The sequence below is a fragment of the Leptidea sinapis genome, chromosome 2 (genome assembly GCF_905404315.1).
Source record: "Leptidea sinapis chromosome 2, ilLepSina1.1, whole genome shotgun sequence".
Classification (NCBI taxonomy): domain Eukaryota; kingdom Metazoa; phylum Arthropoda; class Insecta; order Lepidoptera; family Pieridae; genus Leptidea; species Leptidea sinapis.
Genome location: NC_066266.1, coordinates 26,107,916 through 26,180,004, shown reverse-complemented (window position 1 = coordinate 26,180,004; position 72,089 = coordinate 26,107,916). Strand labels below are relative to the sequence as shown.

Sequence of the window (72,089 nt, the reverse complement as noted above, 5' to 3'; positions counted from 1 at the left end):
CACCATGTTTAATAACCAAGAATGGTCCTTCCAGCAAGACTCGGCGCCGGGTCATAAAGATCGGTCTACGCAGTCTTGGTTGGAAACTAACGTTTCGTACTTCATCAGAGCTGAAGACTGGCCGTCGTCTAGTCCCGATCTTAATCCGCTGGATTATGATTTATGATCAGTTTTAGAGAGTACGGCTTGCTCTTAACGCCATGATAATTTGGTGTCCCTAAAACAATCCGTGCGATTGGCAGTGAAGAATTTTCCCATGGAAAAAGAGTGCGTGCTTCTATTGATAACTGGCCTCAACGTTTAAAGGACTGTATTGCAGCCAATGGAGACCACTTTGAATAAGCTTTTTATATTTTTAATTGTTTTATATTTATGTATTAAACTAACACACTGTAAAAGTAGTAATAAATGTTATTTGCAATAGAATTTGTTTTATTTGTTTCAGTATTATTAACTAGGTAGATAATAATAATATTGACACACTTTTACACAAATTATCTTGCCCCAAACTAGGCAAAGGCTATGATTATGTGTTGCAAGACTACGATATATTTAATACGATATACTTACTTAAATATACATAAATGCAAATAAACATCCATGGATGTCGGGTCATGTTTCGAAAAGAATCATCTATTTTTATCTTATAAAATGTTTGCACGATTATTTATTTATTTAGGAAACTAACAAAATACACTCTTTACATGCTTAAACTTAAAATATAATAATAATATGGATAAGAGTTAATTTACTTATAAGCTACCACAGCATTCATAATTTTTACTACGTTAATTATAAGACAGTAATTTTAACAATTTAAAAACTAAGATATATAAATATTGTAATATATAATAGAAATATGAAAACAAGGTTTCTTTAGTCACGTGTGTAAATTAAGTATTTTATTTTTATATTGAGCAAGCGGAATGAATAAATCAATGTTCTGCGATTTGGCCAGTGAGTTATGACCTACAGAACCTAGAAATAGTTGCGTTTTGACCCAGATTAGTCCTAGATTGTGGCACTACAAACAAATATGCATTTTTCTTATAAATTATGGTGGAACGTTTATTTTGAATTTTGATAGCAAGTATGAAGAATCTATTTTACCGCTAAAAATATTGTGTAAAAACAAAAGATCTAACACTATCCTTCTATCCGCCAGTATATATTATATTATTATTCTATACTTATGAACGAACATTAACATTATCAGTGGTAGAACGTACGTACTCGAGTTATCAAGCATCTGATCACGAATGAAATTACGATGTTCAGTTACTAGGATCGCATAAAATAAAAGAGCCAGAACAGCTGAACTGAAGCTGAATACCTTATGAAAGAGATGGAAATATAATCGCCTGTGTGTGTGAGACACTCACAAAATAACATAAACATTAATTGACACTCCCACTTGAACGCCGCGTCTCGATTTCCATTCTATTAATAGTTTTTTGAAAGCTCACACCCATGAAGTTGCGTATTGTTAAAGTAAAAATTTCATACAAATAATATCGTTCTTCATGCACTGGTACCGGGGCCTTAGTGATCATCTGACCAATGAATATCGAGTTGTGTTAAGTGTGAGTACTGATTGTGTCAGTGTGTGTAGCTTTGTAGCCGATATTGTTATCGGCCTGTTAAAATTGATATTAGCAAGTAAAATGCATCTCCTACTGATTCATGTTCTCCTGGTACACCTGCGGATATTACGTCGATACGAAATGTTTGCGGATAATTTCAACGAAAATTATTTTTTACTGCGGATTAAATTTGATATATATAAAAAATATTTACAACCTGAATTGGACGCACTTCCTGAAAAACTTTCCAAGCTAGAAACATCACATTTTAAGGAATTCGTGTTTAAAGTTTAATTAATATTAGTGTATTCCATACATGTGGGTTGGGCTACTAAGTCATGATGTGATTTAAAGAGTGACAGTAGGACTGCTAGTTTTGTCAGTCCGTTAATATGAACCAAGTGACCAGTTTCGTGTTTTTAACTCAATTTAGACAATATTGAGGTTTGGAACGTTTTTCTGGAATTACATCGAATTAATTAATTAACAATAATTAATTGAGGAGAAAGGTTTCACCAAAAGTTAGAGTTTTCCTCCCTAATTCATTACTTCTACTACCAAATATTCCACTCCCATGAGCTTCCTGCAACATCCACCACATCTCCTACTAATTCATGTTCTCCTGGTACACCTGCGGATATTTTGTCGATACGAAATGTTTGCGGATATTTTTAACCGACTTCAAAAAGGAGGTGGTTATCAATTCGATCGGTTTTTTTATGTATGTACACAGATTACTCTGAGATTTAATATCTGATTTACATAATTTTTCCAGTAAGTTTGGCCCAGTAGTTTTCATTTTATCAACATTTTTTATGAAAATTTTGTTTACCTTGATGATATAATTGTTTTTTGTGTACGGCTTTTTTAGGAGTGTTCATTCATGTTGATTATTGTTTATTCAGGCACCGACTTAAAACCTATCAATAGGTAGCACACATAAATAATAACATTTTATTAGTATTAAAGGTAAAGGTGTATTACACGAAACGAAAATTATTTTTTTAATCCGGATTAATTTTGATATATAAATATTTACAACCTGAATTAATTAATCAACAATAATTAATTGTTTCACCAAGAGATAGAGTTTTTCTCCCTAATTCATTACTTCTTCTACCAAATATTCCACTCCCATCAGCTTCTTGCAACATCCACCACAATACATATTATTTGTTTCATAAAGTTAACAAGACTTCTGAATCTGAATTACTCCCACCTTTAGGATAGTCAACAAGTAGGTCCTAAAAATATGAGGTATGGCTCATTCAGTGCGGGATTATGAATAGAAAAAAGAACGGTTTGCACTCCGGCAGTGACGTCAGAAGAAAAACTTGAACATTCACGTTGTGCATTTTTGAATATTTTGGAATGGTTAGGGAATAATTTTGGATGAATTGATTTATTTCTCAGTATAAAATTACTAGCATTTATGTGGTTATATACAATATTCATTTACTGCGGTACACAGAAATGACAAATTATATTACATTAAAAAGATAACACTTCAGAACTATTACAATTATTTTACACTAGCTGACCCGACAGACGTTGTTCTGTTAATAATAAAAAAAAAAACTCCTGCGAGTGGAATTTCGTAAAGTCTTAGCTGACCTCTACTCGGCGAAAGGAATATTCCTACCAAATTTCAAGTCTCTACGGCTTATGGTTCCAGAGATATCGTGACTATACACGTGGAAATCTCTTACATACCTATATTATATAGATTAAAAAGTTTATTATATCATTTGTAAAAACTAATAAATAGTTTGAAGTGAATTATTATGACTGTTCATTGTCAGTACATTCATGAAAATTTAATATATGTTCACAAAAATCGTCACCTTTTTGCTCTTAATAGTGATTTTTCATTATTATAACACTAGAAATAAGGGATTGCTTGTAACTAATTCTAGTAGGCTTCATAAGATACATAATAGCTTTAAGGGTTAATGTATACACTTTTATAATAAAGTCCCAGCCACTGTTCAGTTATTATCTATAAATAAATTTAAATGTTTTATTAAAAAATGGCTCTGTCGTAAATCCTTTTACTCCACAGCTGAATATCTAAGTGATCGGACAGCTTGGGACAACATTGTGATTATAGCAATAGCAATGACAGTACAATGTTGTATATTTGTATTAAAAAGAGCGCAAAAAAAGAATCCTGGGAGAGTTTCTTGCGCCGCTTCTGATCTCTCAGAGCGCCATTTGTTTCCGAAGCGGTAGTAGTATCTAGTGTATTAGAAATGACATCAAAATAAAAATCTAAAGAAATCTAGAAAGTGACCCACTTTCAATGTCAATAACACAGTCTCGGTTTATTGATCCTTTGATTATGTCACTTACGGCCGTTCTCAATATTCTATCTGCAGATAGAGATAAATTACGTTCTTCTACTGTCAGTAATGCGCTGTCAATAATCTGAAGCTGTCCCAATAGACCCGATAAGTCATTCTTATCGCCTTATATATGGAAGCGTGAATTGTTATTTCCATACAAATTTCTATCGCTATACACTAAAGCACACATGAATAATTTAATATTGCAATAGCACACTACGTTACGATTACACGTCAAAGAAGAATAGAAAATGCAATTATCGCAAGCGAAAAAGAGATAAATCTAATATGCTAATTACTTCGTATTTGAATAGATAAATACAGAATCATCCATCAGATATGATTTTTTACCGTACACCGTGATTTATGCCTAAAATACGATTCATTCATGAGTTCATGTAGTAAAAGTTTTAAAGTAGTAAAACTGCTTTGAAATTAGGTAAATAAAGTGTCATTGATTTTATAAAAAATACAGACATATAGACAACAAAACAAATCCGAAATTTATTTACAGTAAGGGTCCTATTTTTATAATTTTACTAACGACGGCTCCGAAAAAGTTTTAAGTTTACAATTAAGTATTATTTTTTGTATCTTATATTATTGATGAATGTCTTTTTGTTGAGGGTTTATTACAATAAGGTAATAGGAGAAGAATACAGTGATCCATTTATTCTTCTGCAGTGATCAAGGGATATACCAAAAGGGACAGTTTAATTGATAAAAACTCCTACGTTAGCAAATAGCACTCACTCTACGTCCGCTACCTACCCTAAAACTTGTTTTTGTAGTTTGTTAGTTCAGCTGCCTATATTATACGTACTTGTTTATTATTACATTTCGTATTACATTCACTGGAACAACGCTTTTTTTACATCATGTCCTAAAATATACTACCTCGATCATCCCGAAACAGACAGCATCAATATTTCGCCATTTCTGTACGTTTATCTATGTCCGTACTCGAGACTCGTCACTCGAGACACGTTGCGGCATTCGGCTTGACTCGGCTTGGCGGCGATCGGCGATGTCATGGCGTCATATTTATTTTGTTAGAGAATTAATGAAATCGTAGTATGTAATTCTATGATATCTTTTTACTTTCGTAATTACTACATCTTCCCATAACACAAGACGGCATTTTAATGGTGTACCTTTATCAAATTGTAAGCAATTCTGTCAACAGCGTGCGTACCGTTTTCTTATCGAGAGAGCGACTACGACCAAAGGTACCAATTGACTCCATTTAGGCGATTGATTTTCGGCGCGCTAGTGACATATCTAGCTCTTTTACTACTATAATATCATTGGTAGGGTAGTAATTTATCTCTATCTGTAGATAGTTTATTGGGAACGGCCGTAAGTCTATAGTGAATCCTGTATTTTTTAAGGGAAGTTATACCCCTAAAAGCCTACAGGAAACATGAACGGGGTGTATTGTATCAGGGACACATGAATTGCAAAGGCTATCTGTGACGTATCCAAAAGGATCGAAGCTCACTTCTGACCTTTAAAACAGACCGGTTGCAACGAGTAGGTACAATGCCGTCACCTGCACCACAATTCATATCTTGCATCCTTGTTCATCGCCCTATACCATAACACGTTTGCAGTAACAAACATGTAATGTATCGAAACTTGTGAAAACAAATCGCACATATTATATTGTCACGTATTATTATTATCTAGAATTTTATTATAAGTAAAGAATATTATTAAAACCTATTGTTTTAATTAAAGATTTGAGGTTATCCATTTATTACACACAAATAAAATTAACAATATAATAATAGCTTTATTTATTATAATGTTAATTTAATTTATAGGTACATATATGGTTAATTTACTGTGTATTATCTTATCGTTTTATTTATCACTAGTAAAGTACAGACGGATAATCTGACTCTCACTTAGCCAAGTTTTATCAGACTTTTTTGCGTCTACTATGTTCTTACATTGTATGAATTGAATGCGGGGTGGTGTGAAGCGGCAGTCGTCACGAAGACGGCTATGGCTCCGTGAACAGAGCTCCGAAGTGTTGTATCTGAGCAGAAGGGAGATCGATACAGTGTGACGTGTATCGCTACTATTACTACTTGTGACCAGGGCCGGATTCACACATGAGTTGCGATTTCTTCGGGCCCCAATTTTGAATTAAACAATATGCACATTAGCAAGGATTTGTTCGATTTACCAAACAGTGAAAAATCATATTTTTAAACTACTTTAATTTATATTTTGTACATATTCTTTAAATATTATGGTCAGTGCTTAGAACACACCATCGACAACATAGGTACATGCTGCGTATCTGTAAATATATATATTATATATATAAATATACTTATAAACCTTTTAGGATCCAGATCAAAGGCCCTACAATTGAATTTGCTGCGGGCCCCGTTCTCGCAATCGATCCGGCACCGCTTGTGACCTACTGGCTGCAACATTGTAATTTGTAGTATTTCTAGATTACCAAGTACAATTTATCTGCTATCGAATCATGTTCTCCTAGTACATTTGTTTACGTGCTTTGACCGGAACGATGGCCAAATCAACCACTACATACATGTTACAATAAATACACACTTACTACTGGAACCCTGCTACATTTGTCATCTTTTATTACTAACAAGCTGATTTTTCGTTAGTAGCTTTCTGTTGACTAGACGCCCAACTTTTTTCCTTACAGTGATGTTGGTAGATGGTAGCTTAATAGGGGTAGCAAGGATAAGATATGTTGATTTGAATAATTTTAAAAATTCGGTTAGTAATACTAACCGAATTATTCTACTCGGCATATAATAATTGTAATTTAAATAATATAAATTTAAAGTAATTGTTGTGTCTAAAGTCATAAACTCAGTTCGAGTGCTTTCAATTTGCAAATTGCATGATAAACATACAATTAAATATTATTTAAATGCGGTGTGGGTAGACGACATTCGCATTCGCGATCAAAATCTTGTCAACAAGTGTACCAGGAGAACACGAATCAGTACGAGTACATTGTACTTGGTAATATCAAGTTATACAGCCTACAATATTGCAGTCACACACACAGTCACAATTAACATTACTACACTACTCACACGTCGCACATCTCGATAGTAGATTAGCTGGCCCGACAGACGTTGTTCTGTCAATAAACAGTTCGAGAGATATGGTAAATGCGTGGGTTGTATCGTGACACGACAAACTATATATGTAAACCTTCCTTGAGCTTCAACGAATCTATTACAAAAGATTCATTGAGATCGGTCGAATAGTTTAGGAGTTATTAGGGAACATATAACCATACTCTTATGTATGTATATATAGATTGTTAACCCAGGGCCGAAAGAATCGATTCCCGAGGTATTTAGATGAATTTTCAATTTTTTTGTGGGATTTTCTATAAAAACGTAACCTTTTTCTTATATTGAATTGTCATCGGTCCTTAATAAGTATGCCAAATTTCGAGTTAATCCGACGTTTTGAAGAGGGTCAATACTAACATACGTATGAAGCTAATAAAAGCATATTAAAAAAAGAGTTAGTGACAGCATACGGCTGTTTCGATGTTTGTTCATTGGGCATGTTGTAATTAGATTGCAATTTCTCAAAAATGCGCGATCACGAAATTTGTACGGACAAAGTCGTGGGCACAAATTGTAGTTCCCACGACGCCAGGTGCGTATGGCTACACGTTTGGTTTCCCCAAAACAACTGCATTTCGTGGCAGCTTTCGGTATGCTTCCACGAAGTTTTGGAATAATATTCCACCTCCCATACGGAACTGCGTTAGTTTAGGGCTATTTGAATTAAAATACAAGCAATATCTCATTATTGTCCGAAAATCAATTTAAAATATTTAAAAAAATTAGGTTTTTTTGTATGGCAATGGCAAGTTTAAATCAAGTTTAATTGTTTTTATTTGTTGTTAGTTTTAATTTTAGATCCGAATTTCACTATTTTTTGTGCTTTGTGCTCATAGAGAATTAATAGTTTGTACACCTTCGTGTGACAGGACTGTGCGTTAGTAGCGCTCTCTGGGTTTCCACGGAAGACCAGCGTTGTGGATTCTTTCGAAACCACAACTATGCTGAGTTGGGGGCCCATTGGCGTCATTAGATCATAATTAGATTAGTATGACTTTAAGAACTATTATCAGAATGTATAATGACGTCAATAAACATTTTTTCTTTCTTCTTCTTTCTTTCACAAAATACTTAATCATGTTTAGCCTATCCACTAACCCGTATTATCATTTAACTACAAACATATTTTCATCAAGAACTTGCAAGCCGATCTTGAGTTATGAAAGTACTTACATACAGACAGACAGGCAAAAATTAAAAAAATTGTAGAATTGTTGTCGATTAGTGTTTAAACGTTTACTAACCGACTTCAAAAAAGAAAGAAGTTCTCAATACGACGGTATTTTTTTTTATCACACAGAAAATGAAATTACAGACAGACACTACACATTTATAATATAGGAGTACTTATATAAATTATGAGCGCGGATCAAGATTTCAACAGTGGGAGGCTCCTTTGCACAGGAAGCCGGCTAGATTATGTGTACCACAACGGCGCCTATTTCTGCCGTGAAGCGGTAATGCGTAAACTGTATTACTATGTTTCGGTCTGAAGGGCGTCGTAGCTAGTGAAATTACTGGGCAGATGAGACTTAACATCTTATGTCTCAAGGTGACGAGCGCAATTGTAGTGCCGCTCAAATTTTTTGGGTATTTCAAGAATCCTGAGCGGAACTGCATTGTAATGGGTAGGGCGTATCAATTACCATCAGCTGAACGTCCTGCTCGTCTCGTCCCTTATTTTCATAATAAAAGGATATAGACTCCACGTAGTAGAACGCGGGCAGGAGCTTGTATAATTTAAAAGTATATAAGTCAGTCAAATGTTGCTAACATTTTGATCAAAAATTAAAACAAATTTCAATAAATTTAACATGACAACATTATGTAGTAACGTGTTGAACTCTTAAGTTGAATTATTCATTCTTATCTTTCTCGCACAAGACTCAATATATTATATTCATTAAAATGTGGCGTTGTCAATTATATCCAGTCACTCCTCACCCCTCAGACCGCATTATCTCATTCATAACTCTTAATACCTTATGCGATCCTGGTATTTCATATACGTATATTTGCAAGTACCTACTGGATGTTATACCGCTGCGATATGTGGCAATATTCAGTCTATCTTCGGTTGCGGCCTACTTGAGATAAAAATCGTAACTATCGCTGACTTTTCTGTCCCAATAAACTTATCGACGGTAACTCACCTTATCCGCACACGCTGTCCATCAATGGGACGACGTATAGCTTACCAGCGATAGAAGTTTGTATGGAAATTGCAATTCACGCGTCCCAATATAAGGATATAAGAATAGCTTATCGGGTATATTGGGACAGCTTCGGATTATTGACAGCTAATTAGTGACAGTAGAAGCTAGTAATTTATCTCCGGATCTTACTGTCTCCCGCATCATGTTAACTACGCACGACATGAACATGCCCAGATATGGTGTCACACAGCACTGTACTATCTCTGATGTCTACCTTCATTCTGGACTTAATGCGAGAACAGTATATTATATGACTGCCCGTGTGTCTGGAGCTCTCATAGAGCCTCGCTGACTAGTGTATCGTAGCTACCAACTTATGTTAAAATGATAAATACAAAAAGCAATTGTGTGGTTTTATGAAACCGCGATGCACAAATTGTTTCACAAAATAACATAGGTATTAATATCAGCATAGAAAAGAAACAAATTTATATATTATGCTTTACATTTTCATAAAATAAAATAACTTTATCAAGTGTGTGGGGTTCGAACCTACTCTTCCACCTGCACGCAATTGCATCCAATATGCAAACTATAGGTGCCGCCCGAGCGTCACGCGACATGCAACACACAGACGAAAAAGTTTGAGACGATGTAATAAAAGTTTCACTTTCAAAATGCTGATTGCAGTTCGTAGCTTACAGTGACTTATCAATTTTGATAAGTCCAACAATGCCATCGTACATCTCCCTGCACAGCATCATAGTCTTATTAATACATTCTTATAGCGTAGCTGATATTGACATATTTTCTGATTCCTTAGCCAAATTCCGCAAGACCATTTGCAGCATCATTGGTAATCTTTAATAATGTTATAATTGGAAAATTGATGTAACTGTGTATAATTGATTTATTAATTTAAAAAAAAATGTTTAATTCGTAACTTATTCTATATAATACCTACCTAAAATTAATTATTTCTGTGCATGCTGTGTTTATTTGTAAGTAATAACTACATTTAGTTCTTAGTTTTTAGTTCTACATTTTATATTTGTGTGTATTATTGTAAGTGATTGTAAATAAACCTAATAAATAAATCATACTCAGTCAAACCCATACGCCTCTTGTTGGAAATGTCATACACACCATCTTCTGCTTCAGTGTGCTCACCTCGAGTTCCACGGACTTTCAAGTGGTACTTGGAAGCTACTTCCTCCAGCTTCTTTTATAAGAAACTGTGTGGCCCTCTTGTAGCACTAGCCATCGCCCATCAACCTCAGTTAGCTGGTCGCACAGGTTTGTACGTCTATTATTGTGAATATCGTCTCTAAAGCTTCTTTAATCTCACCAAACGTTAAAATGTTTAATAATTAACTAATAATTTAACTGTTTTAAACTTTATGAAATTTAAATGAAGTTTTTTTTCTTCTATCGACAGTCTCAACATATGCCAATTTTTTTATTTCGATCATTAAATAGAAGACATAAACAAAACATGATTTATTTAATATGTTATGTATTTAGAGTGATATCTATCACTTCTAGGATTAATACACAAATAAAACTTGAAAAACAAAATTTTATGAACGACGCGGGACTAGCCACAACCTGAGAGTTGAACAAAGCAAAGAAGTTTTTACAACTCTACGATACTCGAACGGTTGGCTCAGTTGGTTAGAGCACCGGCACGGAACGCCGGAGGTCATGGGTTTGAATCGTTTTTCAAATTTTATTTGTTGATTTCTTTAAATTTTAAACGGCCAGTCGAACCTTAAAGTTGCAAGGTCCGGTGAATGTGATATTTAGAAATATAGTATTGTATATATGCACATCATATAATATCACTATTGTACTTCATAATAATTATTGTTCAATGTAAACATTAATAAAACATCTTTATTCTTAATAAATAAATAAATCTTAAAAATTTGCAGTAGCAACGTACAGACAAGTAGTTAGTGCATCTTCGTTGCATCGGGTGACCAGGAACTCATAAAGTAGCGAAGGTAAACAGGTGAGAGAGTGAGATAGCTGGAGAACTGGATCAATAACATGAAACCTAGAACTGCGCTGACTGAAATCTAAAGTGAGCAATACAGATAATACATACAAATACTAGAAGCTCAGTATTTCAGATGCAACAGTCCGCCCGTAGCCACTGTCCGTAAAGGTATATTACGTGGACTGTTTTGTAATAATCGGGTTTATGTTCTTGTCGTCGTATTCCTGGACATCAAGACGTGTTGATATAGTATATTTCATTACGAGTGCGGAAAGCCTGTCATTGCAAAGAGTTCCGACAAATGTGTACCCGAGCCGAGGCGTAGCCGAAGGTGAGGTTATAATGGTGGACTCAGGTGAGTGAAGGGAGGGTGAAGATTTGTAGATATAGATTATATTTTTGTTTTCTTCATCCATTCCGGGTAGGCAAAGGGAACTGTGCCCATACAGCCATGTCTTCAGTAGATTTTTTTTATTGATAGGTATGAAATGAAAATGAAATTTAATGAGACGAAATGAAATGAAACCTAACCTAACTCATTGAATGAAATCATTAAATCTGATATTGAAACATATTAGAAGCTTCTTTTTAGAAATATTTGCATGAATCATAAAAACTTCTATGATTTTTTTTTGTAAAAACTTCGTGGTTGGTTTTTTTAATAGACATTATTTTGACAATTGGGAAAGAGAACGCACGAGTTGGAATAAAGTAAAGAAAAAGCTCGAGTATGTAATAGCCTACATCCCGAACACTATACGTCCCTGTAATACGACACTTTTTGAGCAACTGTATTTAAAATATTATTCAATGTATTTAAGGCTGGGGGCCGAACCAAAGGCCTTGAGAAATCGGATGGAGCTAGGTTACCTTTCACGAACAAGATCGTCATAGTTTTAATTCAGAATTAGAAGCGTTTTTAATTTATTACAAACATAATACAATTTTTTTTACAAAACTATGACATTATAAATACACTGGCCTTCAAAAGTAAGTATCACAATTTTAAAATTGGGATAACGTTTTAAGTTCACAAGATATACTTTCGAAATATAAAGGACTCCAAAGAGAATTTAATTTTGTACATAAAAACTTTATAGTCGGTAACCTCCTTTTAAGAATTGGCTGAAAAAAAACTTCAAAAACAAAACCATTCCTTTTTCAAAGTGGACGTTTCCGAATTACAATTTTACCATTCACATTTTTCTTTCTGTTTTAATTTTTTTTTCAAGATCGATGGGTCTTGTTTTAAAAATTTATGCTAAAAATCACATAACATTTATTTATCATGCCTCTTTCAGTTGAAAAATATGCCTAGTTCCAGAAAAGCCATGATCCTATCATGGCTTTTCTGGAACTAGGCATCATCGTATGCGTCACACTGCAAGAATGGTGGGTGTGACGGTACGAACGGTCCAGAAGGTAAAACGAAGGTACGAAGAGACTGGACTCCATCTGAGGAGACCTTATAATGGCAGACCCAGGTGTAGCAGTGCCCGAGAAGATCCTTATATTATTTCCACTGTGTTAAGAAATCGCCACCAAAATGCAGTTGAAGTCCAGCAACAGCTACTTCACACCCGCAGGGACTACATTTGTGTCAGTACAGTGAGAAGAAGACTTGCTGAAGCAAATTTGAAACCCCGAAGACCAGCGAGTGGCCCAAAACTCGAGAGACAGCATCGAGTAGCGAGACTACGATGCGCCCGTGAACACATGCAGTGGGATGAAGAAGAATGGTCAAGAATTTTGTTTGCAGATGAGTTTCGATTCTCCCTTTACACTTCTGATGGAAGGCGAAGTGTTTACAGGCGACCTGGTGAGCGATACCTTCAAGCCTGCATCTCAGAAAGAGTCCAATACGGTGGAGGCAGTGTACATGTATGGGCTGGTATATCTTCAGAATGTCGCACAGACCTAGTAGCCATAGAAAATGGGCAAACTCACTGGGCAAAGATATGCTTAAGAGATTCTCAATGAGTATGCAGGGCCGTATTTAGCAAATATGGGTGATGGATCGACGCTGATGCATGATAATACCCGGCAACACACGGCTCATATCGTACAAGAGTATATTCAGGAGGTCGGTATCAGTGTGATGGCTTGGCCATCAAGAAGTCCTGATCTCAACCCGATTGAACACGCCTGGGATGAGCTTGGGAGGCTAGTCAGACCACCACCTACTACCCTCAGGGCACTAAAGCAGGCCCTGGTAGAAGAATGGGTTAATATTAGTAACTAGTGTAGTACTAAACTAGTGTTCAGTATGCCAAACCGGCTCGAAGCTGTAATAAGAGCTCGAGGAGGCGATACCAGTTATTAAAAATTAAATAACATGTAATACATTTTAGTTGAATTTTTTTACACTAAACTAAAAATGCCTATTTTCATTGTTTTATCTTTTTTACGTTAAAAATGTTACTAATATATAATTTTAGTTGCCTAAATAAAGAATTAAAGCCTATAAAATTTGCAACAAAATGTTCTATAGTTAAGAAAAAAAAAATAATTTGAAAAGTGTGATACTTACTTTTTCAGGCAAGTGTAGTATTGGTGTACAATTAATAAATTCTCGTACAATTTTTTTTTTATATTTTAACTAGGTTGAATGATTAGCATTGCTCTAGCTGTAAAGATAGGGCTTAGTGACTTTTTTCGCACAGTCTATAAAAAACAAAGGATTGTGTGGTTTTATGAAACCACGGTCAAAGTGAAACTTTTTTTCACATTTTAGACATTTAACTAAAAATTTTTGGAATAATATTCCATTAATGGTATAAAATCGCTTTATCAATCTTAATTTTATACTTGGAAAATTGGAATGATATTGTGAAATAATAAAAGTAGACTAAGTGTCCAACTTATATTTTATTGAACTCTTTGTCTTAGCCCTTGTTAAAAATATTGATCGAAAAGGATTAAAAATGATGAAATTTGAATACTTTCAATTCTTTTTCATGTATATATACAGCTTACATGGGGTGACTGATTCCGAATACTTTTCAATCAATATTTTTAATCAGGGAGAGTACGACATACATAATACATAACAATTATTTAGATTACATACACATATAAAAAAACTGAAAACAATATTTTATAAGGGTTTCATTCAACAGTCTATACACTACACGGTCAACTGCTGCGAACTATAGGCGCCGCCCGACCGTCACGTGACATGCAACACACAGTTTGAGACGATGTCATAAAAATTTCACTTTAAAAACATTTGTTCTCAAGAAGTAATACAAAATGAATTGACAGAATTTGTTGATAGAGATGTACCAAAAGGTCATAAATGACTTTCCCATGAGATGGCAGAAATGTATACATTACGATCTCTACTTTGATGAAATAATAGTTATATGTTCAACAAGTGAGCAAAGTTATTATTTGCTGCGAGTGCTGACTTTCAAGTCACGAATTAGCGAAGTAGTCTAGAATTGAATCACGTGCGTAGCGAGTGATTCTCATATAGACTACTGAGGTAGTGAGTTATTTAAAGGCACGAGACAATAAAAACATTTGCTCTCGTGTGAAACATACTACTTATCACCTCGACTAGCGAGAAAAGTGTTATAGGTTATAGTAACAGAAACAATTAAGATAATATTTAACAATGTTTATTACAGATATCGTTACTAGTATTTATTTTAAATATTAAGTCTTTAAAAAGGCAATAGTAAAATTTATAAATCTGAATTTCGATAAGTAGGTAACATATAAATTTTTGTGACAATGAGATAATACGCAAGGCTAAAATGAGTTTCGGAACGCACCGGATCGCATTGTTCATTTTTTTAACGCGGAGTAATTCCCGGATGTGATATGGGGTACGAAATTTAAGTCTCTTTGCCTCACGCTCGTAGCAGTGTTTTTGCTGCGAGTTTTCACGTAGCAATAGCGCCCTTTTCATGCTGGAGAGGTGAAAATATTTTTTATATAATATATTACTAGCCGCTTCGCTGGGTGAATATTCAAAGGAAATAAATGAAATTTTATTCATCTTATTACAAATACAACAACCAAATAAGTAGCCCTAATCCATCTTTGATAAATTTCGCATCGAATGGTTGGTTTAGGCGTGATTGAGCCTCAAACAAGGACAATTTTCATTAACACTACATAGTATGAAACAATGTCGCTTTCTCTGTCCCTCAATCCCTATGTATGCTTAAATCTTTGAAACTACGCAACGGATTTTGATGGGGTTTTTTAATAGGTAGAGTGATTGAAGGGGAAGGTTTATATGTATAATAACATCTATTAAATAGTGGAGAAATACTGTTATTATTGAGGTTTCTAATGTGATGTCGTAAATAATTACATTTTTTCAGCTTACATTGCAAACGAAGGCTGTACCCTACGAGATTTATCAAAATAATGTACTTAGTATTGTACACATTGAAAAGCTCTACAGAAAACTCCGCTATGGTATATGTCTACCTCTTATGGATATCCCACAATAACATTTTTTTGTCATTTACTTTTTAAACAACAAATAATGGCTAATTTTCGAAGCCATTTTAACCAATACAGCCTTAATCCTTATCTTATTAAATACCTTAAATACATTGTTGATTTAATATAGATCTATATGGCCCCTTACAGCATATGATTTAAATGAATATTTTCGAAGATATTACAGATTCACTTTGAATTTAGCAGCGATCGGACGCGTTCTGGACCGATTTTTCAAATTTAACACGTGTGTACTGGACAACGTCTGTTGGGTCCGCTAGTAAATATATATATATTATACAAATATGAAGCCTGGTCGTCCTCTATAGCTTGCACCTGCTAGAGGTGAGGCCGTCGACATATTGGTTGTTGTCGCTCGTGATGAGCGAAAGGCTCATATGCGAACTAAAGAGAGACAAGAGATAAATAGTTGTATTGTTGCTCATTTTAACTTGTCCGACAAAACATAATTTTACATAATATACAACATGTACGTGACGTTGTTGCACGCGATCAGCGTCGGGCTTCAGTGAATCAAAGAGAGACAAAAGACATGTAATAGTTGTACGGTTGCCAATCTGTGACGTTGCTGCAGTGACGCTCTATCAGGCCTCAATCCATACGTTATACTTTATTTATTACGCTTGATACCTTATGCGATCCTGGTACATATACTTCATTGAACTTACTGCGGTTTCTAGTGCGTACTTACTTGAATTAGGTTCTTACCAGATAGTACTATACTTCCAGTATGGTTGTTTGCATATACTTACATCTATAGTAATATTATAAAAAGGAAAGATATGTTTGTTTGTTTGTTTGCATTGAATAGGCTCCCAAACTACTGAACCGAATTGAAAAATTATATCACTGTTGGGGAGCTACACTATCTCTGGATGAGATAGGCTATATTATATTTTCAAAAACTTAGTGATTCTTACTCAAACTCCAATATGTAACACAAAGATACTTAAATTACCTAAAATTATTGGTAAAGTATTGGTGAGTGAATTAGATTAAAATAATGTACTACGACTTGCAGAACACATCATTATTTCCAAAAAGTGTCGCGACAGCATAATATGTTATAAGTGTTCATAAGGAGAGCTGGTGTGGGACGCGACTTGTGTCGACACTCTGGCTCCTTCTCGTGTCCAAATTACGTCAGTTGGTGCTGGGGCAACTGCTTCGACTGCCGAAGACGGCAGGCGTCGCAAATATGTTGGTCTCAGTGAGTCATACATCTTTGTGCCGTTTGGTGTCGAGACACTTGATCCGTGGGGACCTGAGGCGCGGAAAATGTTCAAAATACTATCTTCGCGCCTCAATAACTGGCTACTGGAAACCCAAGCGATGGCAGCTATCTCGGTCAACGGATCAGCCTTGCTATCCAACGCGGAAATGCTGCCAGTATTCTTGGTACGTTTCAAAGTAATGATAGTTTTAATTTTATGAAGTCATAGTATTGTAAATATAGTTATAAGTGTTCTTTCATGTTAAAAATTTAATTGAAAAGTGTCTACTACGGGCTCAGAACTGTATGTACGCGGACGAAGTCGTGGTGTATCAGGTAGTATAATATACTATGATATTAAAGATAGTCGTTTCCAGAGTAGGGTCTAGATAGATATAAATGTACATGTATGTAGGTCAAAGGTTTTCATAATTTCACTCCTTTCATTGAGAGTCATGGTTGACACTGTTTTTGTAAGGTAGTATTGAAGGGATATGCGACGTACGGGCCCTGTTTGTTAGTATTATATATATATATATATATATATATATATATATCTAATGTGTTGACGCCAGATTTACTATCGTAGACCACTTTACCTTTTCGGCCGTTCCCAATATTCTTTCTATCTCTTACTTGAGATAATAATCGTAACTATCGTTGACTTTTCTGTCCCAATAAACTTATCGACGGTAACTCATCTTATTCGCACACGCTGTCTGTCAATGGGACGACGATACACGCTTACCTACCAGCGATAGAAGTTTGTATGGAAATTTCAATTAACGCGTCCCAATATAAGGCGATAAGAATGACTTATCGGGTACATTGGGACAGCTTCAGATTATTGACAGCTAATTACTGACAGTAGAAGGTAGTAATTTATCTCTATCTGTAGTAAGACGTATTATTATATATTATGTTATATAAAGCCATAAATATCTACTTTTATACTATAAAATAGAAAACACTTTAATAGCAACAAAAAAACACCCCTTCAATTAACAATATTAATGACAATCTTAAAATACTAAATTAAATAAGATAAGTAACAAAAATTAACTAATATCTCATGTCGCGGTGTTTGTAGTTAAATTCCTCCGAAACAGCTTGACCGATTCTTATGAAATTTTGTGTGCATATTGGGTAGGTCTGAGAACCGAACAATTTTTTATCCCCCTAAATGTTAATGGTAGTCCACCACAAAATTTTTGTTTTTAATTTTTAGCAATCGAATATAATGATTATTGTAGTACGATAAATTTTATGTACGATATATTTGGTAGTTCTGAGAATTAGTCGTCATCTATATTTTATACCCCAAAAATTTTTTTTTATTACTTTTTATGGCAATGCAGCGTTTGCTGGGTCAGCTATTTGAAATATAAAAATGAATTGTGCGGCACATGTTTCACTGCTAAAAGTTGCTGACCGGTACATTGTTATGTAAGTGCAGAAGACAACAACACAACACCGGTTTTCAGCAGCTCAACGTGACACTTGGAGTTGACAGTTGCTGTAGTCTTCTAAGAGAAGATATCCAAATCTTTCTTTTCTGTTCTTCACGAACACTCAGTGTCAATCAACGAAATATGAAATACAATATACACACAAACATCCATAACATATAATGCTTGTGGATTCGAACCCGGGATCCATACCTTATAGCAGGCCCATTAACGACTAGGCTATGAGGTATTAAAATATTATATTACCTATATTGGACTCTCTCTCACTTTTTAAATAATGTGTATTACAATAAAATATCAAGTTTATTGAGCCCAATTCTACAACGCAATAATAGTATGAATATCCATTACCCGGCTGTATTTCCGCTTAATTATATATACCATCATCATTATCAGCCGGACGACGTCCACTGCTGGAAAAAGGGCTCCCCCAAAGATTTCCACGACGATCAGTCCTGCGCTGTCATCATCCAACGTTTTCCAGCGATCTTGACCAGATCGTCAGTCTGTCAATCTTGTGGGGCCTACCAACACTGCGTCTTCCGGTACGTGGTCGCCATTCGAGGACTTTACTGCCCCAATCTGTACATCGAACTATGTGCCCTGCCCACTGCCACTTCAGTTTCGCAATCATTTGGACTATGTCGGTTACTTTGGTTCTGACCTCATTTCTGATTCGGTCTCGCAGGGATACTCCGAGCATAGCCCTCTCCATTGCATGAAATATATTAAAGTTAGTAAGAGAGCCGGGTATAGTGAACTCTTACAACAGTTTCCTTATCTTCTTGACCGCGTGCCTTGCGTCGTTCGTTTATCAATGTACCTAGCATACAATGTTGCAACTTGTAGGTATATTTTGTACTAGGATGGAATGCGTTATATGGAGATGGCTGTGAGAGTGAGGAGTAAACTAGAGCAGGATGGATAGACTAATATGATATATTATTATTATAATGATGCATAGGGATGTTTGTTTCCTAATAATGGATGATAAATGTATTTATGTAAGTTTAAGTAAGCACTTATATTGTGTAAAGTATATCATTTAGGTAATGCCTACCTTAATGAGAACCTTATTAATATAATATAACTTAAAATTGGGTAATTTAGATCCATTATTCTATAAGTACTAAACAAAATTTCTATTTTACATCCAACCAGTAAGTTTTAGTGCAAAATTGACATGTCGAGAGTAAATCATAACTTCAATCTCTTCGTGTTGTGTGTGCGATACCATAATATTATATTATTAAAGTAGGTACTTGTATCTACATTGCCTACCTCGTTAAGAACCTTTATAAATATAGTGTTAAACTTAGTTCATTTGGTTCCGTTATTCTATAACCAAACTTCTAACTACGACTAGTTAGATCTACAGTGCCTACCTTGCTAGAAAACGAATGCACGCCCCTGCTTGTAGTAGATAGTTCATAGTAGAAACTGTGCATAGTTTGGGGCAAGATAATTTACTAAATATATCAATAATAACATTAAACTGTACATCTGTTATGATTGATATCACAAGGCAAAAATAATAGGAAGTATTATGTTAAAATAAGAGCCCCTAAAGGGCAATATCAAAAGAATAATCTGAATGAATATAGCGTATGACCAAACGCTAGTTTATTGTGTTTATTGTTGAAGTAAAACTTCTTTAGGCGTGACTTGGAGGTAACTCAGAATAGTTTTCTGACGGAAGTAACGTTAGTAGATACTCATAAAGGTGCGAACATAATATGAGAGAGAGGGAGAACTGGATCAATAACATGAAACCTAGAACTGCGCTGACTGAATTCGAAAGTGCGCAGTGTTTAATATGGACACAGTTCATCGTAGCCAGAGTTGTGAATTGAAGTGAAATAAACAGGTTTATGTTCTGGGTCTGCCTGCACTTCTAAACTTGTTGACAAGGATAATACATTATAAATAATTTAAATACATTTTAGCTCTCCACGTCGTGCCCGTTATTGAGCATACAAATATTTGACACATAGAAATTATAATCAAATCACAATAATTATCAATCAAAACAAAATTGATTACATCATTAAATAAAGTTAAATTAAATTAATCGCATCATGAATTTAAAAATAAGAGTAACCATATCATTATCAAGAAAAATTATTATAAATGTCATAGTTAAATTAAAAATTATGTTCAAAATATGTAGGTACTAAATAGGTACATATTTATCAATGTTACTTCAAAGATTCAAAGTCATTTTCTATTTAAAATTCACTGATCTTATAATAACATTTATGTGCTAAATATATTTTAACTTTATGTTTAAATTCCCTTTTAGGCCAGCTTCTCACATTATTATTATTATTTATTTATTTCTTATTAACAAATTACATATTATAGGTAACACAATTATTATACATACATAAACTCATTTGAGTTTTACCATGTACAATAAGGTCGTCGGAAGACATATTATATTATTTAAATTTAAAGTTTAATACTTAATTAAGTAACTACTTAAATTAAATTACTTATTTTTAAAGAAAAATTAAACAACTTAAAACTACATACAATATTCATTATACAGAAGTAAAACAACAAAGGCATAAACATTTAGGAGCTAAGAAATTTTATGAACAACATTACAAACTAAATAACTTACAAATACCCTCAATATTAACACTACAAGTATTGTTGCTTTATCTACAGAGTGATTATTTTATTTACAAACAATATAACACTGCAAGAAGGACGAGGAGAGTGAAAAATTTTTTTTTATTTCTTTATTAATTAATTACATGTACTGGTAATTTATTATAAATATGTTGTTTCTGATTATAATATTTTGTAAGGCGATTTCAGAGTGAAAAGTGTGTTCAATTTCATATTTTTTCATTCATTGATTTTACAGAATAGTAATCACATTGAACCATAGATATGAAGAATGATCCCCGAGGAAGACCCGCCAACCTGATTCAAGTAAAGCGTAAAAAGTAACTGAATTTAGTCGTCTAAATTTAGTCGTTACTGAATTTAGACAAGTATAATCGCATTCAGCAATCTAGCTTCCTAAATTAAAGAATAAGCATGGTTTCTGAATGACTGAATTATTTAGAAGCCTAATCAAACGCATTTAAGAAAGTGTAAACGCATTTAGTTACTGATTTCAGTCGCTAGTGGCTCTTTGTGCGGGGAGGACGTATATTAGTTTTAATTTCCCGAATAATAGTAATAGCCTAAACAAGATTCATAGATAATTATTGTCTGCTGATTCTAAAACACCTATTCTCTTTGTAATGTTTGCTAACTTTCACCCATGATTTTCATTTTCTGTTTTCAATTGAGCCAACGGCCAGGTCTAGGAAAAAGCCCAATTTTTTGGTGCCTGGACAACACTGGAGCCATCCTCGTACATATACGACACGTTTGAATTCGTCGCGCTTTAAGTGGTGACTGATTCAGTAACTAAATTTAGTATAGTGTGATCAGAAGCTTCTAATGTGTTTCTAAATTTGCTAATAACCGCATTAGGTACCATAACTATCTTGGGAAATTTACAACATAGAAATAAAAATGTCCGTCAATAAATAAACAAATTATAGAACATATTTAGTCGCTTTAGCTCATGACCTAGCTACAATTAGTTATGCTTTGCTCTTGTTAAAACAATCTCTAAATGAACACTACATGCTATATTTTCTTATGTTTTCACGTTGCATTAGCGCCCTTTTCGTGCTGGAGAGGTGGAAATAAAATTGCCTCTAGAAACTTCAGTATTGACTGGAAAATGTTTTGGTCTGCTCAAGTCTCTGGAGTACGTTTTAATCATGAAGTTGAAAAACTCAATTATTTTTACTGACTCTAAAAGTGCCCTCCAATCCTTTCCTTTTAGCAGTAACAGTAATAATCATCCAGTCATTATTGCATGTAATTAGTGATTTATTGTATCAAAAATCACACAGTTTCCTTTGCTTGGATTCCGGGGCACTCAGGAATCTTTGGCAATACTAAGGCCGATAGCCTTGCCAAAGCTGCGGTCAATGACGGAGATCTGTTTCCGTACCAAAACTTTTGTTGTGATTTGGCTCTCCTACCTAAGTCCCAGTTATTGATCACTTGGACACACATGTGGCGTTCTTCAAGTTAGACTAAAGGTCGATATTACAGCACGATCCAGGTGGATATAGCTCCTAAACCGTGGTTTTCAAATCTGACTTTTGGTAAAACTACCACTTCGACCCTTATTCATATGAGGCTGTGCCATGCATGCATTCCCTTGCATTTGGCAAGGCTTAACCTTTTGCCTAGTGATATATGTAAGTGTAAGTATGTGGCAATGACGTTGGGGATTTTAATCATATATTCTTTGCCTGTCCTCGACATGACCGTTCCGCTTTTATTTCCTCGCTTTTGACCATTAAAATTCCTTTTCCTACTTCAATTTCTGTCCTTTTATCTAATATAAATATTGATGTATATAGAATTTTAGCTAGTTTCATTTTTCATAACAATATAAAATTATAACTATTTATATACTAAATTTACCTGATCCTTTTACAAATTCCGTTCCAATTCCCAATCCATAAACACACTTCCTAACCTTTTTGCAAGGCTGACGCACAAACCCTGCAGGCCAATAAATGGGAAAAAAAAATAAAAAAAACATTGATTTGAATTTTGATTCCTGAAGCTGAAGCTTCGATTTGAATTTTGAACTTAGAATATTAACGCTAATTTATTTACTTTATCAAGAATTCGAGAAATACATAAACGTGAGTAGAATCATAAAAATAAGTTGAATTACGGTCTATTAATATATTCAGTATTGAGTATTCATACATACGCACACCAACAATGATATTTAAAAGTATACTATAGTATCACGGAGCAGTTAACAATTAACATTATTACAAGTCGAAGTTGCCCTAAAACTAGTTTAGTACGGGAACCAAATCTAATTAATATTTCCACATAATTATTCGCAAAAAATTATAAATGCTACTTTTGAGAAGAGCTTTGTGTTCAAAATTGTCTTATTACAACTGGTGTTTGTAGATATTATAAACTCATATCTGATAAAGACATTTGTCCAAATAATTATCTAATTCATGCACTAAGCAACAAGTTCGACCACTCAATGCTGGAGAGATTGCTGTTACCAAATATGGGTTAGGAATATCAGCAGCCGGTAAAGCAGCACAAGGTGGCTGTGAGTGGCAAGAAATTTCTTGCAAAAAGTGTGGTTGTTGAATACCAGATGTCAACATTAATTTTATTTAATGCTAGAAGCTAACAAAATTATGGTTATTGCTTTTAAATAATTTCCAATAGAAGTAAAATTCACATGAAATTTATATCATGAATGACTAATGAAGAGCAATTTAGACTTTTCAATCCCAGAGGATACTGTTGCAAATGTAGCATTCCAATTCTTTAGAAACAGATGTCATATTTGCATGCAACTATTACTTACTCTTTTTTTAATAAAAGTAATAATGTTTGTAATATTTTTTGTTACAATCAAGACACAAATAGTAGCAAATTGTAATTGCCCCAATGCTGAGGACCTCAATAGCTGTGTCACACTTGCCCTTGTATTTCTATTGAGTGATAGTAGTGATGACAGTAACCTGTAGCAGTTTTAATAAAGGCAGAAATGTTGATTTTAAACCACACTTGTGTAGATCGCTGATAGCTTTAAGTAGCTGCTCAGTCTTGCAGAGAGGGCCATTTTTGGATAAAGAATGTGGTGTGGTTAAGAGGCCCACCTTCTTAAGAATTGTGATATACCTGTGCCGGAGTTTCAACACCGGAGTTCATTGAAATATGGCTGGTCACTCCTTGATAAGTTAACATGTCATGTCCATGTTGTACTCTGCTGACTAATTGAGAAGCTTATAAAGAGCTAAAAATATCAAACACTAGGATAAGTGTTACATGAATGGAAAATATTCTTAAATCAGTCAATATTTTTTTGTGTAATTTCATAATTAGCATCCAATAAAAACAAGTGTGTGTTACATAATCTTTCCTCATCTGCTTTTTCAGAATAATCTAATCTGAGTTTCTTCGAGGCCTATCAACTTAGTCATTCACTTAAACACATTATTTCAATATAGAAATATGGAGATTGAACAGTTTATTGAAGACACAGAACAGGATTTGCCAGGTAATTTATATGTCAAATTTAGAGATAGAGTACTGTTAATATACATTTTAAAGTAAGTGTATATTGCATAATAATTTAATGAACACAAAAATATTTTAGAAACCATTTTGAATTGCGCGTTTACAGATCGTGCATGGTCTCAAGCCTCTTTACCGATACGGTTTGGTGGTTTGGGTACTCGCAAAGTTTCGGGCGTTGCCTTACCAGGATTTCTATCTTCAGTTCATAGTGCGCAGCCTTTGGTTACTAGAATTGTAAATCATGTACCAGGTAACTCAGAGATTGTGTATTTGAACGAAGCTAACAATGCTTGGCTAAATATTGCAAACATTCAAAATTTTCCAGACGATTTAAAGTGTCAAAAAGCATGGGACGCACTTCTTTGTAAGTCAGCCTTTGATGATCTTTTGATCTCATCTACTGACATAACAGAGCGTGCTCGTCTTTTGGCCGTGACAGAAAATGAGTCGGGATTTTGGTTACAAGCCTTGCCTTCTGCGCCGATTGGAACGCTACTTGACAATATGACATTGTCAATATGCGTATCACTCCGGCTAGGTATAAAACTGAATGAACCACATCAATGTAGATGTGGCGTTCAGGTAGATGCTCTTGGACGCCACGGGTTATCCTGCCTAAAATCGGCAGGCCGTATCAGTCGTCACGCCAGCATTAATGAAGTCATCCGCAGGGCATTTGCCGCTCTTAATATACCAGCTGTTTTAGAGCCAAATGGTATTACCCGCCGCGATGGCAAGCGTCCTGATGGAATGACGCTGGTGGCTTGGGCACGGGGAAGGGCGCTGGTGTGGGACGCTACTTGCGTCGACACTCTGGCTCCTTCTCATGTCCAAGTTACGTCAGTTGGTGCTGGGGCTGCTGCTTCGACTGCCGAAGACGGCAAGCGTCGCAAATATGTTGGTCTCAGTGAGTCATACATCTTTGTGCCGTTTGGTGTCGAGACACTTGGCCCGTGGGGCCCAGAGGCGCGGAGAATGTTCAAAATACTATCTTCGCGCCTCAATAAGGCTACTGGAAACCCAAGTGCTGGCAGCTATTTCGGTCAACGGATCAGCCTTGCTATCCAACGGGGTAATGCTGCCAGTATTCTTGGTACGCTTCCACGTAATGATAGTTTTAATTTTATGTAGTCGTAGTATTGTAAATATAGTTATAAGATTTGTTTTGATTAAATAATATAATTACATGAACACAAATAAAACTTAATCATTTTATATTCGATTTGCCTATAAATCTGGAAAGAAAAAAGGAAATAAGTTGTAAAAATTAATTATACATACAGTGACCTGTCTGTGTCTGAGGGCATAGCTCAGGGCTCGGTAATCGGACCATTACATTTTCTTACTTACGTGACTTGCATACCAAACTTAATAGAAAAATGTGAAGTATTCCAATTCTCTGACGACACATGTGTACTAGCTTACGGTGATAATCCTAAAGATGCTATCACTAATCTTCAAATAGACTTTGATAAAATAATTAAATGGTCACTCGATGTGGGATTAGTATTAAAATCCATGGAAACGCCTAATGGAAGTACCCATTTCGTATTGTCCCGTAAACTAGCTATCTCGGATACTGCTTATATTGTATTAATATTATTTAATATATATAGTATAAAATTCTATATCTCTCGCTAAAATTCGACATTCAATGTCATTAAATTTTCGGAACAATAATTTATAGATGTCTTAATTTCAGAATCCATCAATCTGCCCCTGTGTCATCACGGGATTTTTCATCTGAACGAAGACAACATGCAACATGAACCGTTCATTCAACAGGCGGGAAAAGATGAGATAGATGTGGAAGAGCATGAGTTACCAGGTAATGATGATATAATATATATATATATATATAAAACAAAGTCGTGTTAGTTACACCATTTATAACTCAAGAACGGCTGGACCATTTTTTCTGTTGTTTGATTTTTTGGGTTTCTCTTAGTCCGGAATAGGATAATAAGTAATAAAATATCGAAAAAATCACAATAAATATTAAAACATTTATTTTCTCATACATTTTGTATGGATTGACATTTTCATTGAAGTTTTTTGTTAGTTTCACGCTATATGAGTAATAAAATACAACTGACAGTGCACGTCAAGTTATTCAAGTCGACTGGTGGGTGCAACGACGTTCTTATGTATAGAATGTCATTGGGTGGGTGTGTTTGTTTCGAGTTTCTATTAGCTTATTCAAATTCAAATATTTTTATTCAAAATAGGATTTAAAATCACTTATTGAACGTCAAAAACTACCACCCATTCAAAAGAGACTGCCTCAGACCTGAGAAGAATGGGCGCAAGAAACTCTGCGGGCTTTTTTTTTAATATAAAATATGGATTACAATGTAATATCGTACAATAAACATATTTTATAATTAAAGAGCCTGAGGGTGTTCGCTTTATTCCCAGTCCGTGATGTCATTAAGAAAATCGTTTATACTATAATAACCTTTCCCACACAAACGTTTTTTAACAATTCTTTTAAATTTCGTAACACCTTTGTTTTGTACATTTTCTGGGATCATATTGTAGAAGCACATACATCGCCCAACAAAAGACTTACTAACTCGACCCAACCAAGTAGTAGGCATAACAAGTTATGGTTGTTCCTCGTGTTAACATTATGAATGTCACAGTTTCTAGAAAATTCCTCAATGTGCTTATGAACATACAGAACATTATCAAAAATTTATTTCTTTAAATTTTTATCTTAATGATTCTTTAGGACCTAGGTTATAAATCGCGCGAATAGCCCTCTTCTGCAGCACAAAGATAGTATTAATATCGGCCGCACTGCCCCATAACAATATACCACAGGACATAATACTATGAAAATATCACAAATGTCAGTTAACCGTCTAATTTTCTTAACCGCATATGCTGCATAACTAAGCCTATTCGCCAATCCTTCAATATGGGTGCCCCACTGCAATTTGGAATCAACAGTAATGCCAAGAAATACAGTAGATTCCACTGGTTTTACCACCTCTCCATTTAATAAAATATTCGAATCTACATTTTTGACATTTGGAGCGGTGAATTTAATATATTTGGTTTTATGACTATTTAACAATAAGTTATTGGTAAACCAGTACACGATGTCAGATAGAGCATTGTTTACTTCGTCATATAAACTTAGCTTCGTTTCACTTTGAATATAAGTGAAGTGTCATCCGCAAACAATACCACCTTGTGTTTTTTTCTATAAGTGTACTACATTGTGCCATCTTTCCCGACATAGACGTAATGCAACAAGAAATTGCAGATAAAAAGCACCGCATTAGTGTGGGCTCGACGTTGTGTTTCTGAATCACAAGAGCAAAGCGAGGCAGACAGTAAACCTCAGAGATCAACAACTAGATAATTTTCGACGCACAAGAAGAAATTTATGAAGTACTGATTTGAATCGAGCAGTGTTTCGATACGATTGCAGTACTGATTACCGCTTGCATACTAGCGTTCACATTGGGTCAATGGACGTTGTTTGCAAGTATTTTCCGGAGAAACGCTAGTATTGTGCTGCCTTAGTGGGAAACTACCGAATCACGACATTTTCGAGCAAACACTCAAAAATACAATGTTTGTTTCCAAATGTCCCCATTTGGGGCAGACATTATCTAATCACGACGATTTAATCCGACATTCAGGGTAATAATGTATTTATATTCTTACACACAATACAGTAGAAGAATAACATACCTACAATACTTATTCCTATGTATTATGTATGCTAATTCTAAAAATAAGTGTATACAAATCAGTAATACGGACTTTGCCTTTGATTTTGTAGTTAGACGACCAAGGACTACTACTTAGATCTACTTCATACCCTTTGGCAATGGAATAATTCCTTCTGCTCATAAAAATCAAATAGTTATCCCATTACACATACCTGGCAAAATCCATCTGAAGCTTCCAGTTTTTTTATGGAAGAGTACGAACGAGAGAGAGAGTTTAATATATATAGTATCAAATTCTATAACTCTCGCTAAAATTCGACATTCAATGTCATTCTATCTTCGTAACAATAATTTATAGATGTCTTCATTTCAGAATCCATCAATCTGCCCGAGTGTCATCATGATCTTTTACATCTGAACGAAGACAGCATGCAACATGATCCGTTCATTCAACGAGAGGGTAATGATGAGATAGATGTGGAAGAGCATGAGTTACCAGGTAATGATGTTGTAATATATTATACAGCTGTTGTTGCCTCACACACCCACTCGGTAATAGTGCACGCACCCAGAAATATATAATTCTATAAATATACCGAAAATTTTTATTCTTGTATTCAAACTCAAACTCCCCCAAAAAGGTCCCCCTTGTGGGGGAAATAATTGAAAAAAAATCAACACTGCGTCTTCCGGTACGTGGTCGCCATTCGAGGACTTTACTGCCCCAACGGCCATCAGTCCGTCGAACTATATGCCCTGCCCACTGCCGCTTCAGTTACGCAATCATTTGGACTATGTCGGTTACTTTAGTTCTCCTACGGATCTCCTCATTTCTGATTTGATCTCTCAGGGATCTCGGAGTGAGTTTAATTAATTCTCAAATTTCTATGCTGTATCTGACTTTTTAATTTTGTGGTTGTCTTTTTCATAATCTTGTGTTTAACTTTGACTACATATTATGTATATTTTGTGTAGATGTTAATATGATGTAACAATGAAATATTATGTGCTGTAACGTTAGAATATTATTATTATATAATGATGTGTAGGTGATGTTATTTGCATGCCCTTTTTGGCTAATGTGTTGATTCGTACAGGATTGTTTTGTTAACTTTTATACACACATTATGCAAATAAAGAATTATTATTATTATAAAACAAAGTTTTTCGCCGCGTCTGTCTGACTGTCTGTTCGCGATAAACTCAAAAACTACTTCACCGATTTTCATACTGTTTTTACTAATATGGATAGCGTGGTTCTCGAGGAAGGTTTTAGAATTCAGTTTATTAAGTTTTCGGATAAAGTAAGGCACCTGGGAGCTTTCAACGAAATGACGTTGTTTGCAAGTATTTTCCGGAGAAACGCTAGTATTGTGCTGCCTTAGTGGGAAACTACCGAATCACGACATTTTCGAGCAAACACTCAAAAATACAATGTTTGTTTCCAAATGTCCCCATTTGGGGCAGACATTATCTAATCACGACGATTTAATCCGACATTCAGGGTAATAATGTATTTATATTCTTACACACAATACAGTAGAAGAATAACATACCTACAATACTTATTCCTATGTATTATGTATGCTAATTCTAAAAATAAGTGTATACAAATCAGTAATACGGACTTTGCCTTTGATTTTGTAGTTAGACGACCAAGGACTACTACTTAGATCTACTTCATACCCTTTGGCAATGGAATAATTCCTTCTGCTCATAAAAATCAAATAGTTATCCCATTACACATACCTGGCAAAATCCATCTGAAGCTTCCAGTTTTTTTATGGAAGAGTACGAACGAGAGAGAGAGTTTAATATATATAGTATCAAATTCTATAACTCTCGCTAAAATTCGACATTCAATGTCATTCTATCTTCGTAACAATAATTTATAGATGTCTTCATTTCAGAATCCATCAATCTGCCCGAGTGTCATCATGATCTTTTACATCTGAACGAAGACAGCATGCAACATGATCCGTTCATTCAACGAGAGGGTAATGATGAGATAGATGTGGAAGAGCATGAGTTACCAGGTAATGATGTTGTAATATATTATACAGCTGTTGTTGCCTCACACACCCACTCGGTAATAGTGCACGCACCCAGAAATATATAATTCTATAAATATACCGAAAATTTTTATTCTTGTATTCAAACTCAAACTCCCCCAAAAAGGTCCCCCTTGTGGGGGAAATAATTGAAAAAAAATCAACACTGCGTCTTCCGGTACGTGGTCGCCATTCGAGGACTTTACTGCCCCAACGGCCATCAGTCCGTCGAACTATATGCCCTGCCCACTGCCGCTTCAGTTACGCAATCATTTGGACTATGTCGGTTACTTTAGTTCTCCTACGGATCTCCTCATTTCTGATTCGATCTCTCAGGGATCTCGGAGTGAGTTTAATTAATTCTCAAATTTCTATGCTGTATCTGACTTTTTAATTTTGTGGTTGTCTTTTTCATAATCTTGTGTTTAACTTTGACTACATATTATAATTTGTGTAGATGTTAATATGATGTAACAATGAAATATTATGTGCTGTAACGTTAGAATATTATTATTATATAATGATGTGTAGGTGATGTTATTTGCATGCCCTTTTTGGCTAATGTGTTGATTCGTACAGGATTGTTTTGTTAACTTTTATACACACATTATGCAAATAAAGAATTATTATTATTATAAAACAAAGTTTTTCGCCGCGTCTGTCTGACTGTCTGTTCGCGATAAACTCAAAAACTACTTCACCGATTTTCATACTGTTTTTACTAATATGGATAGCGTGGTTCTCGAGGAAGGTTTTAGAATTCAGTTTATTAAGTTTTCGGATAAAGTAAGGCACCTGGGAGCTTTCAACGAAATGTCGAATGGGTGGTAGATTCTGACGTTCAATAAATAAAAATCCTACTTTGAATACAAATAATTCAATTTGATTATGTAAATAACCCATAATATAATGCTTAACTCATTTTTAGGTTGGTCCGCAGACTGGCAACTGGATAAACAATCAAACAATATATTGAGAGAGATTGAAGAATGTTAATTATCAACGTGATGGTAAGATTATATTTTAATATTATGTATAGAGTTTTATAGACTACCAAGTTTTGCTGACTCTTGTTGAGGTATTAAGACCTCTAGTCACCAATTCCTCTTCTACTCGGAGTAGGCGAATGGTTATACCATTTGCTCGCTCGCCAGAGACTTGTGTAGATCTTCTTTTATATTCATAGATATTTAATAAGTGTAGGATCACAGGTTATGGACCCACGCGAATGCCCATTTATTGTAAAGTTAGCAATAGCAAAAAATAGATATTGATTTTACGAATCAACTTTGCTAGCACTATTCGAAAATAAAATATAACGCTATTCTAGTAAATAAGTTAGAATGTTTGGAAATTCCAAGTAAGGATAGTATTAAACAGCTTGAGTTTGAAGTTCGGGTCACCTGGTGCTAAGTGTTCACCGCAGCCCACATTCTCTTGCAACACCAGAGGAATCACAGAAGCGTTGCCGGCCTGTAACGAAGGTGTACGCGCTTTTTTTGAAGGTACCCATGTCGTATCGTCCTGGAAACAACGTACAAGGAAGTTCTTCCACGTGGTTAACGCGCAAACTTGAGTCTTCTGGGGGTGCAATTGGGCAAGGTTCAATTTACCCCATTCCGCGACCTTCTCAAGAGAGGACTCGACTGCATAGCAATGTATGTTGGAGGTGTCCAACATATCAGTGATATACAGAAGAAACAGTGTGAGGGATAGCACCCAGCCTTGGGGCACTCGAGCATTAACCGTCGATAACGACCTAGTTGCTAAAATCATAAGCAAGAAGTGTAGATAACACCACAAGGGTCTAGCCTTGGACCGTTCCTCTTCCTTATCTACATAAATGATCTTCCTAACCATATAGAAATAAAACAAGGTAGTATTGTCTGCAGATGGCACTTCACTGATATTTTAAGTGTTTGGTGAAGCTAACTATATACTATCTGACATCGTGTACTGTCTTAGCGCTAATAACCTGATGTTAAATAGCAACAAAACGAAACGTATAAAATTTATCTTATCAAATAACAACAATGTAGATGCTAGTGTGTTGTTAAACGGAGAGGTGATAAAACTGGTTCAATTTGCTTTATTTCTTGGCATTACTCTTGATTCCAATTTACAATGGGGCCAACATATTGAAAGACTGGTTATCTTAACTCTACGGCTTACGCGGTTAAAATTATTAGACAATTAACTGACATAGATACGGCGCGACACGTTCGCTTTATTTATTTTCATAGTATTATGTCCTATGGTATATCCTATTAGTGAATACTGCCGTTATCAATAATATTTTTGTATTGCACAAGAGGACTATCCGCGCTATTTATAAGAAAGGTCCTCAACAATGACGTTCTATACTAACTGACACACAATGCACCTCGTACAAATCAAAGCCGAAATATGGCACACGCCACAATTGAGACCATAATAACTTTTCTATACATTTCTGCGTTTGCTCCAGGTGTTTAAAATATTATTATTTCAATTTCAGCTGCGTATTTTGGATTTAGAACCCGATTTGGACAAGGACATCAGTGGAGTAGCAGTAACGATTTTATTAAACCCACACGAAAAAGAGGGTTACCATAAGTTTAACGTTCGTCAGTCTGTCACTATTTTGCCGATCAAGATCTGTTCAGTCGGAGGTTTTTTACGTTTTTAATCAAAAATCACACTCATATTATAAAGGGGAAAGTTTGTATGTTTATTTATTGGCTTGTGATTTATTTGTTACTTCGTTACGTTCAAAGGCTTTTGGATTTAATAACTTAAGATAACATTTAATGAGAGAAACTAATACTCAAATATAATACTCAATAATAATATAATTATTTAAATGTTAAGTTCCTTGAATTAAATAAAATTTGTCTTTTAGACTTAGATATCTTTTCCAGAGTATTTTTTTGGTATATGAAGTATAAGCGGAAATCAAAATATAATGGTATGACAGCTTTTGTCACATTTTAAATATGGTATAATCCAAAAAACTTAAATCCTTTCGTGGTAATATATAAATATGCCTATTTGCTTTGTAAATTACTTCACATCAATCTCTTGCTACCAACTAGCGCCAATTCTCTCTCATTATCTCGTGTACGGGAAAGCTGAAAAATATTACCTTTTATGTATTTGCGATGAAAATATGTATCAATTATCACCAGGTTACGACACTTCCGTGATAACGTGTAAAAAGCTGTAGTACATAATTGTTCACGTTCTTGTAAGCCGCTCACATTACACGAAATACAATGCAATGGGTGATAAACCTTACTTATGCAGTGTGTGTGGTAAGAGTAACTGTAAATCTGGTACTTTGAAGAGACATAAAAGCATACATACTGGTGATAAACTTTACTTATGCAGTGTTTCTGTTAAGAGTTTCTGTAAATCTGGTACTTTGAAGAGACATAAAATAATACATACTGGTGATAAACCATACTTATGCAATGTTTGTGGTAAGAGTTTGCAAACATTCTGGTACCTTCAAGATACATAATAGACTACATACTGGTGATAAACCTTACGTATGCAATGTTTGTGGTAAGAGGTTCAAACAAACTTTTACTTTGAAAACACATATAGGAATAGATCCGGTGATAAACCTTACCTATGCAGTGTTTGTGTTAATAGTTTCTGTAAATATAGTACTTTGAAGAGACATAAAATAATACATGTTGGTGATAAACCATACTCATGCAATGTTTGTGGTAAGAGTTTCAGACGTTCTGGTACCTTCAAGATACATAAAATAATACATACTGGTGATAAACCATACCCATGCAATGTTTGCGGTAAGAGTTTCAAACAAGTTTCTACTTTAAAAACACATAAAGGAATACATACCAGTGACAAACCATACTCATGCAATGTTTGTGATAAGAGTTTTAAACAAGCTTCTACTTTGAAAACACATAAAGGAACACATACAGGTGATAAACCTTACTTATGCAGTGTTTGTGTTAATAGATTCTGTAAACCTAGTACTTTGAAGAGACATAAAATAATACATACTGGTGATAAACCTTACTTATGCAATGTTTGCGGTAAGAGTTTCAAAGAAGCTTCAACTTTGAAAACTCATAAAAGAATACATACAGGTGATAAACCATACTCATGCAATGTTTGTGATAAGAGTTTCAAGCATTGTGGTACCTTCAAGATACATAATAGACTACATACTGGTGATAATCCTTACATATGCAATGTTTGTGGTAAGAGTTTAAAACAAGCTTTTATTTTGAAAACACAAAGATTTACATCTGGCGATAAACCTTACTTATGCAGTGTTTCTGTTAAGAGTTTCTGTAAATCTAGTACTTTGAAGAGAATTAAAATAAAACATACTGGTGATAAACCATACTCATGCAATGTTTGTGGTAAGAGTTTCATGTATTCTGATACCTTCAAGATACATAAAAGACTACATATTGGTGTTAAACCTTACGTATGCAATGTTTGTGGTAAGAGTTTCAAACATTCTGGTACCTTCAAGATACATAAGAGACTACATACTGGTGATAAACCTTACGTATGCAATGTTTGTGGTAAGAGTTTAAAACAAGCTTTTACTTTAAAAACACATAAAGGAATACATCTGGTGATAAACCTTACTTATGCAGTGATTGTGGTAAGAGTTTCTGTAAATCTAGAACTTTGAAGAGACATAAAATAATACATACTGGTGATAAACCATACTCATGCAATGTTTGCGGAAAGAGTTTCAAACAAGCTTCTACTTTGAAAACACATAGAGGAATTCATAAAGGGGATAAACCATACTCATGCAATGTTTGTGGTAAGAGTTTCAAACTTCTGGTACCTTCAAGATACATAAAAGACTACATACTGGTGATAAACCTTACGCATGCAATGTTTGTGGTAAGAGCTTAAAACAAGCTTTTTCTTTGAAAACACATAAAGGAATACATCTGGTGATAAACCTTACTTATGCAGTGTTTGTCTTAAGAGTTTCTGTAAGTCTAGTACTTTGAAGAGACATAAAATAATAGATACTAGTGATAAACCATACTCATGCAATGTTTGCGGTAAGAGTTTCAAACAAGCTTCTACTTTGAAAAAACATACAGGAATACATAAAGGGGATAAACCATACTCATGCAATGTTTGTGATAAGAGTTTCAAACTTCTGGTACCTTCAAGATACATAAAAGACTGCATACTGGTGATAAACCTTACGTATGCAATGTTTGTGGTAAGAGCTTAAAACAAGCTTTTACTTTGAAAACACATAAAGGAATACATCTGGTGATAAGCCTTACTTATGCAGTGTTTGTGTTAAGAGTCTGTAAGTCTAGTACTTTGAAGAGACATAAAATAATAGATACTGGTGATTAACCATACTCATGCAATGTTTGCGGTAAGAGTTTCAAAGAAGCTTCTTCTTGAAAACTCATAAAATAATACATACAGGTGATAAACCATACTCATGCAATGTTTGTGATAAGAGTTTCAAACATTGTGGTACCTTCAAGATACATAATAGACTACATACTGGCGATAAACCTTACGTATGCAATGTTTGTGGTAATAGCTTAAAACAAGCTTTTACTTTGAAAACACATAAAGGAATACTAGCAGGTGATAAACCTTACTTATGCAGTGTTTGTGTTAAGAGTTTGTAAATATAGTACTTTGAAGAGACATAAAATAATACATACTGGTGATAAACCATACTCATGCAATAGTTGTGGTAAGAGTTTCAAACGTTCTGGTACCTTCAAGATACATAAAATAATACATACTAGTGATAAACCATACCCATGCAATGTTTGCGGTAAGAGTTTCAAACAAGCTTCTACTTTAAAAACATAAAGGAATACATACCAGTGACAAACCATACTCATGCAATGTTTGTGGTAAGAGTTTTAAACAAGCTTCTACTTTGAAAACACATACAGGTGATAAACCTTACTTATGCAGTGATTGTGTTAAGAGTTTCTGTAAATTTAGAACTTTGAAGAGACATAAAATAATACATACTGTTGATAAACCATACTCCTGCAATGTTTGCGGAAAGAGTTTCAAACAAGCTTGTACTTTGAAAACACATACAGGAATTCATAAAGGGGATAAACCATACTCATGCAATGTTTGTGGTAAGAGTTTCAAACTTCTGGTACCTTCAAGATACATAAAAGACTACATACTGGTGATAAACCTTACGTATGCAATGTTTGTGGTAAGAGCTTAAAACAAGCTTTTACTTTGAAAACACATAAAGGAATACATCTGGTGATAAACCTTACTTATGGAGTGTTTGTGTTAAGAGTTTCTGTAAGTCTAGTACTTTGAAGAGACATAAAATAATAGATACTGGTGATAAACCATACTCATGCATTGTTTGCGGTAAGAGTTTCAAACAAGCTTCTACTTTGAAAACACATACAGGAATACATAAAGGGGATAAACCATACTCATGCAATGTTTGTGGTAAGAGTTTCAAACTTCTGGTACCTTCAAGATACATAAAAGACTACATAGTGGTGATAAACCTTACGAATGCAATGTTTGTGGTAAGAGCTTAAAACAAGCTTTTACTTTGAAAACACATAAAGGAATACATCTGGTGATAAACCTTACTTATGCAGTGTTTGTGTTAAGAGTTTCTGTAAGTCTAGTACTTTGAAGAGACATAAAAAAATAGATACTGGTGATAAACCATACTCATGCAATGTTTGCGGTAAGAGTTTCAAACAAGCTTCTACTTTGAAAAAACATACAGGAATACATAAAGGGGATAAACCATACTCATGCAATGTTTGTGATAAGAGTTTCAAACTTCTGGTACCTTCAAGATACATAAAAGACTACATACTGGTGATAAACCTTACGTATGCAATGTTTATGGTAAGAGCTTAAAACAAGCTTTTACTTTGAAAACACATAAAGGAATACATCTGGTGATAAGCCTTACTTATGCAGTGTTTGTGTTAAGAGTTTCTGTAAGTCTAGTACTTTGAAGAGACATAAAATAATAGATACTGGTGAGAAACCATACTCATGCAATGTTTGCGGTAAGAGTTTCAAAGAAGCTTCTTCTTGAAAACTCATAAAAGAATACATACAGGTGATAAACCATACTCATGCAATGTTTGTGATAAGAGTTTCAAACATTTTGGTACCTTCAAGATACATAATAGACTACATACTGGCGATAAACCTTACATATGCAATGTTTGTGGTAAGAGTTTAAAACAAGCTTTTACTTTAAAAACACATAAAGGAATACTAGCAGGTGATAAACCTTACTTATGCAGTGTTTGTGTTAAGAGTTTGTAAATATAGTACTTTGAAGAGACATAAAATAATACATGCTGGTGATAAACCATACTCATGCAATAGTTGTGGTAAGAGTTTCAAACGTTCTGGTACCTTCAAGATACATAAAATAATACATACTAGTGATAAACCATACCCATGCAATGTTTGCGGTAAGAGTTTCAAACAAGCTTCTACTTTAAAAACATAAAGGAATACATACCAGTGACAAACCATACTCATGCAATGTTTGTGGTAAGAGTTTTAAACAAGCTTCTACTTTGAAAACACATACAGGTGATAAACCTTACTTATGCAGTGATTGTGGTAAGAGTTTCTGTAAATTTAGAACTTTGAAGAGACATAAAATAATACATACTGGTGATAAACCATACTCCTGCAATGTTTGCGGAAAGAGTTTCAAACAAGCTTGTACTTTGAAAACACATACAGGAATTCATAAAGGGGATAAACCATACTCATGCAATGTTTGTGGTAAGAGTTTCTAACTTCTGGTACCTTCAAGATACATAAAAGACTACATACTGGTGATAAACCTTACGTATGCAATGTTTGTGGTAAGAGCTTAAAACAAGCTTTTACTTTGAAAACACATAAAGGAATACATCTGGTGATAAACCTTACTTATGCAGTGTTTGTGTTAAGAGTTTCTGTAAGTCTAGTACTTTGAAGAGACATAAAATAATAGATACTGGTGATAAACCATACTCATGCATTGTTTGCGGTAAGAGTTTCAAACAAGCTTCTACTTTGAAAAAACATACAGGAATACATAAAGGGGATAAACCATACTCATGCAATGTTTGTGATAAGAGTTTCAAACTTCTGGTACCTTCAAGATACATAAAAGACTACATACTGGTGATAAACCTTACGTATGCAATGTTTGTGGTAAGAGCTTAAAACAAGCTTTTACTTTGAAAACACATAAAGGAATACATCTAGTGATAAGCCTTACTTATGCAGTGTTTGTGTTAAGAGTTTCTGTAAGTCTAGTACTTTGAAGAGACATAAAATAATACGTACTGGTGATAAACCATACTCATGCAATGTTTGTGGTAAGAGTTTCATGTATTCTGATACCTGCAAGATACATAAAAGACTACATATTGGTGTTTAACCTTTCGTATGCAATGTTTGTGGTAAGAGTTTCAAACATTCTGGTACCTTCAAGATACATAAGAGACTACATACTGGTGATAAATCTTACGTATGCAATGTTTGTGGTAAGAGTTTAAAACAAGCTTTTACTTTGAAAACACGTAAAGGAAGACATGCAGGTGATAAACCTTACTTATGCAGTGTTTGTGGTTAGAATTTCTGTAAATCTAGTTTTTTAAGAGACATAAAATAATACATACTGGTGATAAACCATACTCATGCAATGTTTGCGGTAAGAGTTTCAAACAAGCTTCTACTTTGAAAACACATACAGGAATTCATAAAGGGGATAAACCATACTCATGCAATGTTTGTGGTAAGAGTTTCAAACTTCTGGTACCTTCAAGATACATAAAAGACTACATACTGGTGATAAACCTTACTTATGCAGTGTTTGTGTTAATAGATTCTGTAAACCTAGTACTTTGAAGAGACATAAAATAATACATACTGGTGATAAACCTTACTTATGCAATGTTTGCGGTAAGAGTTTCAAAGAAGCTTCTACTTTGAAAACTCATAAAAGAATACATACAGGTGATAAACCATACTCATGCAATGTTTGTGATAAGAGTTTCAAGCATTGTGGTACCTTCAAGATACATAATAGACTACATACTGGTGATAATCCTTACATATGCAATGTTTGTGGTAAGAGTTTAAAACAAGCTTTTATTTTGAAAACACAAAGATTTACATCTGGCGATAAACCTTACTTATGCAGTGTTTCTGTTAAGAGTTTCTGTAAATCTAGTACTTTGAAGAGAATTAAAATAAAACATACTGGTGATAAACCATACTCATGCAATGTTTGTGGTAAGAGTTTCATGTATTCTGATACCTTCAAGATACATAAAAGACTACATACTGGTGATAAACCTTACGTATGCAATGTTTGTGGTAAGAGCTTAAAACAAGCTTTTACTTTGAAAACACATAAAGGAATACATCTGGTGATAAGCCTTACTTATGCAGTGTTTGTGTTAAGAGTCTGTAAGTCTAGTACTTTGAAGAGACATAAAATAATAGATACTGGTGATAAACCATACTCATGCAATGTTTGCGGTAAGAGTTTCAAAGAAGCTTCTTCTTGAAAACTCATAAAATAATACATACAGGTGATAAACCATACTCATGCAATGTTTGTGATAAGAGTTTCAAACATTGTGGTACCTTCAAGATACATAATAGACTACATACTGGCGATAAACCTTACATATGCAATGTTTGTGGTAAGAGTTTAAAACAAGCTTTTACTTTAAAAACACATAAAGGAATACTAGCAGGTGATAAACCTTACTTATGCAGTGTTTGTGTTAAGAGTTTGTAAATATAGTACTTTGAAGAGACATAAAATAATACATGCTGGTGATAAACCATACTCATGCAATAGTTGTGGTAAGAGTTTCAAACGTTCTGGTACCTTCAAGATACATAAAATAATACATACTAGTGATAAACCATACCCATGCAATGTTTGCGGTAAGAGTTTCAAACAAGCTTCTACTTTAAAAACATAAAGGAATACATACCAGTGACAAACCATACTCATGCAATGTTTGTGGTAAGAGTTTTAAACAAGCTTCTACTTTGAAAACACATACAGGTGATAAACCTTACTTATGCAGTGATTGTGGTAAGAGTTTCTGTAAATTTAGAACTTTGAAGAGACATAAAATAATACATACTGGTGATAAACCATACTCCTGCAATGTTTGCGGAAAGAGTTTCAAACAAGCTTGTACTTTGAAAACACATACAGGAATTCATAAAGGGGATAAACCATACTCATGCAATGTTTGTGGTAAGAGTTTCAAACTTCTGGTACCTTCAAGATACATAAAAGACTACATACTGGTGATAAACCTTACGTATGCAATGTTTGTGGTAATAGCTTAAAACAAGCTTTTACTTTGAAAACACATAAAGGAATACATCTGGTGATAAACCTTACTTATGCAGTGTTTGTGTTAAGAGTTTCTGTAAGTCTAGTACTTTGAAGAGACATAAAATAATAGATACTGGTGATAAACCATACTCATGCATTGTTTGCGGTAAGAGTTTCAAACAAGCTTCTACTTTGAAAAAACATACAGGAATACATAAAGGGGATAAACCATACTCATGCAATGTTTGTGGTAAGAGTTTCAAACTTCTGGTACCTTCAAGATACATAAAAGACTACATAGTGGTGATAAACCTTACGAATGCAATGTTTGTGGTAAGAGCTTAAAACAAGCTTTTACTTTGAAAACACATAAAGGAATACATCTGGTGATAAACCTTACTTATGCAGTGTTTGTGTTAAGAGTTTCTGTAAGTCTAGTACTTTGAAGAGACATAAAATAATAGATACTGGTGATAAACCATACTCATGCATTGTTTGCGGTAAGAGTTTCAAACAAGCTTCTACTTTGAAAAAACATACAGGAATACATAAAGGGGATAAACCATACTCATGCAATGTTTGTGATAAGAGTTTCAAACTTCTGGTACCTTCAAGATACATAAAAGACTACATACTGGTGATAAACCTTACGTATGCAATGTTTGTGGTAAGAGCTTAAAACAAGCTTTTACTTTGAAAACACATAAAGGAATACATCTAGTGATAAGCCTTACTTATGCAGTGTTTGTGTTAAGAGTTTCTGTAAGTCTAGTACTTTGAAGAGACATAAAATAATACGTACTGGTGATAAACCATACTCATGCAATGTTTGTGGTAAGAGTTTCATGTATTCTGATACCTGCAAGATACATAAAAGACTACATATTGGTGTTTAACCTTTCGTATGCAATGTTTGTGGTAAGAGTTTCAAACATTCTGGTACCTTCAAGATACATAAGAGACTACATACTGGTGATAAATCTTACGTATGCAATGTTTGTGGTAAGAGTTTAAAACAAGCTTTTACTTTGAAAACACGTAAAGGAAGACATGCAGGTGATAAACCTTACTTATGCAGTGTTTGTGGTTAGAATTTCTGTAAATCTAGTTTTTTAAGAGACATAAAATAATACATACTGGTGATAAACCATACTCATGCAATGTTTGCGGTAAGAGTTTCAAACAAGCTTCTACTTTGAAAACACATACAGGAATTCATAAAGGGGATAAACCATACTCATGCAATGTTTGTGGTAAGAGTTTCAAACTTCTGGTACCTTCAAGATACATAAAAGACTACATACTGGTGATAAACCTTACTTATGCAGTGTTTGTGTTAATAGATTCTGTAAACCTAGTACTTTGAAGAGACATAAAATAATACATACTGGTGATAAACCTTACTTATGCAATGTTTGCGGTAAGAGTTTCAAAGAAGCTTCTACTTTGAAAACTCATAAAAGAATACATACAGGTGATAAACCATACTCATGCAATGTTTGTGATAAGAGTTTCAAGCATTGTGGTACCTTCAAGATACATAATAGACTACATACTGGTGATAATCCTTACATATGCAATGTTTGTGGTAAGAGTTTAAAACAAGCTTTTATTTTGAAAACACAAAGATTTACATCTGGCGATAAACCTTACTTATGCAGTGTTTCTGTTAAGAGTTTCTGTAAATCTAGTACTTTGAAGAGAATTAAAATAAAACATACTGGTGATAAACCATACTCATGCAATGTTTGTGGTAAGAGTTTCATGTATTCTGATACCTTCAAGATACATAAAAGACTACATACTGGTGATAAACCTTACGTATGCAATGTTTGTGGTAAGAGCTTAAAACAAGCTTTTACTTTGAAAACACATAAAGGAATACATCTGGTGATAAGCCTTACTTATGCAGTGTTTGTGTTAAGAGTCTGTAAGTCTAGTACTTTGAAGAGACATAAAATAATAGATACTGGTGATAAACCATACTCATGCAATGTTTGCGGTAAGAGTTTCAAAGAAGCTTCTTCTTGAAAACTCATAAAATAATACATACAGGTGATAAACCATACTCATGCAATGTTTGTGATAAGAGTTTCAAACATTGTGGTACCTTCAAGATACATAATAGACTACATACTGGCGATAAACCTTACATATGCAATGTTTGTGGTAAGAGTTTAAAACAAGCTTTTACTTTAAAAACACATAAAGGAATACTAGCAGGTGATAAACCTTACTTATGCAGTGTTTGTGTTAAGAGTTTGTAAATATAGTACTTTGAAGAGACATAAAATAATACATGCTGGTGATAAACCATACTCATGCAATAGTTGTGGTAAGAGTTTCAAACGTTCTGGTACCTTCAAGATACATAAAATAATACATACTAGTGATAAACCATACCCATGCAATGTTTGCGGTAAGAGTTTCAAACAAGCTTCTACTTTAAAAACATAAAGGAATACATACCAGTGACAAACCATACTCATGCAATGTTTGTGGTAAGAGTTTTAAACAAGCTTCTACTTTGAAAACACATACAGGTGATAAACCTTACTTATGCAGTGATTGTGGTAAGAGTTTCTGTAAATTTAGAACTTTGAAGAGACATAAAATAATACATACTGGTGATAAACCATACTCCTGCAATGTTTGCGGAAACAGTTTCAAACAAGCTTGTACTTTGAAAACACATACAGGAATTCATAAAGGGGATAAACCATACTCATGCAATGTTTGTGGTAAGAGTTTCAAACTTCTGGTACCTTCAAGATACATAAAAGACTACATACTGGTGATAAACCTTACGTATGCAATGTTTGTGGTAATAGCTTAAAACAAGCTTTTACTTTGAAAACACATAAAGGAATACATCTGGTGATAAACCTTACTTATGCAGTGTTTGTGTTAAGAGTTTCTGTAAGTCTAGTACTTTGAAGAGACATAAAATAATAGATACTGGTGATAAACCATACTCATGCATTGTTTGCGGTAAGAGTTTCAAACAAGCTTCTACTTTGAAAAAACATACAGGAATACATAAAGGGGATAAACCATACTCATGCAATGTTTGTGGTAAGAGTTTCAAACTTCTGGTACCTTCAAGATACATAAAAGACTACATAGTGGTGATAAACCTTACGAATGCAATGTTTGTGGTAAGAGCTTAAAACAAGCTTTTACTTTGAAAACACATAAAGGAATACATCTGGTGATAAACCTTACTTATGCAGTGTTTGTGTTAAGAGTTTCTGTAAGTCTAGTACTTTGAAGAGACATAAAAAAATAGATACTGGTGATAAACCATACTCATGCAATGTTTGCGGTAAGAGTTTCAAACAAGCTTCTACATTGAAAAAACATACAGGAATACATAAAGGGGATAAACCATACTCATGCAAAGTTTGTGATAAGAGTTTCAAACTTCTGGTACCTTCAAGATACATAAAAGATTACATACTGGTGATAAACCTTACGTATGCAATGTTTATGGTAAGAGCTTAAAACAAGCTTTTACTTTGAAAACACATAAAGGAATACATCTGGTGATAAGCCTTACTTATGCAGTGTTTGTGTTAAGAGTTTCTGTAAGTCTAGTACTTTGAAGAGACATAAAATAATAGATACTGGTGAGAAACCATACTCATGCAATGTTTGCGGTAAGAGTTTCAAAGAAGCTTCTTCTTGAAAACTCATAAAAGAATACATACAGGTGATAAACCATACTCATACAATGTTTGTGATAAGAGTTTCAAACATTGTGGTACCTTCAAGATACATAATAGACTACATACTGGCGATAAACCTTACATATGCAATGTTTGTGGTAAGAGTTTAAAACAAGCTTTTACTTTAAAAACACATAAAGGAATACTAGCAGGTGATAAACCTTACTTATGCAGTGTTTGTGTTAAGAGTTTGTAAATATAGTACTTTGAAGAGACATAAAATAATACATGCTGGTGATAAACCATACTCATGCAATAGTTGTGGTAAGAGTTTCAAACGTTCTGGTACCTTCAAGATACATAAAATAATACATACTAGTGATAAACCATACCCATGCAATGTTTGCGGTAAGAGTTTCAAACAAGCTTCTACTTTAAAAACATAAAGGAATACATACCAGTGACAAACCATACTCATGCAATGTTTGTGGTAAGAGTTTTAAACAAGCTTCTACTTTGAAAACACATACAGGTGATAAACCTTACTTATGCAGTGATTGTGGTAAGAGTTTCTGTAAATTTAGAACTTTGAAGAGACATAAAATAATACATACTGGTGATTAACCATACTCCTACAATGTTTGCGGAAAGAGTTTCAAACAAGCTTGTACTTTGAAAACACATACAGAATACATTGAAGAGAATTAAAATAAAACATACTGGTGATAAACCATACTCATGCAATGTTTGTGGTAAGAGTTTCATGTATTCTGATACCTTCAAGATACATAAAAGACTACATACTGGTGATAAACCTTACGTATGCAATGTTTGTGGTAAGAGCTTAAAACAAGCTTTTACTTTGAAAACACATAAAGGAATACATCTGGTGATAAGCCTTACTTATGCAGTGTTTGTGTTAAGAGTCTGTAAGTCTAGTACTTTGAAGAGACATAAAATAATAGATACTGGTGATAAACCATACTCATGCAATGTTTGCGGTAAGAGTTTCAAAGAAACTTCTTCTTGAAAACTCATAAAATAATACATACAGGTGATAAACCATACTCATGCAATGTTTGTGATAAGAGTTTCAAACATTGTGGTACCTTCAAGATACATAATAGACTACATACTGGCGATAAACCTTACATATGCAATGTTTGTGGTAAGAGTTTAAAACAAGCTTTTACTTTAAAAACACATAAAGGAATACTAGCAGGTGATAAACCTTACTTATGCAGTGTTTGTGTTAAGAGTTTGTAAATATAGTACTTTGAAGAGACATAAAATAATACATACTGGTGATAAACCATACTCATGCAATAGTTGTGGTAAGAGTTTCAAACGTTCTGGTACCTTCAAGATACATAAAATAATACATACTAGTGATAAACCATACCCATGCAATGTTTGCGGTAAGAGTTTCAAACAAGCTTCTACTTTAAAAACATAAAGGAATACATACCAGTGACAAACCATACTCATGCAATGTTTGTGGTAAGAGTTTTAAACAAGCTTCTACTTTGAAAACACATACAGGTGATAAACCTTACTTATGCAGTGATTGTGGTAAGAGTTTCTGTAAATTTAGAACTTTGAAGAGACATAAAATAATACATACTGGTGATAAACCATACTCCTGCAATGTTTGCGGAAACAGTTTCAAACAAGCTTGTACTTTGAAAACACATACAGGAATTCATAAAGGGGATAAACCATACTCATGCAATGTTTGTGGTAAGAGTTTCAAACTTCTGGTACCTTCAAGATACATAAAAGACTACATACTGGTGATAAACCTTACGTATGCAATGTTTGTGGTAAGAGCTTAAAACAAGCTTTTACTTTGAAAACACATAAAGGAATACATCTGGTGATAAACCTTACTTATGCAGTGTTTGTGTTAAGAGTTTCTGTAAGTCTAGTACTTTGAAGAGACATAAAATAATAGATACTGGTGATAAACCATACTCATGCATTGTTTGCGGTAAGAGTTTCAAACAAGCTTCTACTTTGAAAAAACATACAGGAATACATAAAGGGGATAAACCATACTCATGCAATGTTTGTGATAAGAGTTTCAAACTTTTGGTACCTTCAAGATACATAAAAGACTACATACTGGTGATAAACCTTACGTATGCAATGTTTGTGGTAAGAGCTTAAAACAAGCTTTTACTTTGAAAACACATAAAGGAATACATCTAGTGATAAGCCTTACTTATGCAGTGTTTGTGTTAAGAGTTTCTGTAAGTCTAGTACTTTGAAGAGACATAAAAAAATAGATACTGGTGATAAACCATACTCATGCATTTTTGCGGTAAGAGTTCCAAACAAGCTTCAACTTTGAAAACACATGCAGGAATACATAAAGGGGATAAACCATACTCATGCAATGTTTGTGGTAAGAGTTTCAAACTTCTGGTACCTTCAAGATACATAAAAGACTACATACTGGTGATAAACCTTACGTATGCAATGTTTGTGGTAATAGCTTAAAACAAGCTTTTACTTTGAAAACACATAAAGGAATACATCTGGTGATAAACCTTACTTATGCAGTGTTTGTGTTAAGAGTTTCTGTAAGTCTAGTACTTTGAAGAGACATAAAATAAAAGATACTAGTGATAAACCATACTCATGCAATGTTTGCGGTAAGAGTTTCAAACAAGCTTCTACTTTGAAAACACATACAGGAATACATAAAGGGGATAAACCATACTCATGCAATGTTTGCGGTAAGAGTTTCAAACAAGCTTCTACTTTGAAAACACATAAAGGAACACATACAGGTGATAAACCTTACTTATGCAGTGTTTGTATTAAGAGATTCTGTAAATCTAGTATTTTGAAGAGACATAAAATAATACATACTGGTGATAAACCATACTCATGCAATGTTTGCGGTAAGAGTTTCAAACAAGCTTCTACTTTGAAAACTCATAAAAGAATACATACAGGTGATAAACCATACTCATGCAATGTTTGCGGTAAGAGTTTCAAACAAGCTTCTACTTTGAAAACACATAAAGGAACACATACAGGTGATAAACCTTACTTATGCAGTGTTTGTATTAAGAGATTCTGTAAATCTAGTATTTTGAAGAGACATAAAATAATACGTACTGGTGATAAACCATACTCATGCAATGTTTTCGGTAAGAGTTTCAAAGAAGCTTCTACTTTGAAAACTCATAAAAGAATACATACAGGTGATAAACCATACTCATGCAATGTTTGCGGTAAGAGTTTCAAACAAGCTTCTACTTTGAAGAACCATAAAATGTTACATACCTGTGACAAACTTTACTTATGCAATGTTTGTGATAAGAGTTTCAGTCATTCAGGAATTTGCGTTATCTACATGGATCTATGTTTGTGGTTAAATCATTACAAGGTAAAAATTTATAGATACAAAAAAAATATCGAAAAATGTGCAAAAAATCAATAAATTTCTCCTTTCGTTAAAATTAGCATCGCAAGCGCAGAAGATTTTTGATGGTACCCATGTGGTATCGTCCCGGATACACCGCACAAGCAGCTCATTCCACAGCTTTGTAGTAGGTACGTGGAAGAACATTTGTAGCAGGGAAACGATGTTCAAAACCTTTTTGATTTTTTGGGGTGAAGAAATTTATTTTTTTTACAAATGCACAACACCTTAGCTTAGAAAATATATTTGTTGATATATTATTTGTTTTAAATCAATTGTGCTTCTATGAGAACTAAACTCAATGTAGTAGTTCAAATATTAATTGAATATCATATAAGCTACATTAATATCAGATTTGAGTATTGTATTATCTATTGGTAGAGATAAGTCATTGTTTCTGGTTTGATATTTTTATGATATTTTATTATAATATGTTTATGGACTTTGCAGTTAAGCATACTTATTTTTACACATATTCATTAAAATCTACTCTATTTCATTCACATTTCTTCAAACAATACAATATGTTCAGGTATTCCTACTTTTATATATTCCTACTGTGACACATTTATAAAACATGAACATGTTATTTTCTTTGTAGGTTTTAGTTTTAAATGCATATTCATGGAACTGCAGTGTGGAATTATTAATCGACTTCAAATAGAGAAGGATCTCAATTCCGTTATTTTTTTATGTTTGTAACCTCATAACTTTCGACTGGATGAACCGCATGTGTGGTCCCATTGCAATTTGGTCCAGATCTGACAATGGCATCCAGGAGAAAACCATAAAAAACTTAACTTTGCATTATGTTCGCGACAAATCGTATAACTCAATATTACGCCAATTTCAAGGGTAGTTTGATGAGAGTTTTGTTGTGATCCATGACAAAGTAACGGAAATCTTCAATTCTGAGAAGCAAATTAACTTATCAATAAATTAATTATCTTTTATATTCTATTTGTGAGCATTTTACACGGTTGATTGATGTGGCCTATATAAGCTAGAGTGCTAAGTTCGAGTATTCATTAGGTACTTATTGTGAATAATTGTAAGGAGAACTCTGCCCAAATTTTGATTAAGTATTATATAGTGACTATTGTATTGTAATAGTGATAATAGTAATTCTAAGTGGAAAATGTCAAGTAATAAAAGTCCAATTACAGATATTACCATTTTATTGTGAGTTTAAATTACCAACCCTTTCTACAAAAATTATTAGTAAAATAGAATAGAATAAAAATTTATTGATAACACCACACAATTATTATATAACAAGCCAGAATGAGTAATAAATTCTTAGAACTAAGTAATAAAACCAATTAAGTAACACTATTTATTTCTAAAAAGTAGGTAACTACTGTGTAGGTACTCAACCACAGTAGAGATATGTATCAGTCCGGAAACTACCTACAAACGTTCGAAATGACACACAAAGCAGTTTTCGCGGTCAATACGAGTCGAGTGTCGCGATATTTGTTTCCGCGATCTTTTTAAAAATGCCAGCGTATTGCGTGGTATACGGCTATTTGAACTCGGCTCCATCAAAACTCCAGTTTTCGTTTTTTAAAGTATAAAGTAGTATAGTATATAATAATTATTATCTTATAGTAGAATTATATTATTATTAAAATTAGTAGGTATTCGTATTATCAAGTCCGTGAGATCAACTTAATTAAATTCGTTAACATAATTCACAATTAACACTAGGATGGCGGCTGCAATATTTATTATCATTTTTTATGAGTGTGGCTTAATGCTTTTTGTGAGTGTTGAAACCAATACCGGCTAGTGCTGCCAAAATGAAAATTCAAGATTGCGGCTGCAAAAAATTATCAAGTTTTTCGACATGTGTGTCGTTTTCATAGTTTTTGAGGGTGCTGAAATAGATAGTGGTGTCAGAATCCAAGATGGTGGCTACATGAAATTGACAATTTTTGCATCGTGGGTGTCAGTTTCATGGATTTTGAGTGTGCTCAAATTGATAGTGCCGAAATAGATAGTGCTGTCAAAATGTTTATCCAATATGGCGGCCGCATGAAATTGACAATTTTATCGTCATGGGTGTCGTTTTCATAGTTTTTGAGGATGTTGAAACTGATAGTGCTGTCAAAATGTAAATCCAAGTTGGAGATACATGAAATTATCAACTTTTTTATCAGGGTGTTGTTTTCATGATTCTCGAGGGTGTTGAAGCCGATAATGCTGGACTTAAAAGAAACGAAGACTGAAACAAAATTGTGTGTTCACCGACACTCCCGAAAATCTCAAAAATTATACCCATATTGATTTTATTGATAATTTCACATCCGCCATCTTGGACCTTGAAATGAGTGTCTTATTTGTAATTCCACTCCCGAAAATCTCGACACTCCTGAAAATCTCGAAAATAATAGCCAATTGGATTGAAGGATTAAGTCACATCCGCTATCTCGGATCTCCAAATAGATGCCATATTGGTTATTGACACTCATGAAAACAATAATTGCCCCGTCTAGACATGTTCGTGGGATGACTGCAGGGAATAAATTTCAAATCGTCCCGTCAAAATTTCAAATAAAATATTTCGACGAAAATTAAAAAAACATAAAAAAAATATTTCCTAGAAAAACATTCAATAAAATGTTGTTTAAAAACATTACATAACAGTCATCATGTAGACTATAATATTGCATTATACACTGTATAGCTATCATACATACACTATACATTAAAATCTTACGCTATTTACTTTTTTACGCTCTGCAACGCCCCATAAGGAAATTCGTTCCAAAACTCCTTTTTTAAAGTCGGTTAGTAAAAATAACCTGACAACCCTATTGCTTCAATGGAGTGTACGTACATATAGGTAAGTATTTTATACAACAAGGCTTAGTTTCTTTACTGATACATATGTCTACTGTGCCTCAACGAAGATTTTTTTAAAGATATTATACATTGTCATATTATAAGATATTATTTACAGAGTTTCATGCAGAACGTTGGATACGGGACGTTATTACCAGCTTGTCCAACTACGCGAGGAGGCACACAAATTTATAATATTTTTGGAAATATTTTATGTCAAACTGGAATACATTATACAAGCTTAAATGAGCTCGCATATAGTTAGATCGAATGGAATCCTATCACTTCGGTACAAATTATATTAAGTATGTTTTCTTATCAATAACTTAATTTAAAAAAATACACTATAATTAAAACATCGATCAAAGTAACAACGAAATACAAAAACTTTTATATTATGTTACTTGCTGCTACGGAACCCTTCATGGGCGAGTCCGACTACTATTTAGCCGCTCTTTTTGTTAATGTATTAGTTACATCCATTCTCAGTAATAACCACAATATATTCATCCAGATAATTCAGTCATTCATTCTTTTTTTTTTATGGAATAGGAGGACAAACGAGCGTACGGGTCACCTGGTGTTAAGTGATCACCGCCGCCCACATTCTCTTGCAACACCAGAGGAATGCCACAAGAGAACAAGAGCGTTGCCGGCCTTTAAGGAAGGTGTACGCGCTTTTTTTGAAGGTACCCATGTCGTATCGTCCCGGAAACACCGCACAAGGAAGCTCATTCCACAGCTTAGTAGTACGAGGAAGAAAGTGGGCCGGCTTGAAGTATTGCCGTGCTCTATTAATGACCCCCAGCTTCTTCGAAGCCAATTTGGCTTTGCCCTCCAGATGGCCACGGAATTGGCAATCGCTCGAGATTTCGAGACGCAGTATTCCGTTACTAGGCGAGGCTTTAAGGGAAGTGTCGTCGAAGAGCGGTGATACGGCAAATGGGGCTTTTTAGTGGGAAACGCGCAAACTTGAGTCTTCTGGGGGTTAAATTGGACAAGGTTCAACTTACCCCATTCCGCGACCTTCTCGAGAGAAGACTCGATAGAAGACACAAGTTTCTCCCGGCACTGGTCGACGATTTTCCGAGAGAGACCTGCATGGCCCGTGTATACGGCATCACCAGTTCTGGCGTCTGTGTCGGATTATGCTTATAGCCGCCCTCGGACCTGTCTGATATACCGCCCTTTTTGATCAAAAAAATTCTATATGTTTCATAATGGTTATTAAAATAAGCTTTTATTTTTAAACGACTCATAATGCGAAGCATTAGAGAGTGCTTCATTTTTAATTCTTAAAAATCTTTCTATTATTAAAAAAATATAAAATTCTAGCTAGCATAATAAAAAATAATAAGCAGTTTTTTTAAATTATAAGGTATTGCTCAATTTATAAATCTCTTCTTCCTGGCTTTTGTCCGAGCAAAAGCATAAACTATGTCATCGTAATCAATTTCTTGGACTAGTTGAGCTTCAATAGACAGTAATGCAAAGATTTGTTAACTTGCGTCATGAATGGATCTTCTATTAATCCGTTTTCGAACCCATATTTTTTGTCTTGCATGTTCAGCTTCCAAAAGTTCTTCGGTTTCAGATACCACCGCGTTTAATACTTCTTTAACTACTTCTTGCAATTGCACTCGCACTAATCAAAGTGAATACAGGCCTTTAAAGATACTGGCATGGCCATATTATCATACATGTTGTCATATTATGGTTACCATCTTCCTATCCGCATCGATTTTTCCTCTAAAATAAATAATGTAAGATACCTAGGTACTACGATTTTATTTGTTAAATATTAAAGCAGTTTGTAACGACCTACCCTCAGAAATAAGAAATACCAAAACATTGACTTCTTTTAAGGCGAGTCTTCAAAGACGTATCTAAACTAATATTATACTATAAATTACATTTGTGTTTTTGTATGTATGTTTGTAATGTTTTCACACAACAACTACTGGACCTATTTTAAAATTCTTTCACCATTAAAAAGCTGCATCTTCATAGAGTGACATAGGCTATATTATATATATTTTTTAAAATAGGGATCTTTACTAAAAATGTAATAATACATTATATATAAAAAACAATAATCAAACCACATTGTTTAAACCTCTGTATAAATAATTATCACATTAAATGATATTTTAAAAGACCATTTCAATACCTCCATTCAAAGATTTAACGAATTAAAAAATGTCAGTCTAAAGAGAATGCAGTAATAAAATAATACCGAAGTGAAAAATAACTTTTATGTTGACAAAAATAAATCTATAGTCTGACTTACGGCCATTCCCAATATACTATCTACAGATAGAGATAAATTACTACCTTCTGCTGTCAGTAATTAGCTGTCAATAATCTGAAACTGTCCCAATATACCCGATAAGTCATTCTTACCGCCTTATATTGGGATGCGTGAATTGCAATTTCAATACAAACTTTATATCCCTGGTAATCTATACGTCGTCCCATTGAGAAACAGCGTGTACGGATAAGGTGAGTTACCGTCGATTAGTTTATTGGGACAGAAAAGTCAACGATGGTTACCATTTTTTATCTCAAGTAAGAGATAGACCGAATATTGGGGTTGGGATAGAAGTTTGTATGGAAATTGCAATTTACGCGTCCCAATATAAGACGATAAGATTTACTTATCGGGTATATTGGGACAGCTTTTTAGTTTATCATCTCATTATTAGTGGAGGTTATTTATTTATTGCCAATAATTGATAGCTGATAAATAAAATAACTGCCTATAATGGTTTCAACAGATTTTAATAAGGTTTGACGATAACAACCTCTCAAATTATTAATTAACAACAGTTTAAAATGAGTTCAAGTAAATTAAATTATAATAGAAAAAGTAAATTATACATTCCAAAACCGAAAACACCCCGAATTGCATAGATTCTGAATTTATTAGCGTCATGTGTATCGTAAAAAGTTCACTGAAGACTGCAACAATTATTAATATCTTATTTAATGAAATTGATCGCGGACTGACAACGTGACTACTCAAGGATTATGCAAATTAGACATATGATTTGAAAAAAAAGAAACGGCCACGGGTGTTGCCTAGTATTAATACCTACAATAAGTATATCACGGGTCAAGCGATAACATTATGCGTTATTGACATAGATAGCGCTAAAAGTCGCTTACATCGCGCTGATAATATTTGAATAAGTTTTGTAAGGTGAGATATTGAATACGTCGTAGTTAAGACGTAAGTCCAACAGAACAAACAAAAAGATATTTTTGAAGAGTGGTATGTTACTTGAATACCACTTAAATTATAACCTTTGAGTAGAGATAAATAGCTTTAGAGGCAGAGGTGTGTCATTGAAGGTTTTTAAATTAATTCAATTTAACTGTTTTTTGTCAATGGTCAACAGGTTGAAAAAACTGTTAAATCGTCAACGGGTTTTCGATAATCGGGTAATGCATTAATTATTAATTTAATAGGTTCATATTATTATTGGAATGTGTTTCTCGAATTTACCGAAACGTAAACAGTTGTTGTTATGAAATAACTGTTTCGAAAACTATTTATTTTTGAACACGTAGGTATCTAATATCATTATTTTTCAACTGGCGGATTTTTACTTTGTTCGTTTCGTAATAATTCGTTATGGAGTATATTTTATGGGTTGACAACATTTTTATACATTTAAAATTCACCAAAACGAATACTTCATACTTGGTAATTTGGTATTTAATAACTTATAAAAATGTTTTATTGCTACGTCAGTATTTTTAGTTTGAGATTAATACGGCTCTTACGAACTGTGGTTGGTTGTCGCGCCGGAATTCAATATTTATGAAATTATTACCAATATGAATGTTTGTCTCCGAGTCTGGGTCTTTATTTGTATTTACGCTAGATAGATCCTTACTGTGATGGAATTTATTAGTCAAACTTTTTTATCATGTACCTTCCTACCTATCTCAAGTCAAGCTGTATAATCTAATCAATTAATATCGTGTCGTACCGCAATACAACACTACTTAAGGCGACACTAAATGCCGGCGACCTTGAGCGATATGAGTTCACGGCTCCTATATAACAAAGCCAAAATTTTCAAAATTCTTGGATCGTAAATGTAACATTTTAACAGGACCAAACTGCTTAATTGCTTACAATCCTCATTATTGATTACTAATCTGAATAAATGTACCTACATAAAAAAGTAAAATCTATAAGAACAACTTTTATGATAGTAGTATACTAAGCAAATGCAAGATGCCGAGAAAAAACGTTTAACTGCAACGAAAACTGGTAGTTCATAATAGCTCTGGAGTGCTAACTTTTACCAACAATAAGCATTAGCAACCTACAAGTAAGACTTAAGGGTATGTGTAACAGGATAAAGTAGTGTTCATAGCTCTAAATCCTATATTTTCACCACAAAACTTGTCTAAAAACACCTTGTTTGCATATTTTCTGTTTACCCTTCGCCTTAAGACGTAACACACTGCGATACGACCTCAATAACATCATGCGCTCGCCACCCGTCACCCTACGACTTATGGAATGTCATATTAAATATTAATTTAAAAATTCATATTATATTATTACCATTGCTAAATTTAATTTATACCTAGTAGCTAATAGCTATTTCTTCAATATAATATCAAGTCAACGTTTTTGCTCGCAGCTCTCAGCCGTTTTGAATTAATTACAACAAAAACGTTGTAAGTTTATGACAGCAGATTAACGTTAACATTTTCTAATGAAATGACCTCCCCTTCGTACTTTTTCCAGAACTTAGAAGTTCATTTCATTTATGTACATGAGTTTATAACTAACTTAACTTTAGTAAAATTCTTTTATATACATTTTTTTTGGTTTTTGTGTTTTTTTATATATTTTTTTGTAAGTATTTTAACTTTTTATTCCTTTTTTTCAATTGTTTTATGATTTTATTTACATTTTTATTATTATTACATTTATTTTGTAAAACGACGTTCATCCAAGTTCACGTTAAGGAACACGAGTTTTTCCTCTTTGCTAGCTGACAACCTTGTTCTCGTTTGATTCAAAATTAAACCTGATTTCGAAAACATCCTTTCGCAAGGTACCGACGTTGCGACAATGTTACAATGTTCAATATATTATATCCTTGATAAATTTGGGTATAAAAATTTATGTATTTTCCACCATTCTGATGGACTGTTCCATTCCCCAGTTATGCTTACACGTCGCAATAAATCGTCTGCCAGATAGCTGTCTACCTCTTTATAGCTTTAGAACGTGCGCCTGTGGATGTGGATGCCGCCACAATTTGCTCAAAGATACCCCAAGGACTAAACTCGTTAATTGGGCATCTTGACTTGAAATTTGGGCCCGATTTGCAGCATCATTTTTTGTTATTTCGGCTGCAACCAAAGTTCTTACTCTCTTTTTTGTTTTTATGGCCTCAGTATGATTTGCAAATCCCTGCATTTTAAATCTCGGGTCCGTAAACGTGCACAAGCTAAATGTCCCACTTTGTTCAATGTTCTTAAATCTGTCACTAATACCCTATTTTAACAACAAAACCATATCTAGGACGTCTAGCCTAGATGGAAGCCTCCTATTAAGATAATTTTGGTGCAGCATTCAGTTAAACGTGTCATTATTATTACGTAATTGCCTGTTAAGTATTTTTGGCCACTCGTGGTCCGGGTCACTTCTTCAAAGGGCTCCAACACCTTGCATAACTGTTCAAATGTTATCCAATCATCAGGACTGATAGTTGGCAAGTCTCTATCTGCTAGAGCCACTGTCGAAATGATGGCCTCTTTGATTTCTACAATTCGCTTCAACATATAAAGTTTAGAGTTCCACCTTGTTTCGACATCCTCAAGCGGTCGTTTGGGTTCTTTATTTTGTTGAAGCTGGTACTTTGCTAGCCTAGATGGCTTCTTAGATTAGAGATCGTAGATTTGTAACTAATTTTATCTTTACACTTGTTACAAACAGCTTTTCCAGTAGTATCGTCTTTTTCAAAATGGTGCCGTATTAAACTTGAATTCTTACGCGCCAACATTATTATAGTCAATATTTAAGTACAATTTTATACAATATGAATATGACACATTTTGTATTTTCTATAAATAGTCAATATTAACAATTTTATACACTACACTATGATACACTTTACGTTATCTAGTCAATATTATTTACAATTTTATACACTATACGATGACACTTTATAAACCACTGTTAATTAGAGATGGTCGGCCTCGCTGAGCGGCGGGCGTAAGCCAACCACGGACCTACCACCGTGCCGCAGTCCGCAGATCGCTCGCGACACGACGCGGGCTCGATCGCACTGCAGCAGGATACCACCGGACATAACACCACGGACCAACCGGTCCCACCCAGTGCTCCGCTTGTAGTTGCAGGCAGTGTTGCCAACCCGAATTTTAGAAAATTAGTAGATTATGTGCCAAATGTTGGTAGAAGTTGGTAGAATGTAAAATGAAAAATTGGTAGATCTACCACCTCAATTTAAAAAAAAAATTAAGATTAAAAATGCATGAACTGTTCTTAAAATGTTTATTTTTGAAAATTATACATTATTTTATTGTAAAATTGTAAGTGTTCTGTGCTAGGCTGCCCGTTGTTTGCTATAAATCTTTTAGTACGCAACAATCCCTCTAGAGTCTCCGTGCAAATTCTATTTCTCTGGAAGGTTTTCATATTATTAATTGCAGAAAACAATCTCTCAATGTTGGCGCTACTATGTGGAAGTGCGAGTAATTTTCTCACGAATTCGCATAGCAGGGGAAACATTGGAGACTGGTCTCCTTTTTTAATGGATGAAACATGCTTCCAGAATTCTTCAGGTGTAGGATCCACATTTTTTTCTGTGAAATGAAATGTCATGTTTCTTAATAATCTCACAAAAAGTAAAGATTCACCATTGATTCCGCAACTAACCAACCGGGAAGGAGCCACAGATGAGAGAACAGTATAATAATGGCTATGACTTATGAGCGCGAAATGGCGCGAACGGCGAACTATTGCTGATGTTTTTTTTTGTGGTTTATGGCCTGGACTCTTTGTATGCTTGACGCATCGTCGCATGGCTCACGCAGCACATCGAATCGTCACTTGTCGATATAAAAATAATTTAAAGTGGTGATATGGTCAAACTAATTACAAAATAGGTAGTTTTTAGGTCTAGGGTGGTAGATAGGTAGACTGAGGTGAAAATGGGTAGATCTACCAAAAAGTTGGTAGATATGACATCACTGGTTGCAGGCGGCGTTTAAACTACTGAAAGGGGCCATCGCATCGCCCCGAACAGTTACCTAGCTAGTTAGTTTATATTATCCCACATTTAAAAGAAGAGTTGAGCGATAACTATTTTATTACCTATTGAATCAAACATAATATAACAGACATATAAATCACACAATTATAGCTGTAACAAAATACTAGTTGTTACCTACTAAATACTCCTAATCATTTGTCCAGTAACAGCTATTACTTAAATATCAGTCGTTCCTAAAATACTAGTTGTTATTAAATACGTCTTGTTCAGTAACAGTTGTTACTCAAATATCAGTCGTTACTAAAATACTAGTAGTTACAAAATACTCCTAATACTTGTCACTGTTATTTTTGATATCTTGTCACAGTGACAACCGGTGATATTTTAATACCTGTTACAAATACCTGTGACGATAAATACGTCTCACCCCTACGTATAAAACTGTTTTCAAAACATATAATGAAAAACTGAAATCCATATAAATAAAAATGAATTGCTGTTCGTTAGTCTCGCTAGAACTCGAGAATGGACGGGCTGGACCGATTTGGCTAATTTTGGTCTTGAATTATTTGTCGAAGTCCAGGGAAGGTATAAAAGGTTTGAATAAACATGAAAATGCTTGAAATTAAATAAAAACAACAATTTTGATTTTCGGAAATCAAATTGAGAGCATGATTTAAAATCAATAACTAATTAGAATTTTTATATCTTTCTAAATTTCTCAGGAGGTAAAAAGAAAATTAATTTTAGCTTACTATAGTTGGTAGATTAACTACAGTTGTTAACTATGTATCAGATTATTTTTATGTACATTGATAAATTTTTAAGTTTTGTCACAAATTCAGAACCTGACATTAAATTTGTTACATTATTTGAATTGCAAAATAAGATTATTGTCAATTTATATAATTTTCATCTATTGTCTAATAGGCAGAAATTGATGATTATTTTAAATTTAGACCAATAAAAATCTTTAACCGATTTATCTAATATTATGGAATTTTGGAATACCAAACAGAATTTTTATTTCAGCAATGCAATTAATAGTTTAAACAAACTAAAACTAACACGCTTATATAAATTAACCAAATTAATAAGCGTGTTTTTTAACTAATATTTATTTTGTTGATCTTTTGTGATGGTGGCACTTTAGTGCTAAGTGCGCGAGAACTTTTCTCACTTTGTTTGATTATAATAATTAAGGCGACACTAAATGCCGGCGACCTTGAGCGATATGGGTTCACGGTTCCTCTGTAACAAAGCCAATATTTTCAAAATTCTTGGATCGAAAATGTAACATTTTAACAGGCGTTAACTGCTTAATTGCTTACAATCCTCATTATTGATTACTAATCTGAATAACCAATCTAAAAAATGTACCTACATAAAAAAGTAAAATCTATAATAACAACTTTTATGATAGTAGTATACTAAACAAATGCCTGATGCCGAGAAAAAACTTGTTTAACTGCAACGAAAACTGGTAGTTCATAATAGCTCTGGAGTGCTAACTTTTACCAACAATAAGCATTAGCAACCTACAAGTAAGATTTAAGGGTATGTGTAACAGGATAAAGTAGTGTTCATAGCTCTAAATCCTATATTTTCACCACAAAACTTGTCTAAAAACACCTTGTTTGCATATTTTCTGTTTACCCTTCGCCTTAAGACGTAACACACTGCGATACGACCTCAATAACATCATGCGCTCGCCACCCGTCACCCTACGACTTATGGAATGTCATATTAAATATTAATTTAAAAATTCATATTATATTATTACCATTGCTAAATTTAATTTATACCTAGTAGCTAATAGCTATTTCTTCAATATAATATCAAGTCAACGTTTTTGCTCGCAGCTCTCAGCCGTTTTGAATTAATTACAACAAAAACGTTGTAAGTTTATGACAGCAGATTAACGTTAACATTTTCTAATGAAATGACCTCCCCTTCGTACTTTTTCCAGAACTTAGAAGTTCATTTCATTTATGTACATGAGTTTATAACTAACTTAACTTTAGTAAAATTCTTTTATATACATTTTTTTTTGGTTTTTGTGTTTTTTTATATATTTTTTTGTAAGTATTTTAACTTTTTATTCCTTTTTTTCAATTGTTTTATGATTTTATTTACATTTTTATTATTATTACATTTATTTTGTAAAACGACGTTCATCCAAGTTCACGTTAAGGAACACGAGTTTTTCCTCTTTGCTAGCTGACAACCTTGTTCTCGTTTGATTCAAAATTAAACCTGATTTCGAAAACATCCTTTCGCAAGGTACCGACGTTGCGACAATGTTACAATGTTCAATATATTATATCCTTGATAAATTTGGGTATAAAAATTTATGTATTTTCCACCATTCTGATGGACTGTTCCATTCCCCAGTTATGCTTACACGTCGCAATAAATCGTCTGCCAGATAGCTGTCTACCTCTTTATAGCTTTAGAACGTGCGCCTGTGGATGTGGATGCCGCCACAATTTGCTCAAAGATACCCCAAGGACTAAACTCGTTAATTGGGCATCTTGACTTGAAATTTGGGCCCGATTTGCAGCATCATTTTTTGTTATTTCGGCTGCAACCAAAGTTCTTACTCTCTTTTTTGTTTTTATGGCCTCAGTATGATTTGCAAATCCCTGCATTTTAAATCTCGGGTCCGTAAACGTGCACAAGCTAAATGTCCCACTTTGTTCAATGTTCTTAAATCTGTCACTAATACCCTATTTTAACAACAAAACCACATCTAGGACGTCTAGCCTAGATGGAAGCCTCCTATTAAGATAATTTTGGTGCAGCATTCAGTTAAACGTGTCATTATTATTACGTAATTGCCTGTTAAGTATTTTTGGCCACTCGTGGTCCGGGTCACTTCTTCAAAGGGCTCCAACACCTTGCATAACTGTTCAAATGTTATCCAATCATCAGGACTGATAGTTGGCAAGTCTCTATCTGCTAGAGCCACTGTCGAAATGATGGCCTCTTTGATTTCTACAATTCGCTTCAACATATAAAGTTTAGAGTTCCACCTTGTTTCGACATCCTCAAGCGGTCGTTTGGGTTCTTTATTTTGTTGAAGCTGGTACTTTGCTAGCCTAGATGGCTTCTTAGATTAGAGATCGTAGATTTGTAACTAATTTTATCTTTACACTTGTTACAAACAGCTTTTCCAGTAGTATCGTCTTTTTCAAAATGGTGCCGTATTAAACTTGAATTCTTACGCGCCAACATTATTATAGTCAATATTTAAGTACAATTTTATACAATATGAATATGACACATTTTGTATTTTCTATAAATAGTCAATATTAACAATTTTATACACTACACTATGATACACTTTACGTTATCTAGTCAATATTATTTACAATTTTATACACTATACGATGACACTTTATAAACCACTGTTAATTAGAGATGGTCGGCCTCGCTGAGCGGCGGGCGTAAGCCAACCACGGACCTACCACCGTGCCGCAGTCCGCAGATCGCTCGCGACACGACGCGGGCTCGATCGCACTGCAGCAGGATACCACCGGACATAACACCACGGACCAACCGGTCCCACCCAGTGCTCCGCTTGTAGTTGCAGGCAGTGTTGCCAACCCGAATTTTAGAAAATTAGTAGATTATGTGCCAAATGTTGGTAGAATGTAAAATGAAAAATTGGTAGATCTACCACCTCAATTTAAAAAAAAAATTAAGATTAAAAATGCATGAACTGTTCTTAAAATGTTTATTTTTGAAAATTATACATTATTTTATTGTAAAATTGTAAGTGTTCTGTGCTAGGCTGCCCGTTGTTTGCTATAAATCTTTTAGTACGCAACAATCCCTCTAGAGTCTCCGTGCAAATTCTATTTCTCTGGAAGGTTTTCATATTATTAATTGCAGAAAACAATCTCTCAATGTTGGCGCTACTATGTGGAAGTGCGAGTAATTTTCTCACGAATTCGCATAGCAGGGGAAACATTGGAGACTGGTCTCCTTTTTTAATGGATGAAACATGCTTCCAGAATTCTTCAGGTGTAGGATCCACATTTTTTTCTGTGAAATGAAATGTCATGTTTCTTAATAATCTCACAAAAAGTAAAGATTCACCATTGATTCCGCAACTAACCAACCGGGAAGGAGCCACAGATGAGAGAACAGTATAATAATGGCTATGACTTATGAGCGCGAAATGGCGCGAACGGCGAACTGTTGCTGATGTTTTTTTTTGTGGTTTATGGCCTGGACTCTTTGTATGCTTGACGCATCGTCGCATGGCTCACGCAGCACATCGAATCGTCACTTGTCGATATAAAAATAATTTAAAGTGGTGATATGGTCAAACTAATTACAAAATAGGTAGTTTTTAGGTCTAGGGTGGTAGATAGGTAGACTGAGGTGAAAATGGGTAGATCTACCAAAAAGTTGGTAGATATGACATCACTGGTTGCAGGCGGCGTTTAAACTACTGAAAGGGGCCATCGCATCGCCCCGAACAGTTACCGCGAGGCCCGTAAGGACCTGCCCGGAAAACCCAGGACAATTTCTTATAATAATTTGTCACACTCACATTAATAACACTATTTTTGTAGAGTGATATGTTACTTGAATATCACTTTAATAATAAACTATGACTTAGTTATGACTTAGATACATAATGGAAATAAAAACAGAGTCTTTCATTTGAAATTTACTTTAATATTTTCGTTACCTACCTATCTTATCTAAACAATTGTATGTTAAATAAATGTATGAAAGTGATGTATCTATTATTAAATATAAGTAAACAGGGTTTATATTATCCCACATTTAAAAGAAGAGTTGAGCGATAACTATTTTATTACCTATTGAATCAAACATAATATAACAGACATATAAATCACACAATTATAGCTGTAACAAAATACTAGTTGTTACCTACTAAATACTCCTAATCATTTGTCCAGTAACAGCTATTACTTAAATATCAGTCGTTCCTAAAATACTAGTTGTTATTAAATACGTCTTGTTCAGTAACAGTTGTTACTCAAATATCAGTCGTTACTAAAATACTAGTAGTTACAAAATACTCCTAATACTTGTCACTGTTATTTTTGATATCTTCTCACAGTGACAACCGGTGATATTTTAATACCTGTTACAAATACCTGTGACGATAAATACGTCTCACCCCTACGTATAAAACTGTTTTCAAAACATATAATGTAAAACTGAAATCCATATAAATAAAAATGAATTGCTGTTCGTTAGTCTCGCTAGAACTCGAGAATGGACGGGCTGGACCGATTTGGCTAATTTTGGTCTTGAATTATTTGTCGAAGTCCAGGGAAGGTATAAAAGGTTTGAATAAACATGAAAATGCTTGAAATTAAATAAAAACAACAATTTTGATTTTCGGAAATCAAATTGAGAGCATGATTTAAAATCAATAACTAATTAGAATTTTTATATCTTTCTAAATTTCTCAGGAGGTAAAAAGAAAATTAATTTTAGCTTACTATAGTTGGTAGATTAACTACAGTTGTTAACTATGTATCAGATTATTTTTATGTACATTGATAAATTTTTAAGTTTTGTCACAAATTCAGAACCTGACATTAAATTTGTTACATTATTTGAATTGCAAAATAAGATTATTGTCAATTTATATAATTTTCATCTATTGTCTAATAGGCAGAAATTGATGATTATTTTTAATTTAGACCAATAAAAATCTTTAACCGATTTATCTAATATTATGGAATTTTGGAATACCAAACAGAATTTTTATTTCAGCAATGCAATTAATAGTTTAAACAAACTAAAAATAACACGCTTATATAAATTAACCAAATTAATAAGCGTGTTTTTTAACTAATATTTATTTTGTTGATCTTTTGTGATGATGGCACTTTAGTGCTAAGTGCGCGAGAACTTTTCTCACTTTGTTTGATTATAATAATTAAGGCGACACTAAATGCCGGCGACCTTGAGCGATATGGGTTCACGGTTCCTATGTAACAATGCCAATATTTTCAATATTCTTGGGTCGAAAATGTTACATTTTAACAGGCCCAAACTGCTTAATTGCTTACAATCCTCATTATTGATTACTAATCTGAATAAATGTACCTACATAAAAAAGTAAAATCTATAAGAACAACTTTTATGATAGTAGTATACTAAACAAATGCATGATGCTGAGAAAAAACTTGTTTAACTGCAAAGAAAACTGGTAGTTCATAATAGCTCTGGAGTGCTAACTTTAACCAACAATAAGCATTAGCAACCTACAAGTAAGACTTAAAGGTATGTGTAACAGGATAAAGTAGTGTTCATAGCTCCAAATCCAATATTTTCACCACAAAACTTGTCTAGAAACACCTTGTATGCCTGTTTTCTGTTTACCCTTCGCCTTAACGACGCCGAGTTGAAGCAGCTATCAAATGTGTGAAGAACTACCTCACGTGCTAACCGCAATGATGACCAGAAGAGACAGATCAAGAAAATAGTCGTATTGCTATGTCAGAATTGCATTTTTTAGTGAGTAACAATGAAGTACATAGGCTTAGAATGTGTTATAGTTCGTGCACATCAAACAGCCATAATATTGTCATTCAAAACACCTGCCGGTGAACACACAAGGAGGTTTAATTTGCCCACCATTGACGAAGTGGCTGTTATCATGTGACATATTTTATATATTTGACAGTTCTGCTATGAAACAATTTGATTACAACAACAGGGTGCTTATTTTACGAAATGATTCATGATGTTATGAAATATTATTGACAAATTACCAAGCATTATTTTATTTATTACAGAACATCGCCTGAAGGGTCAACTAGTTCAAAATAATTATAATATTAATTTTTCTATATTCACTTAGTGTGAATCTTGCGATTGATGCTTGCTGCACAGAGATTTTATATCAGTTTCCAATTTACTTAGATTAAATCTCAAGTCTCCGCGTTGTATTATATCAAGTCGATTAAATTTTCTGTCAGTAAATCGTTTACAGCACTTAATCCACATTCAGCTAAATATGAAGATGGAAATGGTAGTAAAAGTTTATTGCATATTCTTGGAACCTGTTGATGAAACTTTCTTCTTCAACAATTTATTTACTGTGCAAGCTGTTAACCTATGGAATTCTTCCCACTGAAATCAGAAAGGCTCAAACTCTCCATTCTTTCAAAACAATGCTCCATAATTATTATTTATTACTGTGACAAATTAATTACAAGTTCTTTTTTTGGAATTATTTACTGTGTGTTTACGTTTAAATTATATGCATATCGATAACACCACCTTCGGTTATCTTTTCAACTAAAACTACTCCATTACAGGTTGCCTGGTCGATATCGGTCTTAAGCGATAAGGCCGCCTATTGGTTTTTGTAGTCTCGATTTTGTGGTGTGCAATAAAGATACTCGTATATTTCATTTTCACTCAGTCATCGACGTTCGTAGTGTTCGCTCGTACTTCGTGTAATTTTAAACGTGTGTACAAGTGACTACAAACTGGTTTTAAAAGTAATAAGATAACGAGTAGAATCTAGTGATGCGACTCATCATTATCGATAGGATATCGATGAATATGATTCAAAATGGATAAATATTTATCAAGATCATCCTCAACGAGTAGTCTCAGCTCCAAAAGACCTGCGGATGAGGGACCAGACGATTGGCGCGCCCCGAAGAGGTATGCTACTCATGGTCGGCAGTAAAAATTTGATAACAGCCGAAATTTGCCCACTCAAAACAAATTCCAAGATCTACCTATTGACGGTGCAATTAACCAAGAAAACAAAGAATACCAAGATGCAGTAGTCGGCATTAAAAAGACGGGAAAAATACCCCCTATAATCCCCGATATACCAAAGGAATGGACTCACGAAATTATCAAAAATACAATATGTAAGTACACGAATCGTTTCCACCTTCAATATAGAAACGCAGGTAAAGTAGCAATAATATGCTACTCTTCCGATGCCCATCAGGCCGTCAAGCAGGGCCTACTTAACGAGGGTGCACCCTTCCTAACGTACACCCGCAAGGATGAGAAATCACCCAAGGTTATAATCAGAGGTCTTCCAGAATATGTTGAGGCTGAGCTTTCGGCTGAGCTGGTAAAACTCGGCTTTAAAGACGCTGTTGTTAAAAAGCTGAAAACTCGTGGTGGAGATAGTACACCGTGTCCTCCTTTTCTTGTGCAACTCTCTAAAGGTACAAACATTACGTTTTTCAAAAGAATTAAATATTTATTTAACTGTTTCATCACAATACACAAATATAAGCCCAATAGATCAGCCGGCACGCAGTGCTACAGATGTCAAGATTTCGGACATTCGTCAAGTAACTGTAACATGCCTGCTCGCTGCGTTAAGTGGAAAGAATCTCATTCTACACATGAATGCCCCAAGAAGGATCGTTTGGAACCTGCCCATTGCTCTAATTGCGGTGAAGATCATCCTGCCAATTTCCGGAAATGCAGTGCAAGACAGGCATACTTAGAGCGGATCCACCAATCTAGGAATAAAGGGCGAATCCCATCAATTACTATTCCGAAAAAAGTTCTTCCTGCATCTCTTGCACCAAATCTAACTCCAGGCTTGAAAACTTGGGCCTCTGTAGCTGCAGTGAGTCCTAGTAAGAATAACGAACACCATAGAATGGTTCCCTTAATGGGCCTTAAAACGCAAAAACTTATGCCTTCAGATAATATAATGGATGACAGTACTACAAAAGAAATGCTAGAAATCTTATCCGTCATTAAGAGCTTAAAGCGCAATTTATTTCATGCACATCCTCTTTGGAGAAAGTCATGCTAGTGTTAACCCATTTAGGTCAATATGTTTAACCATGATAAGCTTTGTTTGTTATCCTGGAATGCAGACGGTATTCGTGGTAAGATTAATGAACTTTTGGATTTTGCTGTGAGATGTGTATCAACTGACGTTATCTGTGTGAATGAAACACGCCTCTCTGGCAATATATCATTAGCTACACCTGGCTTCATTTGCTATAGACAAGACAAGCTTTTAAGTGATCGTGGTAGCCATTTTATAATAGATATGATAATTAGAAGTAATCTTATACACTCTTTAATTCGTTTTCCTGGTACCAAAAATATAGAAGCAATCGGTATAAGTATAAAGATTTCCGGTATTGAGTACGTGATTGTATCGGCCTATCAATCTCCTAATTTACCACTTCTGAAGTCAGACCTTGATCTACTGTTCGATGTGAGCAGTCGTGTACTGATTGCTGGCGACTTTAACGCTAATAACTTTTGGCGAAGTAGCTATACCAACAGTCGTGGTAGGGTTTTGTTTCAACACATGTTAGCAAATGACTACTCAATCCACTACTCCAGTACAGCAACTCAGGTTAATTATTCTTCGCGATATAAACCGTCAAAGCCTGATTTGGTCCTTTCCAAGAATATTGTTAGCATAAGTGATATCCAAGCTGAAATAGCTCTCTCATCTAATCATTACCCCTTAATTTTTAGTATTGATGGCACCGTGTCTCGTCTTCCTACAACAGTATCCTATCGCTTCAAAGATGCCAACTGGAGCCATTACAGGTCAAAAATGGACGAAATTATATGTCTCGATTCAACTACATTTAACACTACAAGTGAGATCGACTTGGCTGTTGATGTCTTGCACACTACGCTTCTTGCTGCCAAAGAGTATGCTGTCCCAACGGCCATGACTAGTTTACAACCTCCAAAGCTACCCCGCTGTATTTTCAATATGATTAAATACAAAATCTACCTGCGACGTATGGATTATAAGCTTCCTAGCGGTAATGATAAATATATACGAAGTATAATAAATAGACTTTGCCACCTCATCAAATATAATGTTAGAATCCACCTTGACAATACTTGGAATCATGAGCTTGCTAAGGTTGATAATCCCTCAGCCGACCTATGGCGCATTACAAAATCCCTAAAGCCTAAGTCCACTGTAATTCCAGCACTAATGCGTCCTGACGGCACTTTTACCAATAGCCCTTCCGAACAGTGTGATACTCTTGCTACCGCTTTCCAAAGTAATATGAATCTAACTAAGGATTGGCAAAGTCCTGAAGTCAAGACTGTAATAAGTGACTCTTTAACAAGGATTGACGAGTTCACAATTGTGAAGCCAACCCGAATAGTGCGTTCTATAGTGATTCGTAAAGCACTTCGTGACCCACAAAGCTCCAGGACACAATGATATTCACAATATAATGCTCAAAAACTTATCGCAAAAGGCTGTAGTCTTCCTAACAAAAATCTTTAATCGCTGCCTATTTCTTGGGTATTTACCTAAAGTTTGGAAAAGGGCCAAAGTTATTCCTTTAAAAAAACCGGGTAAAGATGAATCAAATACTACTATTATCGTCCAATTAGGTTACTCCCGTCCGTTATTTCAAAAAATTATTTACACCCGTTTATTATGTGTTTCTGATCATATACTTATTAATGAACAATTTGGCTTTCGATCCAAACATTCTACAGTGCAACAATTGGCTAGAGTATCAGGGCATATTTCTCATAACCTAAGTCTTCATAAGTCAACAGGTATGTCTTATTAGACATTGAAAAAGCTTTTGATAGTGTGTGGCATGAAGGCTTACTTCACAAACTAGTCAATCTAGATGTTCCACTAGATCTTGTAAAACTTATTGAGTCTTATCTTTCCGACCGCCAATTTATAGTTCACTACAACAAATCCAAGTCATCATGTTTTCTTTCCCCTGCTGGTGTTCCTCAGGGATCTATTCTAGGCCCATACTTGTTCCTCATCTTTCTTAATGATCATCCCTATCCAACCGTATACTAGCCTTGCATGTTTTGCGGACGACACAGCCTCATATACTTCATCTGACGATGTCGATCTTATAATTAGCAGATTACAACTTGCAATCGAATTGCTTTGTACATACTTCTCTAAATGGAAGCTGAAATTAAACGAGTGTAAGACGGAGGCTATCTAGTTTACACGTCATCGCAAAGCCCCGAAACGACGTCTTATTATCGCTGATCAAGAAATCCCCTGGCGAAGCTCTGTTCGGTATCTTGGAGTATTAATGGATAATAAACTCCACTGGTCAAAGCATGTTAGACACGTGCATGTAAAAGGCGCCCAAGCCCTGGGTGCCCTTAGTCCCGTTTTAAATCGCAAAAGTAATTTAAGCCCGCATACTAAACTGAGAATATACAGTACTCTCGTTCGTCCCTACATTACGTATGCATGTCCCGTTTGGAGTTCTACTTGTATATCTAATCATAAATTGCTACAAATATTGCAAAATAAAGCAATAAAAATTGCTTTTAATACCCCTTTTAGAACAAACCTGACTAAACTACACCACAGAATTAATTTTCCACTTCTACATGACTACTCTTTAAAACTTTCACGTACATTTTACTTAAAAAATTTAACCAACAAAAATCCATTGATTTCGAATATAGCTTATAAAATTAACAATCATCGATACACGCGTAACTTACCACAGCACTACCTTTTGTTTCCCCCAACTCAAGCCTAACGTGAGCACGAGCATAACAAACGATTGGAGCCAGGGGCACAGCGCCGCGACCCCGCTCGGTTCCTAGCGCCGTGAGATCCGGGGAGGCGAGGTGGCTCGCTGCGCTGTGGTTGTATTTGGTTGTACATTGTGATGGACATAATTAAATTATAACTTTTAGATTTGTGAATATATATTGTAACAAGCGTAATTATTTTCAAATAATACGTATTGGATGTTATTGTCGCAATTTATTTTAGTAATTGTAGCAGTTATACATTGTCTTAACGAGATTTATGTTATTATGTTTGTAAAAACTTTAATAGGCATTTCTTCTTTTTCCTAGCCTCAAAGTTGTTTAGCCTTCTCATGTTTAATGTTCAAACGTAAATCGCTGTACATTTCCATTGTAATATCATTTATCAATATACAATTTTAAATAAAAAAAAAAAAAAAAACTCCATTACAGGTTGCCTGGTCGAAATCGCTCTTAAGCGATAAGGCCGCCTATTGGTTTTTGTAGTCTCGATTTTGTGGTGTGCAGTAAGGAAACTCGTATATTTCATTTTACGTATCATTTCATTTCAATTTGCCTTTTTTGTTGAATTTGTCACCGATATCTAGCATTACATTTAAATAACCCAAAGCGAAAGGGATAAGCAATTTTAAATTGCCCCCCTCAACTATCTAATTGCCCCCCTGTGGAGCGTGGGCTCCATGTTGGGAAACACTGGTCTAAATAGTAAAAGTAGCGATTTCTAGTTTCTTTGCAAATAAATACAGACGTGATTTCATCACTGACCTGTATAATATCACCGGACAGGCTGTTCCATATAATTGACAGCAAATTTTTTGTGCCTGTTTGAAGCGCAACTCGCGATCTTCCAGAGAACTAATTTGACAAATAAAACAAATGGGTGCGAAGAAACGTACAATACTCTGAAGTTTTTTTTGCATTTTGAATTAATTTCATTCGTTTTTCGTGTTATTTATACTTCAAGCATCAACGTTATAAAGTACACAATTCTTTTTTGTAAATAGTTTAGTTTCCCACCATCTATCGATGTTTGCTGAGGTTGTTATCACTAGTTTTAGTACCGCATACTCTCGCTACATGCCACTAGCGCCAAAATGGCGACTATCAAACAGACAAAAAAGCACTTTGACAGCTGCCAGTTCAGTGGTATATAGTAGAGGTCAGTGTGATTTTATGCTTTTCTCTTGGTTCGCCATTACAATCTAACTTGCTTGTGAAATTTATTGCGTAAATATCTTCAGAATAGTTTTTAAAGTGAAACTTTTATTACATCGTCTCAAACTTTTTCGTCTGTGTGTTGCGTGTCGCGTGACTGTCGGGCGGCGCCTATACGCCTGACGGTGTAGTGTATAGACTATTACTCATTAGTGCCAGTGCCCCACGCTATTTTGTTTGTTTTTGTCAGTGTTTAATGTAAATGTTGTTTCTCAGTATTTAATGTAAATGTTGTTATTTATTCAAGTGAAACTTTTATTTGCTTTTGGTTACAACGACACAGCTAGTGAGTCCAAAAAACTGATCAACGAGGAAAATGCAAAGAATAGTGGAAAAATGAATGACGATGAATTAATAAAATTATTCTTCCAAAAATTTTTAATAAAATGTCTATAATGTGAAAAAAAGTTTACCTTTACCGTAGTTTCATAAAACCACATAACCCTTTTTTTTCTTATTTAATTCGATTAACCATTTTAATAGTTTCATTACCGAATAATACTTGGTATAAAATAAAAAGCGTTATATTTAAATGACAAATATTTTAATAATTGCAATGTAACATTATTAAATCAAGGCTAGAATTGTTATCACAGAGCCCAACACGATCTTGCCGGCGAAATTGATATTGCCGGAGTCTGGTGAACTAGTCTGGAATAAGAAATGAGGTATGAAGCTTAGATATACATACTTAGTTATGAACATAAGCTGCGAAAATCATAAAAACATCAATAACAGGCTGCCGAACTCGATCAAAAGCAAAGCAACGCCTTAATAACACGAGAGATTCTAAAACAATTAAGTACATCAAGAATGAGCAGGGTGTTCTACTTACTAGCAACGCAGATTGCAAGAGATGGGAAGAATATTACTCTCACTTACTAAATGAAGCCTACCCGAGCGAAAAACCCATCAAAACACCACCAACTTAAGGCCCAATTTTGGCTGTCACTCCAGAAGAAGTCAGATCGTCCATCCGACTCATGGCAAATAACAAGGCCACTGGGCCCGACGAGATACCAGCAGAGCTCTTGATAAAATTGGGAAAGCACGGAGAAAACTTTCTCACGCACCTCTTCAACAGAACTATCACAGATGGGATACCAGTTACATGGCGTAACAGCTTTCTTGTGCCATTTTATAAAAATAAGGGTGACATAAGATTATGTGGAAACTAAAGAGCCATCAAATTAATATCCCACACCCTTAATATCTGGGAAAGAGTGATTAGCAGAAGGCTCCATTTAATCACCAGTGTGACTGAAAACCAATATGGCTTTGTAAATGGTAAGTCGACCACCGACGCAATCCACACAGTACGAGTCCTTATGGAGAAAAAAAGGAGAGTAAACAAGTTCTACATATGGTCTTCATAGATCTAGATAAAGCCTTCGACCGCGTCCCCAGAGATCTCATTTGGCAGTTCCTGCAAGCTCAGAACGTACCAGAATGGCTCGTACAAATGGTGATGGATATG

General features: G+C 34.4%; 3 protein-coding genes across 3 annotated transcripts; all 3 read left to right on the top strand.

Moving 5' to 3' along the window:
- The first annotated feature begins 26,301 nt into the window (after nucleotides 1-26,301).
- LOC126974207 (zinc finger protein 98-like) lies at nucleotides 26,302-35,796 on the top strand. Its single transcript, XM_050821663.1, has 2 exons — nucleotides 26,302-26,371; nucleotides 33,835-35,796. Exons 1-2 carry the CDS (start codon nucleotides 26,302-26,304, stop codon nucleotides 34,944-34,946), a joined length of 1,182 nt encoding a protein of 393 aa, XP_050677620.1. The 3' UTR covers nucleotides 34,947-35,796.
- Nucleotides 35,797-41,687: 5,891 nt separating this feature from the next.
- LOC126974199 (zinc finger protein 93-like) lies at nucleotides 41,688-43,973 on the top strand. The gene is made up of 4 exons (XM_050821651.1): nucleotides 41,688-41,693; nucleotides 42,063-42,111; nucleotides 42,645-42,883; nucleotides 43,087-43,973. The coding sequence occupies exons 1-4, from the start codon at nucleotides 41,688-41,690 to the stop codon at nucleotides 43,471-43,473; spliced, it is 681 nt and encodes a 226-aa protein (XP_050677608.1). The 3' UTR covers nucleotides 43,474-43,973.
- Nucleotides 43,974-46,835: 2,862 nt separating this feature from the next.
- On the top strand, nucleotides 46,836-48,921 carry LOC126974192 (zinc finger protein 431-like; the record flags this gene model as incomplete). Its single annotated transcript, XM_050821638.1, has 1 exon — nucleotides 46,836-48,921. A coding segment is annotated over one exon (924 nt), but the record flags the coding sequence as incomplete, so codon positions are not given.
- Nucleotides 48,922-72,089: the final 23,168 nt, after the last annotated feature.

What these genes read in the sequence shown, in the direction of transcription:
- LOC126974207 (XM_050821663.1), top strand. Translation starts at nt 26,302, where the DNA reads ATGCAACATGAACCGTTCATTCAACAGGCGGGAAAAGATGAGATAGAT. An exon ending in GGAAGAGCATGAGTTACCAG is followed by an intron (nt 26,372 to 33,834) that starts GTAATGATGATA and finishes GTTTGTGGTAAG; the next exon opens with AGGTTCAAACAAACTTTTAC.
- LOC126974199 (XM_050821651.1), top strand. An exon ending in TCATAAAAGAATACATACAG is followed by an intron (nt 42,112 to 42,644) that starts GTGATAAACCAT and finishes GTTTGCGGTAAG; the next exon opens with AGTTTCAAAGAAGCTTCTTC. An exon ending in ATAAACCTTACTTATGCAGT is followed by an intron (nt 42,884 to 43,086) that starts GTTTGTGTTAAG and finishes CTTCTACTTTAA; the next exon opens with AAACATAAAGGAATACATAC.